General features: G+C 43.6%; 1 protein-coding gene and 1 long non-coding RNA gene across 4 annotated transcripts; both read left to right on the top strand.

Moving 5' to 3' along the window:
- The first annotated feature begins 9,626 nt into the window (after positions 1-9,626).
- Positions 9,627-30,593, top strand: LOC132386486 (uncharacterized). 2 transcript variants are annotated; one of them, XR_009509552.1, is made up of 4 exons: positions 9,627-9,745; positions 21,343-21,434; positions 25,178-25,344; positions 30,483-30,593. It is a non-coding gene; the product is annotated as an uncharacterized LOC132386486 (long non-coding RNA). The 2 variants fall into 2 exon arrangements; XR_009509551.1 differs by having other exon boundaries at positions 9,643-9,692.
- Positions 30,594-35,465: 4,872 nt separating this feature from the next.
- On the top strand, positions 35,466-41,011 carry LOC132386485 (NACHT, LRR and PYD domains-containing protein 3-like). Of its 2 annotated transcripts, XR_009509550.1 has the most exons (7): positions 35,466-37,201; positions 38,596-38,682; positions 38,838-39,008; positions 39,166-39,336; positions 39,492-39,659; positions 39,823-40,189; positions 40,745-41,011. XR_009509550.1 is itself a non-coding variant. In XM_059958779.1 (6 exons), exons 1-6 carry the CDS (start codon positions 35,502-35,504, stop codon positions 39,908-39,910), a joined length of 2,385 nt encoding a protein of 794 aa, XP_059814762.1. In that variant the 5' UTR covers positions 35,466-35,501; the 3' UTR covers positions 39,911-41,011. The 2 variants fall into 2 exon arrangements, 1 of the variants encoding a protein (XP_059814762.1); XM_059958779.1 differs by having other exon boundaries at positions 39,823-41,011.
- The last annotated feature ends 22,106 nt before the right edge of the window (positions 41,012-63,117 follow it).

The following is a 63,117-nucleotide window of genomic DNA, read 5'->3' as shown; positions in this document are numbered from 1 at the left end:
CCCCCCACCGAACACTCAAACGTGCAGCAATGCATCAATAAAAATACAGATTTGCAGGACCATCTAAATACAGCCCTGTATTTAGGGCTGTTTCAGCCCTGTTTCAGTGTTGGACTGAAACAACCTGCTTCAGAAAGTCAGGATGTAGAACCGCTCCTCACTCCCAATCATCCTCAACACGGGCTGTGTGCTGAGCCCATTGCTGTACACTCTGTTCACACATGACCGCACGTCCAAACACCCGGGGAATCACATTGTCAAGTTCGTCAGCGACAGGACAGTTGTGGGGTCCATCACCTATCAATGAGATGACATAGAGAGAGAAGGGCTCAAGGCCGGGAACACCTCAACCCACAAACTCACCCCACCACACCCTCACTACCACGAGTTTAACATTTCCTGGCACTCACCATATGTACAGATACTCCTGTGCTTAACGTCAGTTGATGGACATATCACCAATGTTTGAAGCTATGACATGTTTTTATATAATTGTGATATTTATCTCTGCGATTTTTGTTCCTGCGTGAGATCCACAGCAACAATGATTTATGTTCCCCTTAATTTGTCGATTTGTGGAGTTTGTTGCAACAGATGGTGATTGAGGCTGTCACTGGGTGTATTTACGGCAGTCGTTAATATACTATTGATTGCTAAGTATTGATCATTTTTGTTAGCCAGAGCTACTAGACGATTAATTGAATGCAGCACGTCAGAAGCGCACTTCACAATTTTAGATTCTTCATTTCAAAATGGCTGCAGTGTTAAACTTTATCATAATTAAACTCACAGCATACGATGTTGAGTTTATTATTTCCCTTTTGGGTTATTTTCGGTGAGCCACTTCCTCCGTTTCCAGGGTAACGGCCCACTAAAGCTGCAAGAAGAGTTGCACATTTTTATCGCTCTGTGTTCACTGCCTCTCAGGGCAGGGAGAGTGGCCTCGGGAGTAAATACAGCGGCATGATAATGTGAGGAAAGGATGCTGTGAGCATTGACTGTATTGAATGAACTGAGAACACAGAAGCAGAGAAACATAGAGAACCCATAACATAATACACAGGCCCTTCGTCCAACAGTGCTCTCCCAAACATGAACATACTTTAGAGATTTCCTAGGGTTACCAGCCCTCTATTCTTCTAAGCTTCACATACCTATCCAAAAGTCTCTTAAAAGACCGTAAAGTATCCGCATCCACCACCGCCGCCGGCAGCACATTCCTCACACTCACCACTATCTGCGTAAAATAAACTTAGCCCTGACATCGCCTCGATACCTACTTCCAAGCATTTTAAAACTGTGCCCTGGGAAAAAGACTCTGACAATCCACAGGATCAATGCCTCTCATCATCTAATACACCTCTCTCAGGTCACCTCTCATCCTCAATTTCAAGAAGAAAAGACCAAGTTCACCCAACCTATTCCCTTAAGGGTTGCTCCCAATCCAGAAAAATACTTATATATCTCTTTTGCACCCTTTCTATGTTTTCCACATCCTCTCTGTAGTGAGGTGACCAGAACTCAGCACAGTACTCCATGTGGGGTCTGACCTGGATGCTGTATAGCTGTAACATTACCTCTTGGGTCTTGAACTCAATCCCATGATTGATGAAGTTCTACACACCACATGCCTTCTGAACCACAGTCAACCTGCGTAGCAGTTTTGAGTGTCTTATGGACTCGGATCCCAAGATCCCTCTGATCCTCCACACTGCCATGAGTCGCCATTAATACTATATTCTGTTGTCATATTTGACCTACCAAATGAACCACTTCACACTTATCTCTGTTGAACTCCGTCTGCCACTTCTCAGCCCAGTTTTGAATCCTATCAATGTCCTTCTGTACATGGACAGCTCTCCACTCTATCCACAACACCCCCGACCTTTGTGTCATCATCAAATTTACTAACCCATCCCTTCACTTCCTCATCCAGGTCATTTATAAACATTACGAACAGAAGTGGTGCAAGAACAGATCCTTGAGGCACAGAACTGGTCACCGACCTCCATCCAGAATATGACTCATTTACAACAACACTTTGTCTTTTATTGGCAAGCCAGTTCTGGATCCAGAAAGCAATGACCACTCGGACCTCCTGCCTCCTTACTTTCTTAATAAGCCTTGCATGGTGTACCTTATCAAATGCCTTGCTGAAATGCATATACACTACATCTACCACTCTTGCTTCATCACATCCTCAAAAAATTCAATCAGGCTCGTAAGGCACGACCTGCCTTTGACGAACCCATGCGGACTATTCCTCATCATATTATGCCTCTCCAAATGTCCATAAATCCTGCCTCTAGGATCTTCCCGATCAATTTACCAAACTCTGAAGCAAGGCTCGTTGGTGTATACTTTCCTGGGCTATCTCTACTGCCTTTCGTGAATAAAGGAACAACATCCGCAACCCTCCAATCAGTTAATATCTTTGCATTTAAAATAAGATAAACTGCTGTTGCAGGAGATTTAAAATAAAATGGTTGAATGCTGGAAACATTCAGCAAATCTGCAGCATCTCGGACAGTCCCAGTTCCGAAACTGGGTCTTCCACCATTTCTCCTTCACGGATGTACCCTGATGTACTGACATCCCAGCGTTTTTTATTTTATAATTTTACATTGTGTTTCTGCTACCCTGAGGGAAACATCGCAGCCAACTGTGCTGGGCAAGATCCCACAGTGCAAGAAGACAGTGATCAAAGATAGTTTAGCTGCTGGAGACAAGGTGAAGTGTATCCGTATCCTCTCACAATCTACAGCCCGGTAAACCAGCCTGAACAACAGCGCAGGCAGTAGATCCTTAGAGTCCCGTCCCACCTTAGATTATGAATCGAAAATGGTAGGAACACAACGGCAAATCCCCGGCAACAAAGCCACTGTGACTGGGTTATAATGTAGGGATGGAGTCTCTAAGAACATGCAACTCACAGTATATGGACTTCAATCCAGTCTGGTAATTCTACAGCACGGATTGGAATTTCCTCAATCTGCTGTGAAGCTGAGGTCTCGGGTGGTTAGACAGTGGTTATGGGGAAATCACCGACCGCAATTCCCAGTGGGACATCATACCTCTCAAATATTTTGGGACATCGTACCTCACAAATATTCTGGAGATGTCCGAAAAGGTAACGATGGAGATAGATGACGTAGGGCAGAGATTTTGTCTAAGCGGACTTTGGTGAAGCCTCTAACAAGATCCTGCGTGGCAGCTCATCTGGAAGGTTGGGTCACGTGGGATTCGCGGGGACCTTGCGAGGTGGATTCACACCGGGTTCAATGACAGGAAGCAGAGGGAGATGACTGAAATTGGATTTAGCGAATGGATGCCTGTGACGAGTGGGAAGTGTGTGTCAGTATTGGGGCCTCTGTAATTCATTATTAATGCCATTGATTTGACATGAATGTGCCTGGCACTGTTAGCAAGTGTGTTTTTCATATTGCAACAGGTTACAAATAATTTCAAGGGGCCCTTCAGTCAGCTATAGAGATAGGCTGAGAAACGGCAAATGGTTTCAACTTGGACAAGTGAGAGATGGTAATTTTTGGCAGTCAAACCAGGGTGGGACTGGTATAGTGAATGGGAGGTCATGGAGTGCTGTCCAACAGAGCGACCTGGGAGTACAGGAGTACAGTTCACTGAAAGTGGACGGGCAAGTATAGAGGGTGGAAATGACGGCTTTAATCATGCTGGCCTTCATCATTCAGGCATTGGGATCTCGACTATGGTCATTATATTGTAGTTATATAAATTGTTGGTAAGACTACACAGAAAATTGAATGTGTTTTTCCCATACTATCGTAGGAAAGCCATTATCAAGGCGCAGAAGAGATTGGCTAAGATGATGCCTGTACTAGACGGCCGAGTGATAGGAAGAGGTTGGCTGAGCTGCATCTTTATTCCACAGGAGAATGGGAGTAACGTTGTCGGAGTTTATAAAATCATGAGGGTGCACAGATAATGTGGGTGGTCGTGGTATTCTCCCCAGGGTTCAATACTCAGGATTGTTTAATGTCAATCCAGTGAACTGTTGTAAAGAGGAACATAAATCATTGTTGCTGTGGGTCTCATGCAGGAACAAAAATCACGAAGAGAAAAATATCGGAATTATAGAACACATCATAGCTTAAAACATTGGTAGTATGTCCATAAAGTGACGCTAGGAAAAGCAGTGCCTGTACACATGGTGAGTGCCAGGAAATGTTAAACTCGTGGTAGTGAGGGTGTGGTGGGGTGAGTTTGTGGGTTGAGGTGTACCCGGCCTTGAGCCCTTCTCCCTCTATGTCATCTCATGAAATGTGATGGACCCCACAACTGTCGTGATGCTGGCGAACTTGACAATGTGATTCCCCGGGTGTTTGGACGTGCGGTCATGTGTGAACAGAGTGTACAGCAATGGGCTCAGCACACAGCCCGTGTTGAGGATGACTGGGAGTGAGGAGCGGTTGTACATCCTGACTTTCTGAAGCCGGTTGGTTCAGTCGTCTAACACCCAGTTGCACAGGGGGGTATTTAGATGGTAGAGTTGGAATTTGCCGCAGAGCATTTCGGTCAGTATGAATATTGCTGAGGAACCAGTGTGGCAGGGTTGGAGTTATTGATATGTGCCACTACCAGCCGTTTCACCCTCTTTGTGATGATTGGCGACAGTTCCACCCGGCTGTAGTCGTTTCATTCTGAAGGTGTATAGTTCTTTGTTGCAGGGATGATGCTGGCCGATGTGAAGCCTGGATGAGTGAAGTGTTGACGAGGGCCGTGAAGTCATCAGTGAGCTGGTGCCCACACTGCGGGAGCACTCGGCCTGGGATGTTTCTGCCCTGGCAGCCTCGCAGGGGTTGGATCTCGGCAGAGTCCTTTCATTGTTGTTACAGTGAGTGGCTGCTCACCTGTGAAATTATGACACATTTTTTCCCCTATTTGGAGGGGGGAGAGGAGGGAGAGAGAGGGGGAGAAAGAGAGTGGGACGGAGAGAGGGGGATGGAGAGCGAGAGAAGGAGGGAGGGAGAGAGAGAGTCAGAGGCAGAGGTGAGAGAGAAGAAGAGAGACAGGGTGCGAGAGAGAGAGAGGGAGAGAGAGAAAGGGAGAGAGGCGGAGAAAGGGGAAGAGAGGAGAAGAGAGTGTGGGAGCGAGGGTGAGAGAGAGAGGGTGAGAGATACACACACACTGTGGTATTTCGAATGATCAGGTGAACGAGTTATCTTTGGGGTTCTGCAAGACTCTGTCTTTATTGATGCTTTGCTGCGCGCTTGATTGTTCGATGGGGGTTGCCGATGCTTTTTTTGCTCAGGGGGGGGAAGTGGTTGTTGCTTTGCTGCTGCTTATACATGGGAGGGGGAGCTTGGGGGTGGGATTTGGGGTTCTAACATATAACTGTCATTCAATCTTCAGGGCACTCCTCTGTTTTCATGGATGTTTGCAAAGAAAGATAATTTCAGGATGTATATTGTCTACACTTCTTTGATATTAAGTGTACCTATTGCAATCTATTCAAACGTAGGAGCGGGTAGCTTTCGTGGCCCGTTTGTGTTGGGTGCCTCGAAGCACGGGGGGCGGGGGAGGTGCGATCACTGGTAGTGTCAAAGCTTTTTTTCCTAACATAGTCTGTATTGCCTTTGATGTCCAGTCAAATACACCAAGGATTGTTTCCCAGGGTTGGGGGGTCCGAAGCCGAAGGGCAGAGATACAATGGTGCGGAGAGACCAGAGAGACCTGAGAGGTAATCTCAAGACACAGAACGAGTGAGTGCCTGGAACGAACTGTTCAGTGTTTGCATTCTTGTTTATCTACCCAGGGTTCAGTATTCTCTCCGTGTTTGGAAATTCCCACTCACTGTCGTCTGCCAAGTTTGAAGCCATTGAAACAGAAAATGTTTGAAGCCATTCCGACACAGGGGGTTGGAGCATTAACTTTGTTCCTCTCCACTGATATTCTTTATCTGTAGGGTGTTCCTTGAGCTTGCAGGATTTTCGAACATTAAGTTGGAATGATTTAGTATCCTGGTAAATAGACTTGTGTAGGACATTCAATTTAAATTCGCCATCTCACAGCACCGAAACAGGGCTTTCGGCCCATCTAGACTGTGCGTTCCTCTGCCTGGACCCATCCACATGCATCCGGACCATATCCCAGAACACCTCCCTCATCCATGCACCCATACAAACTTCTCATATTTGCATTTGAAACCTGCATCCGCATTCGTGTCGCCCTCTGAGTGAGATAGTTCCCAATCAGATTCCCCTTTAATATTTCACTTTTTGCCCCAAACCCGTGACCACACTGAACATGAGGGGCAAAACCCGACCTGCACTCACCCTATTTCTACCATCATAGTTGTCTTTACCTCTAGCCGGGGTTCCCAACCTGGGGCCCACAAACCCTCCAGTTAATGGTAGGGGTCCATGACAAATAAAAGAAATTGGGAACCCCTGCTAGTATCTCCCCTCATTCTTCTGTGTTTCAGGGAATCAATTTCTAACCTGTTCAACCGACCCCTGTAACGCTACTCCTTAAATACCAGCAACATCCCTGTCCGGCAGGGCTCCTGCAGTCTCTACCCTGTTCCTGGGGTTTATCCATCCTAATTTACCTCAAGAGAGCAAGCACCTGTTGTGTAATCCATGCACAATCCATGACTCTACTGGCTTCCGTCATTTCTACAGTCTCTTCCTGTCTCCCAAGTAAACACAGGCACAGAGAATTTGTTTAAAATCTGTCCCATCTCTTTCGGCTCCATGCATAGATAGGCACATTGAACACCTGGAGATATCTTGTGAAAGTTAACAGGGCAGTAAGGAAAGCACAGTTCCTCTCAATAAATTATCCTGCCACCAATTCGTGGAAATGTGCTTATTACAGTTGTTGTTAACAAATTTCACAAGAGTGGTTATGGAATGAAAAGTTTTATGTATGAAGGGCATTTTGTGTCTCTGTGTCTGTTCTCAAAGGAGGGGTGGTGACTCTGGGAACAGAAATGTCAATGAAATCCTGAGTACTGGATAGAGTGATAGGACAAGATGTTTTAAACAGGAGGGGAGTCTAGTATCTGAGATCACAATCTCAATGTATTCAGTTATATACAGGGACATTATTTCCATACTTCTGTCCAGTACCAGGATCTGAATATCACTTGTATCAATGCCTAGTGTTGATCGTAGTTATAGGTTAATTGCAGGCACAAGAATATAATGGTATTTTAACTACTTAATTGAACAAATATGGACCTTTAATGGTTATCACCACAATGCATTGTGTGATGTCCTTTGTAAATATCCTATAGTTTACATTTGGAACAGACAGGCCGCATCCAACAATGTGTTTTGAGTTTGGAACAGCTTCTGCTTTGCTGTAAGTTCTGTAGAGATGAAACTACCAACAGATTTAATGGAGGCACCTCGAGACAGGGTTAAAACAACCATTAGAATTTTAGTTTCCCAATTATCAAATGACTGAGAGCTCAGTATTCATCTTTGTCACAATGAAACTCAAAGTATTCGAGGTTGTTCCTTATTTCCTATTTTCAGTTAGTTCTGCTGAGCCACTTCCTCCATCACCAGGGTAACAGCCCACCAGAGCTGCAGAGTGTTGAACATTTTTATCGCTGTCTGGTCACCGCCCCTCAGTGGCCTCAGGAGCCGGTGTGGAGGCCCGGATGTGTTGAGCATCCACTGTATGGAATATATGATGTCTATATTGCAATAGAGAGATGACTAATGAATGTAGGGATGGCATTTATGCAAATCTGTTTAGGATGTCACAAAGAGGGGTCAACAGGGATCACTCCCTCCACAATCCCTTTGTTCATTCATCCCTCCTCACTAATCTTCCTCCAGATACTTATCCCTGCATACGTCCTAAGGGCTACACCTACCCGTACACCCCCTCTCTCACCTCTAATAAGACACAAAACAGTCCTTCCAGGTGAGGCAACACTTCACTGCGAATCTACTGGCGTCATCTACTGTGTCCGGTGCTCCCGATGCCCCCTCCTTTACTTTGGTGAGACTCGCCATAAATTGGGAAACCATTATGTCGAGCATCTCTGTATCATCTGCCACAAGGGGGACTCCGCAATAGCCAAACATTTCAATTCTGATTCCCATTCCGACGTCTCGATCAATGGCCTCCTCTTGTGCCAAGATGAGACCACACAGAGAGTGGAGGAGCAACAACTTATATTCCATCTGGGTACTCTCCAACCTGATTTATGAATATTGAATTTTCCTTCCACTAAACAAATCCCCCCACCTACGTCTCTATTCCCCACTCTGAAATTTCATTACCGCTCACCAGCCTATCACTTCACCCTGGGTCCCCTCTTTCCCTTTATCCTATTGACGACGCTCCGATTCTTTCATCTCCAGCCCTTGACCTGCTCATGACTTGACTTCACCTATCAGCTTCCAGTTCGCCTCTTTCCCTTCCCCGACCTTCATATTCAGATCACTTCTCCACCCCCACCCCTCAGTAATGAAAAAGGCTCGTGGTCCAAAATGTGGACTGTTTACTCTTCTCCATGGATACTGCCTGTTGTGCTGAGTTCCTCCAGCATTTTGTGTGAGTTGCTTTGGATTTCCAGCATTTGCAAGTTTTCTACAGTTTACGTATGATAATTACCGTAACAATTATTTGTGCTTTGTTGAGATTGTAACTGGTATATGGTGTAAAATCCCGCTCCCCATACTAACACGGGTTATATAGACCAAAGAACAAACTGCCGGAGGAACTCAGTGGATCGGACAGCATCTGTGGAGGGAAATGACCGTCAACATTTCGGGCCGAGACCTTCCCTCTGGACTGAGCGTGGACGGGAAATAGTCAGAGAAAAGAGGTGAGGGTGGGGATGGGGCAAGAGCTGGGGAGTGAGAGTTGGATCCAGGTGAGGGGGAGGTGGGAAGGTGGAAATAGTGACGGAGTGGGAGGTGAGTGATTGGGGTAACACGGGGCTGCAGAGGATATTTTATTCCACGGGGGATTATAAGAAGTTCGAGAGAGTTTGCTTTAGAGATTCACCAGACTGATTCCTGGAGGACAATTAAGATCAATGATCGTCTTCACATAAGACAGATGAGTGGAGACGGAAGGGATCGAGGAAATAATTATCGGACAGAAACATTAGGCTGAGACGGGAGAGGAGTCGCCATCTTGTTGATGGTTTGAGGGGCGGGATGGCCTCCTCCTGCTGTTTCTCACATGATGTCTCAGTGATCCTGTCTAGTGAGGCTGGAGTAAAGTGAATAATATTATTAGTTATAAACATAGAAGTGATTTGAATGAAACCTTTTCGGGTCTGACTTGTGTATCGGATCGGGATGGGAATCGAACCCGTAAGTATGAGATCAGAGTGGTGGAGCGATGGGCACGTCAAAGGTACCGAGGGCAAAATAAAAAAAATGTAGTTGTTGTAAATACGAAATAACGTGTAAACTGCGGCAGGTAGGTCGGGCAGCATGTGAGGGGCGAGGAGCAGAGTCACCGGTTCAGACGGGAGACCCTGCACCCGACAAGTTTCCCGCTCCCATTTCAAACGCAGATCTGCAGCATCTGCTGTTTACGCTTCCGAGGCCCCGCCCCCACTCTCACAGCCTCCGGATGGGCGGGGTTTTCTTTCCGTTCTCTGTTGAAGCGGATCGTCGATGGGCAGCCGGAGGACCGATCACTGTCAGCGGGACAAATTCATCAAGTTCTCATCGGTGAGTATTGAGGTCGGTCACAAGAGCTGAACGAGACCGACAATTTCCCATCGGTGAGTACTGAACCCGAGTGGGGAACCTGTTGTTGGGCAGAGAGTCCCGGTAACTTCCTGGAACTGGCGGGCCAGTCCCACTTCGTGGATAAAACCTGCCGTGGTCGGTCCGGGTTAACAGACCGTCACACCGAAACGCCTGAGATGAGCCGCCGCTCATCCCCCGGTGTTCTGGTCCCAGGAGCGGGATGAGGTGGTGATGCCGGGACTGAACCCATCCATTAAGATGTACCTGGTGAACTTTACCTCCATCACCCGGCCCGGTATCGGATCCAAACTTCACCTGGATCGACGCCTGGGGTCGATGATTGTTTTACATATTTCCAGCACAGTGGAAGCGGCCGTTCGGCCCATTGTATTCTTGCAGACTCGAGGGTTAAACAGAGTAATCGAACTCTCGGGACAGTGCTCCATCTTTCCCCGTTCAGGCAGGACAGTGAGATCCAGATCTCTCACGTCCTCTCGGGGGGGCTGGGAAGTTTATTTCCATCCTCTCTCCATTGCTACGACTTGCCGAAATGCTGACAGTGTTTCCCGATATCTGGCCCTATTAATGCGAGAATTATGTCTTGTTCATTTATCCGGGTTTCTAGGAAATCCCTCTGGAATTTCCAAAGGAGAAACCCAGGCTCTCTAACATTCCCACACGATTGAAATGGTGAATCTTTATTTCGTTAATCACGTACAGAGGTTGAGTGAAAATTGTGTCTCCGGTATTCTCCACACAGCTCAATACATTGCAGCAGTACATTGAGGTAAAACAAATCATTCTGGTTACAGAGATAGTGCAGTGCAGGTAGATATGTGGTGCAAGGTCACATCGATTTAGACTGTGAGATCAGGAGTCCACGCATCACGCTGTTCGCTTCTAATAGCAGAATGGACACCGTCCTTGAGCCCGGTGGAATGTTTCTGTTTTATTTTATCTTCGCCCCGATGGGAGGGTGAGAAGTGAGAATGTTCAGGGTTGTGGGGATCTTTCATAATTTTGGCTGCTTTACTGAGGCAGTGGGTAGTGTAGACTGAGTCCATGGAGGGGAGGTTAGATTTCTATGATGTGCACAGCTGTGTCCACAGTTCCCAGCAATTTCATTCAGTTAAAGGAAGAGCAGTAGCCGTATGAAGATGTGAAGTATTGATAAAATGTGTAGAGTAACAAAGAGCATATACAAAAATTCTGCTTGTTATGGTTTGTTCTGACTTTGTTATATTGGAATTTGTTACCTACTAGTGCGTATTATTACTTCAGGATCTGTGTATTGCGTGAGGATCATCAGAGTGCGCCCTTGATACCTTTCCTCCATCTGGTTCCATCTGCTCATCCTCTGCCCATGGTCAAACTCTGTCCAGCCTGCAGCTCACCACCTCAAAGATATATGTATATAAACTATCCTGTTCAATGCCTGTCCAGTCTGTATCCCACCACATCAATGATATATATCTACCATCATTTCCACCTCTGCCATTGCTGCAATGAAATATTTCAGCAATCTCTCTTTCAAACTTTGTCGTCTTTGTGAAGTGTTGTTTTTCATCTTTTCCAGGGTTGTTGTTGTCTTTTTTTTATAGCTAGGACTACCAGAAATTTAATTGAACACGGCATATGGCAGGGTAAATGCAACCGTTTGAATTTTAGATTCAACGTTACAAAACGGCTGCAGTATTAATCTTTGTCGTAATGGAACTCAGCATCTGATGTTGAGTTTGTTGTTTCCTCTTTAGTTCATTTTCAGTAAACCACTTCCTCCGTTTCCAGGGTAACAGCCAGTCAGAGCTGATGACATTGTTGCACATTTCTTTCGCTCTGCGTGCACCGCCTCTCAGCGTAGAGACAGTGGCCTCTAATGTCTTAATAATGACATAATGTAACTCATAGCATCTGAAGTTGAGTTTGTTATTTCATTTTTTTGGTTATTTTCGGTGAGACACTTCCTCCGTTTCCAGGGTAACAGCCCACCAGAGCTGCAGCAACTGTTGCAGATGTTATCGCTCTGTGGTCACCGCCTCTCAGCGTAGAGACAGTGGCCTCGGGAGCAAATGTAACAGAGTGATAGCGGGAGGAAAGGATGCTGTGATCATTGACTGTGTGGGATGTATTACACCAGGGTCAGAATGAACTCAGAACTAACAAATTAGTTGGGGTGGGATGTTTTTCTGCATCTTTGTTCAAAATGGCCTAACCCTTACTCTTAAACAGTGGACTCTAAATCTGGACTCACCCATCAGCGGTAATATGCTTCCTGCCTCCAGCATGTCCAGTTCCTTAATAATCTTATATATATCAATCAGATCCCCTCTCATCCTTCTAAATTCAAGTGTATACAAGCCCAGTCGCTCCAATCTTTCAACATATGACAGTCCCGCCATTCCAGAAATTAACCTTGTGAACCTATGCTGCACTCCTTCTATAGCAAAAATGTCCTTCCTCAAATTTGGAGACAAAAACTACACGCAATACTCCAGGTGTCGTCTCACCAGGGCCCTGTACAGCTGCAGAAGGACCTCTTTACTCCTATACTCAATTCCTCTTGTTATAAAGGTCAGCACGCCATCAGCTTTCTTCACTGTCTGCTGAACCTGCATGTTTGTTTTCGTTGACTGATGTACTAGAACACCTAGATCTCCTTGTATTTCCCCTTTCCTAACTTGACTATCAATTTAGTTAGTAATCTGCCTTCCTGTTCTTGCCACCGAATTGGATAACCTCACATTTATTCACATTAAACTGCATCTGCCATACATTCGCCCACTCAACAAGCCTGTCTATGTCAGACTGCATTCTCATAACATCCTTCTGACATTTCACACTGCCACCAAGCTTTGTGTCATCGGGCTAATTTGCTAATGTTACTTTTAATCCCATCATCTAAATCTTTAATGTATATTGGAAACAGCTGAACCTTGCGGTACCCCACTGGTCAGAGTCTGCCATTCCGAAAGGGATCCGTTAATTGCTACACTTTGTTTCCTGACAGCCAGGCAATTTTAAACCTATGTCAGTACACTGCCCCAAATACCATGTGCCCTAATTTTTCCCACTAATCTCCTATGTGTGACTTTATGAAAGGCTTTCTGAAAGTGCAGGTGCACTACATTCACTGGCTCTCCCTTGTCCATTTTCATAGTGTTACGGATTCAGCAACAATAAATATATGAGTGAGGCAGGGGTTTTTATAACAAATAAAACATTTATTAAACACTGAAAAACAAACCCCCAAAAGTAAAAAAAAACACTCACGTAACCGGAAATCAGCTGCTGTGAGGCAGCTTAAACAGTTCTTAAAGCGATGTTGCGAAAACAGTTCTTCAAAGTAGTATTGCAAAAGTTCAAAATGCTTACAGTCCATTTAAGGGAGAGACTTTTTAAGACGATTTAAATTCTGTTTCACGTCGTGTTGCTGCGATTCCCAGTCGAACCACACTTTTCCCACGAAGAATTTACGAAGATGAAAAATGAAACGGCTTAAAGGCACTGACTTTTCCTTTACAAAACTGTACTCAATCCTTTTTGCTATTCACGGGGATTAACACGAGCACAGTCAACGAATTCCTTCCGATTGAGAAACAAACAAGGTCGAACCTATTTCATCGTCGAAATCGACTTTCCTCGATCTTTTAACTCCCGAACTCCGATCTTCACGCTCCACTGAATTTTAACTAGCAGTGTTATAAAAAAACTGCTGGCAATGGCCTTTTAAACTTTAAGCATTAAATAAAACTCCATCTTTCAACTAAACTGCGACATAACATTAAATCACGCAGTGGCATGAAGTCAACATGGCAAATCCAGGCACGAACTGCCCCTAATCACAGAGAGGGGTCCTCCCTTTATACCCTGTAAAAAAACTGTCACATGAGCTCTACTGGCGGAAAAATGCCGTCACTCCACTATCACATAACCATTACCTCAAGTCCAGTATAGCTTCATCACCTGTCACGTGACAAGTACACCACTGTCACGTGTCACGGATACTTGACACCTCCCTCCAATAAAAACATCTTGATCTGTCAAGAACAAAAATTTTAATAGTTATTTACAAGAAAATCAAATGTATAAATTTTATAACATACACAATATACAATAGAGTATCATCATATAACATCTTACAACTCACAATACAGTAGGAGTGTTACAATTGTAAAAAAAAACACTCCATTAAAATAAATCAGATTGTACATTCAACATCGAGATAGACAATCAGCAACCATATTATCTTTACCTTTAATATGAGTTATCACAATATTTTACACTTGTAACATCAAACTCCAATTTAATAACCTTGTGTTTTTGTTTTTTTTATCTGACTCAGAATAACTAACGGATTATTATCAGTGTAAATAATAAGCGATTTTTGGTTGTACCAACATATACCTCAAAATATTCTAAAGAAAAAACAAGAGATAAAAATTCCTTCTCTATTGCTGAATGGTTTCTTTGATGTTTATTAAATTTCTTGGAAAAGTAAGCTACTGGATGATGCACCTCATCACCCTCATTCATTTGCATTAATGCTGCTCCTGCAGCCACATCACTAGCATCTACAGCTAATGAAAAAGGTTTTTCAAAGTCAGGTGCCTTGAGCACAGGTTGTTGAAATATCATTTTTTTCAATTTTTCGAATGCTTCTTGACAAGGCACTATCCACACAAACTTCTCATTCTTCTGCAAAACGTTAGTTAATGTAAGGGCAACATTAGCAAAATTCTTACAAAATTTTCGATAATATCCGACCAATCCCAAGAATCTGTGGCAATATGTTTTCCCTGTTGGAATGGGAATCTCTAAAATTGCCCGAACTTTTGCCTGAGCAGGAGCTACCTTACCTTGACCCACAGCATAACCAAGGTAAGTTACAGTGGCATGTCCAAATTCACTCTTAGCTAAATTAATAGTTAAGTTGGCTTTTGAAAGCCTTTCAAACAATTTCTCTACCGCAATAATGTGTGCTTCCCAAGTATCATTTCCTGTCACTAAATCAACAATATAAGCAACAGTATCTTTCAATTCCTGAATCACAGAGTTAATCATCATCTGGAAAGTACGTTGGGCATTCATCCCAAATGGAAGAACATTATATTCATATAGCCCAGATGGAGTTATAAATGCAGAAATCCCTTACCTCTGTCCGTTAATGGAACACACCAATACCCTTTCAATAAATCAATCTTTGTAAGGAACTTTGCTTTTCAAACTTTATCTACACAATCATCTGCTCTAGGAATTGGATATGAATCTGTTTTCGTTACAGCCTTCACCTTCCTATGGTCCGTACAAAACATAATACGACCATCTGATCTTTGCACCCTAACACAGGGTGAACTCCAATTCGAGTAAGAAGGTCTAATAATATTATTCTCCAGCATATATTTAATTTCTTCCTCAGCAAGTTCACATTGTTCTATGTTCATCCTGTATGGGTGTCGTTTAATATGTTTGGCATCTCCAACATCTACATCATGTGAAGGTATAGTAGTCCTTCTCGGAACATCTGGAAACAAATCCTTATATTTAAACATTAATTTCGTCATCTGTTGTTTCGGCTCTAGCTGTAAATGTGCTAGTTTCTCATCAATATTTTCCAGAATGGTTGAATTTGGTAACCTAACAAAAACAATATTGAATTTAGAATGAAATTCAGATGAATCATCTGTCATGTTCCTAGTTAAATCAAACTCATTATCATTAACCACAACAGTCACAGTAACGGATTGTTTCTCAAAATATGGTTTTATCATATTTATATGGCAAAGTTGTGTTGCCCTTCTAAGATCTGGAGATTGTATCACGTAATCCACATTATTGATTTTATACACAATTTCATAAGGACCATGAAATCCAGCTAGTAAATGATTCGTTTGCACTGGGAAAAGTAGCAACACCTTATCTCCAGGCTTAAACATCCTCATCCTAACTTCTTTATCATAAAATTTTCATTTTCTCCTGAGCCAATTTTATATTTTCCTTGGCTAAGCTGCAAACTTGATGTAACCTGTCCTTAAATTTCAAAACATAGTCCAACAAATTAGTGTGTACTTCCTTACTTATCCACTGTTCTTTTAATAAAGCTAAAGGTCCTCTCAGGTTCAAATGGTCTGAAACCTAAAGATTCTTGTACCGATTCACTTACTGCAAATAAAAGAAAATTTATACCCTCATCCCAATCACTTTCATTTTCCACACAATATGTCCTAATCATATTCTTGAGGGTCGAATGAAAGCTCTCCAAGGCATCTTGCGACTCTGGATGGTATGCAGACGAAGTGATTTGCTGAGCTCCCAATTTATAAAGTATCGGTTGAAACAATCCAGACATGAAAGTACTGCCTTGGTCAGGTTGTATTTCCTGAGGTAATCCAAAATAAGTAAAGAATTTTATAAGAGCCTTTGTCACAGTTTTAGCTGTTATATTCCTAACTGGTACTGCCTCTGGAAACCTAGACGAAGTACACATGATAGTCAACAAGTACTGCTGATAACCAGTTTTTTTCTTCGGTAATGGACCAACGCAATCTATAATAACTTTAGAAAACAGTTCACCAAATGCTGGAATCGGTTGTAATGGAGCCACTGGTGTAACTTGATTTGGTTTACCCACAATTTGACAAGTATGGCACGTTTTACAAAACATCGCCACATCTTTTCTTAGACCAGGCCAGTAAAAATGTTTTAAAATCTTGTCCACAGTTTACCTTACCCCTTGATGTCCACTTAAAGGCACACTATGAGCTAAAGTCAAAATCTTATTTCGATAAACGTTAGGGACAACTACCTGGTAAACAATATTCCATTCCTCACTTGCAGAAATTGTAGGTGATCTCCACTTCCTTATCAACACTCCTTTTTCCAAGTAATATCCTACTGACACCTTCTCAATTTCACTATCTAGTAGAGCTGTTCTCTTAATTTTATAATCTCTGGGTCTCTATTCTGATCTGCTATCATCTCCTTCCGAGACAGAGATAAATCTTCATAGTCAGACTTACTCCAAGAATCTTGTTCAAACAACGAATGTAAGATAGTCTCTGACACATCCTCAAAACTCGAATCCTGAGTTGAACATTCATAAGTAACAACCTCATTCTGCGCATCAATCTTTTTAGCCATAGCTCGAGTCACAACACAGGAAGAACCTGTGTTAGAAATCATCTCTGGTTCCTCTGACTCCATTGTCCAATGCACTTCAGGAAAAATTTGTCCACCTGCCAAGTTATTACCGAGAAATAAAGAAATATCCTTCACAGGTAAGCTAGGCTGTAATCCTACTTTAACAAATTCTGTAACTAACCCTGACTTTAAATTTACTTTATGTAAATGTACAGGCATAAAATCACTCCCAACACCTCGTATATAATTTACCTCACCAGTATCAGACTCTTCATTAAACCTCAATACACTGACTAACATCAGTGATTGAGAAGCTCCAGTATCCCTAAGGATTTTTATTGGCACCAGAGTTGATACTTCTTTCAAGGATAGAAAAACCCTTCAGTTATAAAATGATCATATCCCTTTTTAACTTGGTCAGACTCTAACAAAATCTCATTTGTGTTTATCGACCCCTGCAATTTTACAGGTGCTTCAGTATGTTGCACATAAGCATCTGGAACTGCTTCCTTCTCTTTATTTTTCAGTAGGAATTTGTTAGCTATTACATGGTCAGGTTTCTTACAATAGTTACAAATAAGACCAAACTGTCTTTCCTTCACAGGTTTTCCTTCCTCTTAAAAATTCTGCCCTGAGGAAATTTATTCTTATGGATTAAAACATACTCATCAGCTAATCCAGCACAGTCCTGCAATGTATCAGTATCCTTCTCATTTAAGTAGGTCCTTACTTCAACAGGGATGCTTCTTTTAAATTCCTCCATTGAAATCAGCTCTTTCAATGTATCATAGTCCTCATTTACATTTTTGGAAGAAACCCATCTCTCAAAACACACAGCTTTATCATAGGAAAATTCCACATAGGTTTTTACCACAGACTTCTTCAAACTTCTGAATCTTTCTCTAAACGTTTCTTGGACCAATTCGTATGCTTTCAAAATATGCTTTTTCACAATACCATAAGCTAGTGCTTGCTCAACAGTTAAAGTGTTATAAACTTGTTGTGCTTTGCCTTAGTTACACACTGTAACAACACTGACCATTTGTCTTTCGGCCACGCTGAAATCTGAGCAATTGTTTCAAAATTTTGGAAATATGTTTCCACTTCGGTTTCCCTAAATTGTGGGACCAATTTAAGTTCTTGACTAGCAACAACCGGTTTTCTAGAACCAGAAGACTGATTCCCAGACCTTAATTCCGTCATCGCATATTCAGGTTCCCTTTTTTATTATCAAATTCGAAACTACAACCCTCCAATTCTGCTTTACTTTGTTCCAACCTCATTTGTTCGATTGGCAACTGTATCTCTATATTACTTATTGGAAACGACTCTAAAATCGATTCATCAAAATCACCCGAAGTGCAGCAAGTGTTACAATTTTTATCGCTCTGTGGTCATCGCTTCTCACCGTAGAGACAGTGGCCTCAGGGGCAAACGTAACAGAATGATAGTGGGAGGAAAGGATGCTGTGAGCATTGACTATATGTGATGTGTTACACCAGGGTCAGAATGAACTCAGAACTAACAAATTAGTTGGGGTGGGATGGTATTGACAGTCTAGGGTGGCAATCAGTTACTATCTGTGCATTAAAATGAAGATGGAGAAGATACTATAGTTGCAGGAAATTTAAAGTAAGGAGGTGAAAATATTGGCAAAGGCTTTTGCTCCTGCGACACTGCAGGAAACATGGCAGCCAGTTGTGCTGGGCAAGATCCCACACAGCAAGAGATTGTGATCAAATGTGCTAGGTTTAGCTGCTGGGATCAGTCTGAACTGTATCCGCATCCTCTATACAGAGCGGGGAAACAGTCTGAGCACCGGCCCCGGCAGGGGGTCATTAGGTTGCAATTCCACCTTAGTTTGTGAATTGGAAATGGCAGGAACACCACGGCTAATCACCGGCACCAAAGCGTATTTGTATGTATAATGATATTGGGCTGGTGAATCTGAGGATATGGAACTGGCAGTATACGGGCTTTATTCCAGGTTGGTAATTCTGCAGTTGGGATCGGAATTTTCTCAGTCTGCAGTGAAGCTGAAATCCCGGGATGTTGGGCATTGGTTATGGGGAAATCACCGTGAACACTGCCCAATAGGACATCATAACTGTGAAGTATTTTGGAGATTCTTTAAGAGTTAACTAGAGAGTTAGGTGAAGTTGGGCAGTGATGTTGTACATCTGAACTTCGGTAAAGTTTGTAACAAGATCACACATGGCAGCTGATCGGGAAGGTTCGGTCACGTGGGAGTTACCGGGAGCTTGCGAGCTGGATTCACACCTGGCTTGGGAACAAGAAGCAGAGGGAGATGTTTGAAGATGGTTTTAACGAATGGAGGCCTGTGGCGAGTGGGATGTGTGGGTCAGTGTTGAGACCTCTGTAATTCACTATTTATGCCATTGATTTGTATATGAATATACATGGTACTATTCTCAAGTTTGAATTGAACTGCATTAAATTGAATTGATTTCTTTCATCCTTCACATACATCAAGAGTAAAAATCTTTTCGTTACGTCTCGGTCTAAATGTGCGATGTGCAAACAAATTAATTTATAATAAATTGAACTGTCTATATAACATAGTGTATACTCAAATCAGCGTGAGTTAATTAGTCTGCTGGCCTGGTGGAAGAAGCTTTCCCCGAGCCTATTGGTCCTTGGGAATTGGGGTATAAATGTTTTTTTTTTTTCAGTTTAAAGACCATTATTAGGTTTACCAGATCTACTGGCAAATTGCATGAAACACTTCTACATAATCACCTTTTAAGGTTTTACACAATTCGACTGGAGTCCTGTCTTCCTGCAGCCTTACTATTGGCAATGTTTTCCACCGCCCATCCGACTTCACTTTCCAGAACGTCTGGCTCTAGATCGACGAGGGGTTGTTACAGGTGTCTTCACTATTCGGATATTTCCTGCACAATTCTTCTGTGTATTTCTGCCATCTCTTTTTAATGCTTACTACTTCTGTCCCCTTCCTCGTCTTTTACTATACTTTTTGGCATGAAAATTTCCTTTGATTTTTGCAATCGTCTTGAATAGATCTCTTGTTTCTCCAATTGAGTTTTTTTTTCAGCTTCTTTGCATCGCTCCTTTAAGTAAGATTCCTTATCTCAACATTTTATCTTCTTGAATGTTGTGTTGATTTGGAGGTTTTTTTCCCAAACTCCATCGGCCTTCCCTTCGTTGCTCAGCTTCCAGAGAAATCCATTTTGCTTCCCTGGTCTTCTTTTTGTTTTCACCTCTTGTATAATGCTCCTTATTGCTATCCATAGCTCTTCTGGCTTTCTCTCTACCAGCTTTAATCCATGAATCTGTTCTTCCCCCCTGATAATAAGAAGCATTGATCATGTGGGGATGATAAGAGGCATTGAACGTATGGATAGTGAGATGCTTTTTCCCAGGTCTGAAATGTTTGCCACAAGTGGATACAGGTTTAAGATGCGAGGGACTAGGTACAGAAGATATGTCAGGGGTAAGTTTTTTTACGCAGAGAGTGGTGAGTGCATGGAATGGGCTGCCGGCAACAGTGGTAGAGCCAAATACAATTGAGTCTTTTAAGAGACTTTTGGATCGGTATGGATCTTAAAAATAGAGGCCCATGGCCTATTAGGCCTAGTAATTTCTAAGGTAGGGATAGGTTCGGCACAGCTTTGTGGGCCGAAGGGCCTGTATTGTGCTGTACGTTTTCTATGTTTCTATGTTTTCCACTGCATATTTTTGAGAGATGCTACCAACATCAAACTTTGCTGGTACGTTGGTTTTCCTGGTGCTCTTCAGTTTCATTCTGAATATTGTCACAAGCAGCTCATGGTCTGAGATTGTCAGAGAACAGAGGAAACGAGGATGCTAAGTGCACAGTTGGCTCAATGGGGCGACACAGGATGGTGCGTAGGTGTGTACCACGGCGTCCTTCAACAGTCTGGTTACCGACTGCAGGAGTTGGGGAGTTATTTTATTTGTTTTTTATTGAGATACAGCGAGCCGCGCTGCGCATTGAGTCCCCCAATTTGATACTAGTCTTCTCACAGGAGAATTTAAAATGACCAACTAGCCAGCCCACCGGTTTGTCTTAAGACTGAGTGGGGCGGGGGGAGGGACAGCCGGATCACCCGGAGGAAACCCATGCGATCATGTTGAGAACCTGCAAACTCTTTCATGCATCGGCGGGAATTGAACCCGGGTCCTTCGAACTGTAAAGACTTATGTTAACCACTGTGCTGCCGTTGTACAAGACGTTGGTGATAGGGTGCTTGTAGTACAAAGTATTGTTCTACCCGCTGTAAGTTTGAAAAGGCTCAGTTAAAGTGGAAAGAGTGCAGAGATTTGCAAGTCTGTTTTCCGGGCCAGAAGACCTCAGCGCTCCGGAGAGGATGCCACTCTATGTCTTTACTCCCTGGAATGTAGGAGACTGGACAGCGACCTTACAGAAGTGTTTTAAATTATGAAGGGCAGAATAACTCAAACACTCCGTTTTATTTGTGTAATTCAGATCAGCACCAGCAGCAGGTGGTCTCTTCCACCCGGAAGACAGACAAGAAGACGACAATTAACCAACGTCAGTCAGAGTCAGAATGGACACAGGTATGTTCATTTGGCTCTTTCTCATTAAAACGCTGTCATTTTCTCATTAAATCCGCTCCCCGGATTTTCGGCTTTTGCTCAATGGAGGTGAGGGGAGTTCCCAGTGTCTGTTTTCTGTGGCCAAATTAAAGAACGATCTATTGTGGGAGAATGGGCTGGGTGCAGGAGGCAGTGAACAAGAGAAATTTTAAACAGGGAATCTGATTGTGCCACCGAGGCAATGAATGTCCTTGGGAAATAAGATTAAAGTAAAACAAGAGTGTAAGTAAAGAGGGCAATGCACAAAATGGTGGAGGAGCTCAGCAGGTCAGGCAGCTCCTATACAGGGAAAAGAACAATCGACGTTCCGGGTTGAAGAATCTTCAACGGAGACTTTGCACACTGATTTCAGAGTTGTCTTCGTCACATAAAATATAGTCAGGACTGGAGGAGCGTTCTTTTGGGTGAAGGTCTGTGACCAGTAGTCTCTGCAAGGATCACTGGCTCGTTATGCATTTTGTGGGATGGAAGTAACTTCATGATAAACTATGTATTACTCAAAATAATTACGTATATAGAATCACAGTTGAACTGATTCGTCGATTTACAAACTCGGTGTAATTGTGTAAACTTGGGACTGTTGTCAAAATATTCAGCATCCAATTAGAAATATGAACAGAGAGTCACCAGGTACAGTTAATTCGGGCAAATGTGAGTAGTTCCAACTTGGGAGGACACGTTCGCAAGCGATGTGCGCAGTGAATGCTGGGGCCACTAGGAAGGCTGATGTTCAGACGGGTCTTGTGGTGGATGTGCATAGCTCCCTGCAAGTGGCAACACAACTGGTAGCGTGCTAACGATGAGTTGAGGTGTGAGTATGTAAAGTTGTGCTGTAACTGGATGAGCTTTGGTTAAGAGACAATCACGGCATTGTGAACAGATCTTGTAGCCACCACGAGAATGATGTGGAGGCTCTGGCGAGAGTGCAGACGAGTTTCACCACGATTAATGTAATGAACAGGATTTGATAAGCGATCTTGCAGTAAAGGAGCCATTAGGAGGTAGTGATCATAATATGATGTTTTTATCTGCAATTTGAGAAGAATAAGGGCAGCTCGGAGGTGTCAGTGTTGCAGTTAAACAGGGAAAACTATGGAGTCATGAGGGAGGAGCTGGCCAAAGTTGACTGAAAGGATAGCCTAGCAGAACAGACAATGGAACAGCAATGGCAGGTATTCTTGGGAATAATGCACAAGGTGAAAAATCAGTTCATCCCCCAGAGAAGGAAGGATTCAAAGGGAGGAAAGGGGCCACAGTGGTTGACAAAGGAAGTCAGAGATTACATAACATTAAAAGAAGGAAGTATGACAGAGCTAAGGTGAGTGTGAGGACAGATGATTTGGAAGTTTTTCAGGAACAACAGAACTTAACTAAAAAGACAATACGGGGAGAACAAAATGAGGTATGAACGCAAGCTAGCCAGGAATATAAATAAAGATAGCAAAAGCTTTTTTTTAGGTATGTGAAGAGAAAGAAGATAGTTAAGAACAATTTTGGGCCCTTGAAGAATGAGCTGGGTGAAATTGTTATGGGAAACAGAAAAATGGCAGAAGAATTTAATGAGTACTTTAAATCTGTTTTCACTAAGGAAGACACAAGCAATCTCCCAGATGTTTGGATGTGCCAAGGACATAGGGTAACAGCGGAAATGAAACAGATTGACATTAGGAAGGAAACAGTGATGAAAAGACTGATAGGACTGAAGGTTGACAAATCCCCAGGTCCAGATGGTCGGCATCCTAGGGTACTAAAGGAGGTGGCCCTGGAAACTGCGGATGCATTGGTAATCATTTTCCAATGTTCCTTAGATTCAGGATCAGTTCCTGAGGATTGGAGAATGACTAATGTTAACCCACTTTTAAGAAAGGAGGGAGGGAGAAAACAGAGCTATCGACATGTCAGCCTGACGTCGGCGGTGGGGAAGATGCAAGAGTCCATTATTAAGGCTGAAATAGTGGCATATATAGATAGCAGTGATAGGATCGGGCCGATAGAGCATGGATTTAACAAGGGTAAATCATGTGTGACTAATCTGTCGGAGTTTTTCGAGGATGTCAGACGGGGGAGATCCAGTGGATGTAGTGTACCTCGATTTTCAGAAGGCATTTGATAAGGTCGCACAAAAGAGATTGATGGGTAAAAACAAAGCTCAAGGTATCGGGGGGAAGACATTGACATGGATAGAAAACTGGTTGGCAGATAGAAAGCAAAGGGTAGCGGTGAATGGGTTTTTCTCGGAATGGCAGGTGGTGACTAGTGGGGTGCCATAGGGCTCGGTATTGGGACCACAGCTGTTTACAATTTACGTCAACGATTTGGATGAAGACATTGAAATAACATAAGCAGATTTGCTGATGATACTAAGCTGTGTGGCAGTGTGACATGTGATGAGGATGTTAGGAGAATCCAGGGTGAGTTGGAAAGGCTGGGTGAGTGGGCAGATACTTGGCAGATGACATTTAATGTGAATAACACTGAGGTTATCCACTTTAGGAGTAAGAACAGGAAGGCAGATTATCTGAACGGTGTAGAGTTAGGTAAGGGAGAAATACAAAGAGATCTAGGAGTCCTTGTTCATCAGTGACTGAAGGTGAATGTGCAAGTACAGCGGGCAGTGAAGAAGGCTACTGAAATATTGACCTTTGTTACAAAGGGAATTGAGTAGAAGTAGAGTAGAAATCCTCTTGCATTTGTACAGAGCCCTGGTGAGACCACACCTGGAGTATAGTGTACAGTTTTGTTCTCCAGGGTTAAGGAAGGACATCCTGGCTGTAGAGGAAGTGCAGCGTAGATTCACGACGTTAATTCCTGGGATGTCTGGACTGTCTTATGCAGAGAGGTTAAAGAGACTGGTCTTGCACACTCTGGAATTGAGGAGATTGAGAGGGGATCTGATTGAAACATATAAGATTATTAAGGGATTGGACAAGATAAGAGGCAGGAAATATGATCCAGATGCTGGGAGATTTCAGTACCAGAGGGCGTGGTTTGAGAATAAGGGGTAGGTCATTTAGGACGGAGTTCAGGAAAAACTTCTTCTCCCAGAGAGTTGTGGGGGTCTGGAATGCACTGCCTCGGAAGGTAGTGGAGGCCAATTCTCTGGATGCTTTCAAGAAGGAGCTAGATAGGTATCTTATGGACAGGGGAATCAAGGGATATGGGGACAAGGCAGGAACCGGGTATTGATAGTAGTTGATCAGCCATGATCTCAAAATGGCGGTGCAGGCTCGAAGGGCCGAATGGTCTACTTCTGCACCTATTGTCTATTGTCTGTTGTCTATTACAGGATATTGGCTTCCGGGACAGATCGGGCAAGCTTGGATTGCGTTCTCTGGAGCGTCGGAGACTGAGGTCTTATCTCAGAGGTTTCTTACATGTATGAGAGGCATAGCGCAGTTCGATAGTCTGTGACTCGATGCAAATGTCAAGCTCTGGAGTGAATAGGTGTAAGGTTAGACGGTCAAGTGTAAAGGGAATTTATGATGCAGGTTTTCTACAGAGAGTGATCGGTGTCTGGAATGAGCTGCCGAGGGAGGGACTGGAAACAGATACTCTGCAGCATCTGAGAGGCGTTTGAACTCATGAGTCGGCCGGGAACGGAGGGATATTCACTATGTTCCTGAAGATGGGATTGGTTTAAATTAGCATCGTGTCCGCAGGCGCAAGGTACACTCTACTATTTTATGTTCTATGATTGACTACAGATCTGAACTCCGGAATCTCCGCCTTCCTGTCAAATTGTGAGGATCACCAATTGTTCCTGTTGTCGAGATTCTACATGGAGCGACTGGAGCAGGCGATTGAGGAGGGTGTGGAGGGAGTCGGCTTCATGTTAATGGGCGAGGATCACTTCTCCGGGCCAGAGTATCACGTAAGTGGGAGGGACATAGACTGAGTGTTGGACTGACTGAATCTAACACAGACCGACAGAACCGGCACAACGGCATCTCTGGGGTATGAAAATCCTTCAATGTTTGTGGTCGACATCAAGAATGGAGTTTTCGTTTCAAGAAATCCTGAACTCTTACTAAACAATATAGGCCTCTGTCCATTTTTCTGAACACATTCACTTTTACACAGGTTAGGATACAGACAATGACGGAGAAGTGAATTTAGTGATGTGACACTTGGCAGACATTGCAAGTGGACAGAGAACCACCTTACACCACTCTTTCTGACATCAACTCATGTTTCCAATGCTTGCCCTTAATGACCATTCATCAGACTCTTTTGATTACCTCCGGCGTTTCCCACAAATCAAATATATAGTGACCTATTTCTCAGCTCATTTCTCCAGCCTACCTTCAACCACATCGTCAATTGCACAGGCAGTACTGAATATCGTCTCACTTTTCAACTACTAACCCTATTTCATTTGATCATATATCCAAACATGCCTCACGGTTCAATTACCTTCTGTTCTTTGTGACTGTTCCATTTGGAGTTTGTAATTATCACAGTCTGTCATGTTAACACTGGGAACTGCAAAATCTTACAATTGAAAATAGTCCAAGCATCTGCAGCTAACTTGGAATTACCAAGAAACGCCTTTCTAATGGTCCTCGTGTTACTGGGACACATTCACCTATTGCTCACCAGATTGAATTTTAGTAAAGAGCCAAACATGATCCCTAGCCCTAACATTCCACACGAGACAGCTGACAATTTTAATCCAAACTTCCTTCTCTGCATTACCACCATTTGACTTTGGTCTCTCTGACACGCAGAAAAGGCCTGCAATTGCTGTCAGCTCCTCACTGCCAGTTCTCTGCTGCGATTCACCGGGGATTACCCCAGGGAAAATCAACGGTGACCCTGTCATAGCTTGACTTAGCCATAGTCATCGAACTCTACAGTACAGCAGCAGGCTCTTCGACCCATCAGCTCCACACTGACCTATTATATGCTTGGTCACATTGACCTGCACAGCGACTAGAGACATCCATATCCCTCTCATTCATGTACTTAACCAAATAATTTTAAATGTTCAAATAGAATGCACATATGCCAGTTCCGGTGACAGCTCGTTCCATACTCTCACAAGCCTCTGAGTGAAGATTTTCTGCCTCAAATTTTCTGTCATCTTTCACCCTTAATCCAAGACCTCCAATTCCAGTCTCACCCAACCTCAGTAATAGATGCCTGTTCGCATCTACCGTCACTATCCCATTTACAAACTTTTATTCCTCTATCATATCTCTCCCGGTCCTCCTGCACTCTAAGACAGTCCTAACCTATTCAAACTTTCCCTATATCTCAGGCGCTCAAGTCCTGACAACCCTTTGTAACTTTTTCTGCACTCATTCAATCTTATTGACATCCTTCCGAGAGGTTGGTGCACACATTGCTTCAAATTAGCCTCTAAAACATCATTTTCGACATAATATCTCAACTTCTGTTTTTAATATTTTGATTTATGAATGCCCATATCCTAAAGGTTTTACCAGAACATCTACGGCTGACAAGACTTCTAAGCAATTTTGGATTAGTTTTTGGTTGTTTTTGTTTTTGGTTTTTCCGCACTGCTCAATGCCTTAGTGCTATCGTGGTTTGTCCTCAAATAGTGCAAAACCGCACACTTGTCTTGATTAAATTCTATCTGCTGATCTCCATTCTACCTTTTTCCAACTGTTTCAAGTCCTGCTGTAAGCTCTGCTAAACTTCCTCGCTGTTACTACATTGATGTCATCCACAGATTTACTGACCCAGTTTACCACATGTCATCCAGACCGTTTAGATATGTGACATAAAACACCAGACCCAGTACCGATCCCTGAAGCACACCACTAGTCATAGACCTCCAGTCAGAGAAGCAAACCTTTATTACCTCTCTTAGCTTCTCTCATGAATCCAATATCTAAACCAACTTCCTACCGTGTCATGAATGCCAAGCGACTTAATCTTATTGACCTGGTTCCCATGAGGAACCTTATCAAAGGGCTTGATGTCCATGTTGACAACATCCACTCACTTCCTCGAGAAACCATTAGATTGGCTAGACAGGATCCACCAGGAGCAAATTAGTGTTGACTATCCCTAGTGAACCCTTCTCCATCCAAATACTCATATCGAGTCCCTTAGAATACCTGCCATTAACTTTACCACCACTGGTGTTCGGCTCACCAGCCTATAATTCATTGGCTTATTCTTGCATCCTTTTCAAACAGCAGAACAACATTGATACCCTCCAATACTTCTGCAACTAACATTTTAAATATCTTTACTGGAGCTCCTGCAATCTCTGCACTAGCCTCAGACAAGGTACGAAGGAAAACCCTGGGGATTTATCTACACTATTCTGCATTAGTCAGCAAACACCTCCTCCTCTGTAATCTGTACAGAGTCCACGAACTCACTGTTGTTTCACCTTAATCTAAAGACACTGTATGTCTCTCAAGAAAATGTAAATGCAAAACATTCCATTTAAAATCTCCCCCACCTTTTCCAGCTTCATGCATAAAGGCCCACTCCGAACTTTAAGAGGACCAATTTAGTCCGTTGCTATATTTTTGTTCAAAATCATATTTGAATTTTGAATTTATGTCTGGGTTTCGGGTTCTCTTTTCCCTTGTCTGCTAGAGCAAACTCATTCCGTATTTTGGCCTTCCTGATTTCCTCCTTTAGTAGCTCTTGCACTTCTTGTACTCATCAAGTACCTCATTTGATTCTTCAAGCCTATACTTGCGATGCGCTCAGGGCCGTGATATCACAAAAAAAAAAACATTGTTCCCTACACGAAGGTAACCTTGCCTTTTATTCTGTCGGGAACGTACAAACTCTCCACTTGTGGTCATTTATGGATTTAAAATCTGTACTCTCAAAATATCAGTTTTGGAGGCCTCACACTTATCAAGCACATCTGTACCACAAAACAACCTGTCCTAATCTGCTTTCGTCAGATCCTTTCTGGCACCATTAAAATTTTCCTTTCTCAAATTTAGGATCTTAACAGGCGGACAAGAGCCAATCTTTTCCATAATAACCCTTAAATAATGGCATTATGCTAACCAGATCCAAAGTGTTCCCCTGCACACACCTCTGTCACTTGCCCTGTCTTGTACCCTGATCGGAATTCCAGAGTGCGTCTCTGCAGTTGTCACATGAATATATTGATTACAGAAACTCCCCTGGACACATTTGACCGACACTATTCCATCCAGTGCTTTCACACGGAGTGCCAGACAATAAATGGAAATTTAATTATCTACAATCAGAATCTTTTGTTTCTTGTTTCTGTGATCTCCCTGCACATTTGTTCCTGTAAATCCCGTTGACTATATGGTGCTCTATAATATAATCTGACTAACGTGGTAGTTCCTTTCTTATTCCATAGTTTAACCCATGTAGTCTCACTGGACCAGCTATCCAGTTTGTCCTGTCGTAGCAATGCAGGGACATTTTCTCTGACTGGTTATGCCACCCCTCCATCTGTAATCCCTCCCGCTCTATCGAACCGTGTCTAACTCGACGGAACCCTGAAATGCTGAGCTGACAGTCCTGCACCTCCTCCAACCAAATCACATCAATGATTACAATGCTGTAACTCAATGTGCTGATCCATGCGCTAGGCTGATCTGTCTTTCCTACAGTACCCCTTGAATTGAAATAATATGCATTTTGGAAAAAAAAAGTTTCACAATACTCATTGTTTAATCTCCTGACTTTGTTTCTCGGCTTAACGACATCTTTCCCACACAATCACTCCACTATCCACTCTGGTTCTTCATCCCCCCTGCAATTCAAGTTTAACACCTCTCCCTGCCCATGCAGCGCTAACAACCCTTCCTGCAAGGGTAGCAATCCTCCTCCAGTTCGGGTGTAAAACGATCACGTGTGTCCAAGCCCCAACTTACTTGTAAGTGAGCCCAAAGATCCAAACATCTGAAGCACTCCATCGTGCACCATCACATCAGCCACGTGTTAAAATGCGTTATCTTCCTATTTCAGGCCTCACTAGCACGAGGTAAGGATAGCAATCCTATGAACACAACCCCCGAGGTCCTGCACTTCAGTTTAGCATCCAGCTCCATGAACTCAATTTGTAGGATCTCATTACACTTCCAACTCTTGTCATTGGCACCAACGTGGACTACGACCACTGGCTGCTCACCATGGCCTTAAGGAAGCTTCAGATTCGTTGCAAGATATCACTGGCCGTGACAACAAACCATCCAGAAATATTGTTCTCGTCAAAAGAATCCCCTGTCTGTTCTTCTAACCACTGAATTCCCCATCAGTGCAGTTCTCTCTTCTCACCCCTTCTGAGTCACAAAACCAAACTCAGTGCCAAAGGGACAATCGCGGTGGCTTTCCTCTGCTGGTTCATACCTCGCAACTGTAAGCCGAATACCTGATACAGAGGGTTTTCCTACGGTGTTTGTTTATTCCCTTCTGACCAATCCCCCTCCTTCTCCTGCTGACGGTGACTCAGTTACCTATGTCCTGCACCTTGGATATAGCTCCCTCCCTGTATAACCGCTCTCGAATTATCCTCGATTCATCCTGCTCCAGCTCCAGCAATTCCTGAGCACAGTCTGTAAGAAGGTGCAGCAGTATAAAATTCCAGAAGGTGCAGTTATCGGGGACAGTGGAGGTCTCCCTGCCTTGTCACACACTGTTGGAACAGCATTCCACTATCCTTCCTGGTATTCTCACTGTTCTAACCGTGAAAAGGAAAGATAAAAACTATCTAAAATCTACCTAAAGCCCCCACCACTCCTCACTGGACCCTCTCTGACACAAAGCCTCAGATCCCCACTCTATTTCTGGCTCACTCATGCGATGTGTGTTCCACTAAAACTTGCCAAGTGCATGATTCCACGCAGTCTATGGCGTTCAGAAGAGAATGACTGACCCCACCCACTTCTTATAAAATCTTACCCCTGCAATAAACACTTCAATGGCTGGTAGTGATCTGTGGCGAGCAGAATTTACCAGGTCAGTCCATGTTCAGGTTAGATTTGTATCCATCCTTCCGCTCCTCAATATATTCCCCATTGTTCATTGCAGAGCGTGACTGTGCTCGCGGAGAAGGGAAACCGATCGGGCGCTTCCAAACTCCTCCTGGATCTGGTGATGGAGAAGGGCTCCGGGGCTCGGAGGGTGATGTGGGAATCCTTCGTTGCAACTACATCACCATTTACCGAAGCTGAGCAGAATATTGAATGAAATGCAGGAACGTGGTAGGGTGAACTCTTTTGTTACAGATGTAAATGCTGATGAATTTATAGTATTGCACAGAACAGACTTCATGCCGTTTAATCTGTTTGAACAGGTGACGGCCAGTTCGCCTACATGGACACTGAACGGGGTTTATCTGTCGTGCCCAAGGATCTGAAAGGTAAGTGATGGAACGGAAATCTCAAAGTCTTTATTTATTTCACTCTGAGAGTCTGAATACCTGAATTAAGAGGACTGTTTTGAGATTGTCAAAGTTTGGAAGATTGTTTTTTTTTCCTGTGCCTGGAGAACAGGAAACCCTTTGGATTTGTCACATCTGGCACTTTCTGGGTCTCGGGCTGTGCACCCAGAGGCCAGTATCCGTTGTAGAAACAAACATTCCCGTCGGTCAGAGAGGAAGTCTCGGCGTTCCCCTCTCCCTGGTGCCGAATATCTGGAGATTTGACAAAACCGAGGCTAAACCTCTGGAATTGGAACATCCAACACCAGCATGCGAAGCCTCCCGCCTTGGCTCCAAAGATGAGATGAGATATGCTGTTAATCCTCAATAAGACCATTAGGCCATTCAGACTCCGCTCCGCCATTCCATCATGGCTGATCCCGGATCCCACTCAACCTCATAAACCTGCCTTCTCGCTATATCCTTTGATGGCCTGACCGGTCAGGAAACTATCAACTTCCATCTTAAATATACCCATGTGCGTGGCCTCCACCGCTGTCTGAGGCAGAGTATTCTGCGGAATCACTACTCGCTAGCTAAAAGATTTCCTCTTTAGCTCCAGTCTAAAGGATTGCCTCTCAGTTTTGAGGCTGCGCCCTCCAGCAGTGGATACTCCCACGTTCACTGCTTGACATTCGGTTGGTTTCAAGGAGATCCCCGCATTCTTTTAAATTCCAGTGAGTACAGACCCAAAGTTGCCAAAATATGTTAACCCCTTCATTTCCGGAACCAACCGCATGAACCTCCTCTGGACTCTCTCAAATGACGATACATACCTCCTAAGATATGGGGCCCAGAACTGTTGACAAGACACCAAGTGCGGCCTGATTAGTGTCTTATAAAGGCTCAGCACTATACCCTTGATTTCATATTCTATTCCCATTCAAATATATACCAACATTGCATTTGCCTTCTTTACCACAGACTCGATTTATAAATTAACATTCCGGAGTCTTGCACGAGGACTCCTAATTCCCTTGCCCCTCTGATGTTTGAAACTTCACACAATTTTTCCTTTTACCAAAATGCAATATCATGCATTTCCCAACACTGTATTCCATCTGCACATTTTTGCCCTTTCTTACAATTTACCCAAGTCCTACTCCAATCACATTGCTTCTTCAAGTAGGTACTACCTGCCCTTCCAGTGGTCATATCATCCGCAAACTTTGCCGCAAAGCCATCAATTTCATTATCTAAATCATTGACAAACAACCTGAAAAACAGTGGTGCCCGAGGAACACATTGTCACCGGGAGCTAATCAGAAATCGCCCCCCTTTTATTCCCATTCACTCCTCTTGCCTTTAGCCATTTTGCTACCCATGCCGTTTTCTTTCTTGTTACACCATAGTATTTAACCTTGTTAAGCAGTCTTCTGTGTGGCACCTTATCAAATCCCTTCTGAAAATCCAAGTACGTGACATCCACAGCGTCTGTTTTGTCTTTGAAGAACTCCAACAGATTTGTTTGACAAGATTTCTCTTTACAGAAACCATGCTGACTTTGACTTATTTTATCATCAGTCCTCATCAATAACAGACTCCAACATTATCCCAACCACTAAAGTTCGATGAACTGGCTTATAATCCCCTTATGTTTGCCCCTCTCCCTTCTTATGGAGTTGAGTGACACTTGCAATCCTCCAGGCCTCCGGGGACATGTCAGAATCAAGTTATTATCGAAAGATGATGACCAAAGCATCCGTTATTTCTTCAGTAACCTCTATTGGGAGCCTGTGATATAGTCCATCTGGCCCAGTTGACATCCACCTTAAGACCTTTCAGTTTGCTCAGCAGATTTTCAGTGCCTGCCACCAGATTAATAGTGATGGCAGTCACTCCTGCTCCCTGTCACTCACGGACCTCTGGCACACTGCGACCGTCTTCCACACTGAAGATATATGCAAAGTATGCTTTAGCAGTCCGCACTTGAAATACTGTGCTTAGTTCTGGTCACTTCACTACAGGAAGGATGTAGAAACTATAGAAAGGGTGCTGAGGAGATTTACAAGGATTGGGGAACACTTCTTATGGGTATAGGTTGAGCGAACTCAGCGTTTTCTCCTTGGAGCGGCGGAAGATGGGAGGTGACCGGATATTGTTGTACACGATGATGAGAGGCATTGATCGTGTGGGTAATCAGAGGATTTTTCCCAGGGCTGAAATGTCTAGCACGGGAGGGCACAGATTGAAGGTGCTTATCGGTAACAGAGAAAATGTCAATGGTAAGTTCTGTTTTACGTAGAGAGTGGTGAGTGCATGGAATTGGCTGCCGATGACGGAGGTGGAGACGGATACGATAGGGTCTTTTAAGAGACTCCAGGAAAGGTACATGGAGCTTAGAACAATAGAGGGCTATGCGTAATTCTAGGTAATTTCTAATGTAAGTATGTATTCGGCATAGCATTGTGGGCCGAAGGGCCTGTATTATGCTATAGGTTTTCAATGTTTCTATGTTTCTTAAGTTCACCTGCTCTTTCTTTGTTCCCCATTACTAGCTCGCCAATATCATTTTCCATGGCCCAATATCAACTCTCAACTCCATTTTTCTCTTTATATAACTGAAAAAAACATGTTATCCTGCTTCATATTATTGTCTAGTCTACCCTCAGATTTCATCTTTTTCCCTTCTTATAGCTCTTTTAGTTGTCTTTTGTTAGATTTTAAATGCTTTCCAATAATCCACCTTGCCACTCACTTTTGCTTCCGTATTGACACTCACTCACTCACTCAGGACGAATCACAGGACACACTAAAGGTGATCAATATAGATCACCAACATTTCATTCGAAGTTGCACTGATGATGTTGCCTAGCTGGGTAATGACGCGTCTACAAGCTAACAAGTCAGCTCTGCGAGCCACGCAACAACAAGATCTGGGTTATTACTCAACACCCAATCTAAGCTAGCCTTTCCCCAAGTAGGCTCATGCACAATCACAATAAATAACCTCTCCTGCGAACCGACACAGTAAGTATGCTTGATTTCACATTCCACTTGCATATTGAAGTACGCTCATACAAATGTGCCATTACCCTTATTACATGCCTTTCCCCCCTCTCTTTCCAATCACAAACCCACGTGTTAGCGAATATTTGGAGGCCTATACATGATTCCCATAACGTTTTTGTTACCTTTGCAATTTGTTATCTCCACCCACAAAGATTCAACCTTCTGGACCCTATGCCCCTCTTCCTGAAGATGTAATTCCATCTCGGAAACACAGCCTCATCACCACCTATGTCTTCCTGCCGGTCATTTCGATACAAAGTATACCTTTTGATGTTAAGCTCCGTACCAAGATCTTCCTTCAGCCACAACAGTGATGCCCACAGCGTCATACCAACTAAAATCGAATTTGGACTCTGTGGTACAATTTAACATCTGGCTGTGTCTGCATTTAATCCTGTTGGCTCATCCTCGGCTCTGTCATACTGGTTTCCATCCGCCTATCATATTAGTTCCAGTAAATCTGCCTGCAAGAATATTGGTCCCCTTCGGATTCAAGTGCAACCCGGTACTTTTGTACAGGTCCCACCTGCCGCAGAAATGGTCCCAGCTATCTGGAAACCTGAATCCCTTTTCCCTGCTCTAATTCTTCGGCCATGCATTTATCTGACAGCTCATTCTATTCCTATACTGACGGGTGGCACAGTCAGTGAACCCGAGATTAGTACCTTTGATTTCCTGCTTCTCAGCTTCTTTCTGAACTCCCTATGTTCTGTTATCCACGCTCCTCCCTGTTCATTTCCTATATCATTGATACCAATTTTTACCAGGACTCGTGCCCTTCCCTTTTCAACATTCGTGGGCCTGTCCAGAAACATTTTGGACCCTGCCACCTGGGAGGCAAAGTACCAATGGTGTCTCCTTTTTGTGTCGGCAAAATTGCCCATCTGTCCCCCTGACTATAGAGTCCCCTATTACTGCTGACATCCACTTCAGGATTCTACTCTTCCGCGCATCATGCGGGAGTTGTCTGAGTTCACGTCCCAGCTCCTCGGAACAGAGGGGACTGTAGCGGTGTGGTAGGGGCGTATTGTCTGAGATCATGCACCAGCTCCTCGGACAATAAGAAACTGTAGACTTGTGCGTGGTGTGTTATATCCTAACTGGCTCGGCCTGGAAAGGAAATGGAAACTATGTTACTTTTCTGTGCCTCAGTACTGACAGCTTAAACTTAAAAGAGTGTCAAGAGTATCAGGTCCAATGTGAGAAATGTAAATGTCTGTAGAACAGGTAAATTGACATTCCCACCCCCCTGCGCAGGGTTGCACAGATCAGCAGAAGCTGAGCAACAACACTCTCCTCTCCAGAATCACGTGTGCACTTGGTGCTCGCTGGAACACCGGGGAAACTACCAACAGAGGGGAAAGTGGAGACTTTACCAACGGATCTGAATCAGATCAGAACTGTTTCTGGACTGTCGTTCTCTTTCAAACACTCTAATCTCTGATCTCCGAATTTCACTTAAACAATGTCTTTATTATTAGGGTAAATACGAGAGTGTTTCGTGTTCATCCTATCTGGCATTGACAAACTATTTCTGTCCATCCTAAGATGTTCAACAGAATCACAAGGAGACTCTGCGGACACAGACTGAAACACTGAGAGTGAACACGATCCTGATGAGAGAGAAGGAGAAGGTTTTCAAGCTGGTTGATCAATACGTTGAGCTCACGGTCATTTCTACTGTTCGAGATCGGACACTGGTGGAACATGAGCTGCTGGCAAGAGGCAAAGACCACGAGGAGTGGAGACAGAAACGTCTCCGCAGAGAGCTGGACAAAATCCGGACTGATCAACTGTTTCAGAATACTATCTCATATAGTCATTGGGACAAAATGAAAAGATTCTTCACACCATCAACTTCGGGATGTTCAGCAGCCGTGGCCGGAGTCCCGGGGATCGGGAAAACAATAATGGTACAAAAGATTGTTTATGACTGGGCCACGGGGAAAATATACCAACAGTTCCAGTTTGTCTTCAGTTTCAAATTCCGGGATTTAAACACCATTAACTGTAGAATAACCCTGAGGGAACTGATTCTGGATCAATGTCCTTACTTTGGGAATATCCTGAGAGAGGTCTGGAAGAACCCAGAGGGATTGCTGTTTATATTCGATGGTTTGGATGAATTCAAACACAAAATCGATTTTGCTGACAGTCGGAGAGATACAGAACCCAAACACCAGTGCCCAGATCCTGAGTGGTGGTGTGAAGTGTCTGACATTGTGTACAGTTTAATCCAGGGCAAGCTGCTCCCAGGGTGTTCAGTGCTGGTGACCACCCGTCCCACTGCGTTACATTTATTGGAAAAGGCGGATATCAGAGTCTGGGCTGAAATCCTGGGATTTGTTGGTGAGGAACGGAAGGAATATTTCAACAGATATTTTGAAGATCAGACGGTGGCAGCAGCAGTTTTCAAACACCTGGAAGAGAACGAGATCCTGTACACCATGAGCTACAACCCGTCTTACTGCAGGATCCTCACTCTGGCACTGGGCCCCTTCTTCACACAAAGTGTCAGGGACCCACAGCGAATTCCCAAGACCATCACCCAACTATATTCCTACTATATTTACAACATCCTGAAAAACCACGGCCGTGAGATTGAGAATCCCCGTGATGTGTTACTCAGGGTTGGTCAGATGGCCTTCAGAGGAGTGTTCGAGAGGAAGATTGTGTTTACAGATGGAGATTTGATCAAGTACAATCTGCAGCCTTCCCAGTTCCTGTCCGGATTCCTGATGGAGCTTTTGGAGAGAGATGATTCTGCCCGGATCGTGGTGTACACATTCCCACACCTCACCATCCAAGAGTTTGTAGCTGCAGTCGCACAATTCCTGAATCCACATCCCGGGGATAACCTGAAATTCCTCACTGAAACCCAAAACATGACCGATGGGCGATTTGATGTATTTCTCCGTTTTGTTGCTGGTCTCTCCTCCCCAATGACAGCTCGGTGCCTGGAGGAGTTTCTGGGTCCATTTCCTAATGAAACAACCTGCCGGGTGATTGACTGGGTGAAGGTCGAGGTTAAATACCAGAGTGGAAACACGGTGAGTGAAGCTGGTAAAAGGAGCCTCCTGAACACATTGCACTACCTGTTTGAGTCTCAGAATCGTGGACTGGCTCAGGCCACACTGGGATCTGTGGAAACACTTTCATTCCGTAGAATGACACTGACCCCATTTGACTGTGCAGTCCTGTCTCATGGCATCGGACTCTGTGATACGATAAAACGCCTCGACCTTTTCGAATGCCACATTCAGTGTGAAGGAATCCAGCGGCTGGGACCCGGGCTGCACAAATGCCAGGAGCTGGGGTAACTTGATTTATCTCTCACTCTGAACTGTGAAACTGTTCAATTGTGTTGCTTCAATGTGAAGGGATTTGGGTAAAACTACAGTAAATCAGATTGTGAGGAATTGTGACAAATGAACAGGGATCTGTCAATAGTTCTTCAAGGATGGGAGGTTTCCTTGTGAAGAAATGTTGGAGGCTTAATCAGATCAGTGAACAACAGCCACTGGTTAAATCAGAGCAATAGCTGTGTTTCTCGCTGCCTGTAACATGTCCATTGTCAATGTTCCTTCTCACTGTTACAGACATTGACTGAAGCAGGTGGGTCAGACTTTCTGTCCATGCCTTTTACCAGGTCATGGACAATTGAGCGTCAGTGAACAGTCTCAGTGAGTGCGAGAGAAATCCCTCATAGAGATTGTCTTCCCCTGCCCTTCCCCGTGTGTGACTATCACCATCAGTCCACCTGTGTGACTGCTCACTACCAGATACCCTGATCCCATGTGGGCATTTCATCTCCAGATCGTGGGTCGCAGTCTAGACCATCCTGCTTCGTGCAATCTACTTCCGTGATAATCTTTTCTCATCTCTATCCTCCCTGCGGAATCTCTCTTCCTTATGTGGGGTTCTGTGTTTCCCACCCGCTATATCCTGTTGGGGGTCTCTGTTCTACATTCCCATTCCTTTGTTTGTGATCTGCTTCCCATTCCCCATCCTTCCTTCAGGTCTGTCTTGCACATCCCTCTTCCTCCAGTGGGGATCTTTCTTCCCCATCTCCCTTCTTGCTGTGTGATCCCTCTTCAGCATGCCCATTCCTTCTGTGGGAACTCTCTTCCTCATCACCCTCATCACCCTCATCACTCTTCTCATTCCAATCCTGTGGGGTTTGCCGACCCCCATCTCCCTTCATTCAGTGGGAACACTCTTCCACATCACTCTTCCTTCAGTGCAACCTCTCTTCCCCAGCCTCCTTCCTCTGTTGAATCACTCTTGTCATCCCCCCTCCTCCTGTGCGGATTTGCTGTTCCCCCATCCCTCTTCTTCCTATCTGCTGTCTCTTCCCCGGTCTCTTTCCTCACTTCCAGCTGTGGGATCCCTCTTCCCATCACTTTCGCTATCTCCCATGGAAAAAGAAAATCCTACCTACAAGTCCTCACTGATCACTATCACGTATGCAACATTTTTTCTACCCGTCGGGGAATAAGACAGAATATGGGGCATATACACCGACAGACTAAATTACTGTCATTACTGAATACCCAGGAGCTGGACAGTGAGGGACATTGACAGTGATGGGAACTCCGATCAGTGATTTACTGAAGAGTTTAATGTTTCCTGAAATATCCAATTGAGAGAAATTCACTCAGACCCACGTTTTCAATCAATTTGTTCATCAATTTGTCTGTTTGTGCTTAGACTTGGGCGCAATAAACTGGGAGATTCAGGAGTGAAACTGGTGTCTGCGGCTCTGAGGAACCTGGAGTGTAAAATACAGACACTGGAGTAAGTGCCAAACTGTGGGAAATTGTGTTTAAAGTCACTGGGTGTCTGACACTGAACATTAATGTGATCAGTAATTGTGTTACTGATAAACACTGGGGATTTGTACCGTCTCCTGTCTCTCTGTGTCTTTCACCCTCACTCTCTCTCATCTCCAGGCTGATCCGTGTCGGTCTCACAGATTCTGGTGCCGAGGATCTCGTCTCGGCTCTCAGTACAAACCCATCACTGACGGAGCTGAACCTGAGTGAGAATAAACTTGGAGATTCAGGAGAGAAACTGGTGTCTGCGGCTCTGAGGAACCCGGAGTGTAAAATACAGAAACTGCAGTAAGTACCAGACTGTGGGAGATTGTGTTTACTGTCACTAGGTGTCTGGCACCGAACATTAATGTGATCAGTAATTGTGTTACCGATAAACACTGAGAATTCGTACCGTCTCGTGTCTCTCGGTGTCCTTCCCCCTCACACGCTGTCTCATCTCCAGGCTGAGGGATGTCGGTCTCACAGATTCTGGTGCCAAGGATCTCGTCTCCGCTCTCAGTACAAACCAATCACTGTTTGAGCTGGGCCTGAGTGATAATGAACTGGGAAATTCAGGAGTGAAACTGGTGTCTGCGTCTCTGAGGAACCCGGAGTGTAAAATACAGAAACTGGAGTAAGTATCAGACTGTGGGAGTTTGTGTTTACAGTCACTGGGTGTCTGACTCTGAACATTAATGTGATCAGTAATTGTGTTACTGATAAACAGTGGGGATTTGTACCGTCTCCTGTCTCTCTGTGTCCTTCACCCTCACTCTCTCTCATCTCCAGGCTGGAGAAGGTCGGTCTCACAGATTCTGGTGCCGAGGATCTTGTCGCCGCTCTCAGTACAAAACTATCACTGACGGAGCTGGACCTGGGATCAAACTCGTTCACACACCGATCTGTCCCCGCTCTCCGCCGTCTCATACTGACGCTCCCAAGTCTGGAGCGGATCAAGTGAGTGTTTGTTTTGATGTTAAATATGATAAAATATCAACAGATGCACGAGCTTTCTGATTATATTGGTCTGTCAAGGTTTTGATACGTTAACCCCAGTCCCGTGTTCCTAACACTGTTGTGTGATCTGTTGATTCCCTCTTTATTCTTCCATCTGTTTCAGGCTGGACGAGAATCAAATCAGTTGGACTGCACAGAAAGAGCTGAGGTCTTTGCAGGAGCCCAGACCTGGACTGAGAGTGATCCTGTGAACATGTGAATGTGTATCTTTCCGCGAGATGGAGACAGGGCGGCCAATTTCCTGCCCACACTTAAACAATAGTCCTTCCGTTTAATAGCCACGCGCCAGGTTTACGTCCCAACGGTTCAAACGGACCCCATCTCCAGCCTCTTGCTCTCTAACGTCAGAGATGGTCTTTGAGACGTGTAATTCCACCTCAGGTTCAGCGGCGTTGGTTTCGCCGGCTGTCCGGTCTGAGCGCTCCCCCAAGTGAGGTCCTGGAGAAATACAGACACAAGAAAAGCAAGAGGTGGGTCTCAGATTGGGAACCAGTGTACTGGGATTGTTTGTCGGGGCAGAGAATACTTTTGCTCACTCTGTTGAGGACAGTGCATTCCGACATCTGCCCGATACAATGACCACACCCGACTAGCCCTCGCCACATCCCTACAATCCAGCTCACTTGTGTAAGAAGGAAGAAGATCCCAATAAAGACAAATGTAGGACCTGTTTAATGAAATCATTGAAACATAGAAAACCTGCAGCATTATACAGGCCACTCGCCCTCAAAGCTGTGCCGAACAGTTCACTATCTTAGAACAACCTAGGCCTACCCATAGACCTCTATTTTTCTAAGCTCCGTGTAGCCGTTCAGAAGTTTCGTAAAAGACCCTATCGTTTCCACCTCCACCACCGTCGACGGCAGGCCATTCCATGCACTCGCCACTCTCTGCATTAAAAAAAAACTCACCTGACTTCTCCATCAGGGGTACGTTGTGGGCCAGGTCAAAGTGGGAGGATTGTGTGACACTGATTTGAAGAAGCACAAGAGAGATGATTTCCCACTGTTCAAACCCGAACACAGGTGCCAAGATAGGCAAGTGTTGCGCCTCGTTAATGAAGGCGTGGGCCATCTCCAAGTGGCAGGATTGCGTGACACTGGATCTTGATGATGAAAGGAAGAAACGCAGGGAGGATACAGAGTTACGCTGAGAAATGGGACTGTCACTCATTCAACCTGTCACTTATTGTCGCCGGTCAGTTAATTGTTTGTGACTGTGAGTGAGTTGGGAGCTGCTTATTTATTCCCGCACTTTAACAGGTCAAACATTGTTGAATTTACATTTGTCATGATGAAATCAATAAACCGCTGTCACTTCCTGTCTTGGTGTTGGACATTTATTTGAGGAGAATCATTGACCCGAGGTTACTGCTGGCCCTCCCACCCTGTGAACTGTGACAGTGGTCCACAGCTCCTCACATTGGCACGGTCGCATCTCACATCTGGCTCATGGAATCTGGTACCCAGGATTTGGTCACCCGACACTCACAGATCCTGCCCTCTCCTCTCTCCCATAACACCACCTCCCCACGTTCTCCAAGCTCCCTTTCGCCTCAGCACACCTTGCTACCATACCCCCGCGATCTCCCCACTTTCCCACACCACCCACCGACATTCTCCATGCTCCTTGTCTCCCACCAAGTTTATCCTGATATGGGCACTGAGCCTTCCCGGGACACGATTTAGATAAATACTCAACAGAATATTTTATCATCCCGTTATTATGTATTCCCCCTTATCCTGCTTATCTCTTCTTACCCCCCCACCTCGTTCCCCTGTCTCTTTCCACTCCTCCCTCTAAACTGCTCTCCCTCCTCTCTGTCAAAACCCCCTCTCACAAGCGCCCTCTCTCCACACCTTTCTCCAAACTTTGTCCTTCCCCAACACATAACTAGTCCTTCAATCCTCTTAATTCCCCCACAATCTCTACTCCTCTCTCTCTCTCTCTCTCTCTCTCTCTTCTTCTTCTTCTTCTCCTCCCTCCTGTACCTCTCTCTCCACTCTCTCAGTCCCCACACATGCTCCCGCAGTCGGGGGTTGTGTGGATGTTGACGACTTTGTAGGACTGATAGGTCCCAAACCCCTGGCGGACACAGTGGACATGATCGGAGTGAAAGAATTACGGCCCATTTTCCTAAAGGTCAGAGATGATCAGAAAGAGGTTTAGGATCTCCAGATCACACACCAGGAGTTGTGCTGCACTGGGTTTCCTGCCTTCATATCCCACACCGGGAGTTTTAAACCAAAAGGTACTAGTCACCTATCCCACACCGGGTGTTTTAAACCAAAAGGTACTAGTCACCTATCCCACACCGGGAGTTTTAAAACAAAAGGCACTAGTCACCTATCCCACACCGGGAGTTTTAAACCAAAAGGTACTAGTCACCTATCCCACAGCAGGAGTTTTAAACCAAAAGGTACTAGTCACCTATCCCACACAGGGAGTTTTAAAACAAAAGGTACTAGTCACCTATCCCACACCGGGAGTTTTAAACCAAAAGGTACTAGTCACCTATCCCACACAGGGAGTTTTAAAACAAAAGGTACTAGTCACCTATCCCACACCAGGAGTTTTGCTGCACTCGGTTTCCTGTCTCCATATCCCACACCGGGTGTTTTAACGCAAAAAGTATTATTCATCTATCCCACAGCGGGTGTTTTACCACGCACAGTTCCCTGTCGCGTATCCCAATCTGGCTGTCCTAATGATTCCTCAGGGGACGGCGCTATCTCTGGATACCTTTTTATTCCCAATACAGCTGTAGAACCTCATTCGACTTTCCTTAATCTGAATTGCCAGGTTCCGCAGATGCTGGAAATCAGAGCAACACACACTAGATGCTGGAGGAACTCTGCAGGCCAGGCAGCATCTATTGAAAAGAGAACAGTTGACGTTTTGGGCTGAATTGCTTCCGCATTACAAAGAGCATAGTAATCATTTTTTATTCATCCACGAATTCATTCGATCCCAACCGCCTAAAACCGAAAGAGTGTATTCCCGATATCGACAACATCCACAGCCTTTCCTTCATCAACGTTCCTGGTAACTTCCACTTCCAGATAATGAATGAAACTCGTCAGATAATGTTGCCCCAACTCGTCATGTTTACCCTTCACGCTAACAGGAACCTGCTGCTGGTAAATATTTTCTATTCCATTCATTTAAGTCTTTTACTTACCATTCAGTCGTTTCCCTTCAAACAGGCTCACACAATCAAGCTATGCGAGATTCTATCTAATTCCCCCATAATTAGTCGCCCTCCGCTTAGAACCCTGACTTGTGGACCAGCACTATCTTAGACCTAGCAGAAGAGAAGTAACCAAAGTTATCAATACTTCCAAGAGGATCTTCATCAGCGAGGTAATTAGGCTGAGGAATGGGAAATGGTTTTCAATCAGCTAAATGATCTTTTGGAATTATAGCAAATAAACTCTCGTCGCTGCCTCTGCATCGCAGTCTGTCTGTCCTCTGCACTTACGTGCCGATACTATGAGAGCCCATCGTGACAGAGATGCTGTATTTTGTGAAATCAAACCCGAGTAGGACTTGCGAACGCGGACGGGCCTCCATCCATGAATCTTTCTGAATTCCCCGCTGCCATGTACAGCGGACAACATAGTTATGTATCGTCTTGTCATAAGATCCTTGAATGATGCTTGTCTGATCGTGATGTATTTTGATCTCCCAGCATTAGTTATCATAGTCCTTGTACCTTCTGTGCTCGCAGAGAATACAGCACAAAAAGGTTTTCCGGATCATGTTGTTGTGCTGATCATACATTTAAATACTAAACTAAGCTGATCAAATCTGCTTACATATGGCACATATGCTGAAGTGCAAATGCCAATCAGAGAGCCTGACCCGTATTTACTGCCACAAACACTCCTGATAGCATATTGCAGACATCTCCCGCTTTCTCCGTATAAATATTCCCCATACATCTTCTTCGAACTTCCCCACTTACACGGCCAATACGTGATATCAGTATCGGGGCTGAGACAAAATCTGTGTAATCTACGGGCTCTCATAACCTTATAAATCTCTGTCTGTCCACCCTTCAATCTCCAACTGTGCATCCCTAAAACGAAACATCAAAGTTGCCATATAACTTCTCAGTTCTTGAACTTGATGCCTGAAATAATAAGGACAGAGATCTCATGCACTTTCATTATCACCCTATCAACCTGTACAGGCACCCTCAGATAGAGAGGGACTTGCACACCATGATGCTTCTGTTCAGCAACACTGCTAAAGGTGTGGTCATGAACTGTGTGATTTCCTTTCATTGCAATTTCTTTGTATCTGTAGTAATATATTCTTAATTTGTTTCCTTTTTCCGTTTGTAGTAGATTTATGTTTTGAGTGAAATGCTTGAATGTTTGGAAAGCAAAGTTTTCACTGTATCGCAGTGTATTTGACAATATTATATTGAGTACCAATGACAGTAGATTTCTCAGAGACCTCGGGTTCGTGGTTCACCGCAATAATGCAATAAACCAATGGGTCAATGGACCCCTGGTCGTGAACCTCTGGGTTAGTGAGATATCGGCCAAATACAAACAAATTCAACCAGCTCATAAAACGTTGTTCGGAATTCATAGGCTGAGACTGTTATCGCCTACTTTTCCATTAAGGGCCCTTCTGATTCACTGTACATGTCACAGGTACCGAGTGTCAATATTGTTTAGAAACCAGTATACGCATGTCAAATATCTGAAGTTGCAGCTTGTAACTTGCCTTCTGATATGTTGGTTTTCAATGTAGATTTCTCTGTGAGATGTAAGTTTTATGATATTTCCACAGATATTGAATTCAAATGTTTTTCGGCAAAGCCCTGTTTCATCTATGAGGTTCCGTAGTCTAGAATATATGTAGGATCCTGGCGGCTCCTGTGATGGACAGCTCACTTTGCCCCTCCTACAAGGATGCTGTCTCCCTTTCACGTGACCTCCAGCGATGTAAAGGACATCTAGGTGCTGACATGATAGCGGGAACATCAGGCTCTGACATTTTGTTTCGCAGCAGATGGACAGGAGAGAAATTGTGGGGCGGGGGGAGGTGGGGAGGCAGCGCGTGCTCGGTGGAAGAGGTGAGATTTCTCTCCGGTCGGTGCGGTAGTGACTGAACCGAAGTGATCGGTCTGTACTTGTTGGGGTTTCGAAGAATAAGTTCTACTGTAAATGGCTTCTTCTGTGCTTTGCAGTTTGACGTGGCGAAATGGAGAATGCGGCAACTGCATCAGAAAAGCTGCCCTTTGCTTTCTGCCATTGCCACGGTGGGTGTAGGTGCAGACCTGTGCATGACCGCTTCTGCACTTCTGCTCAGCGATCAGCATGTGTCACTTAGTGCCGTACAGCACCTTCCCTGCCTCAGGTTTCCCGTTCTCACTTTCAGCTCGCATCCCTCCATGGTTATCAACACTTCACTCTCTCTAACCTCTCACTATCGCGTCTGTCTCTCACAGCTCTGCACTCCTACCACTGTGGAGCCTTCTGCATCATCACCTCCCACTCCCCTCTCAAGTGGTGTTCTGCCTGGATCAGTTTTTAAGGTGTCCCAGTGATTCTGGAGAGAGTATTCACGCTCTGATATCTTTAATTCACCCCGTAACCTGCCGACACATCTGTTATTCTCTCTCTCTCTCTCTTCCTGGTTATTGGGAGTTCTGCAATTAAACCTCTCTCATTTCGGGATGCCACCGCCGCCGGGCAATTCTACCGTGCAGCTCCCTCACCACTTTTACCTCCATATGGACCGTCTAAATCCTCTGTAAAGTGGAACGCTGAGTTGCCAATCCTGCACGTCTCTCACACAAGTCTCTCTAATGGACACATCACTGTGCTAAGTTCTTCTGTCTTAAGCGCAATACTCCCTGCATTGACATAAACATACATGACCGTTAAACTGGCCGCAGTCGGACTTCTCTTCATCATGACATGGCCTCGCCCATAACTTAAACTGAGTGCGACCTGCTGAACCGTATCTCGGGTTCCTTTCCGCACCCTCTGCTACAAGTTAAAACCCTGCTGGTCTAGTACCTGCAAACCTGGTTGTGAGGATATTCGTTCCACTCCAGTATAGCTGTACTATTTACTCCTCACCGCAGTCCGACCTGCCCGGAAATAAAGTCCTATAATCTCTGGATCTGAATTTCTTGCTCCAGCATCATCTGATTAGCTGTATAATTAACCACAGCACTAGTCTACCTCTTAATTCGGTAGCACACAACTCAAGTTTATTCCTGAAAATAGAGAATAACTGCGAGTGGATCACGACCTCTAATTATTTGCAGTTCTCTTGAATGGGTCGTGCACCGGTCAGAGACTCCCTTGGCTCAGAGACCAGGGAGGTAACCCACCATACCGCTGACACATTCGTTGCTAAAAATAAATTTGTCTGAGTCACTGGCAAATGTTCCTGTCAGTGTTACTCATCAGGAATATAGAACAAAGCAGCACTGGAATGAGTCCATCTTTCCAGAATGTCTACACTGAACACAATGCCAAATGGAAATTAATCTTCTCGTGTGATTCATATACTTTCAATCCCTGCATTTAAATATACCTTTCTAAAAGCCACTAAAATATTATCATATCTCCTTTCATCACTCCCACAGCAGCCCATGCATGGCCCCCGTTACTCTGTAGTATAAAAATACGAAAAGAAATGTTACTTGACCCTATCATTTTAAAGTTACAGTGTGCCTTCTTGTATTTAACATCTGCAAACTGAGGGAAATTATTCTGATTTTCTAACTTTTCTCCATTTCTGATAGCTTTATAACCGTCTGTCCAGCCACCCATCTGCCTACTGTGCTCCAAGGGAAATGAAAACAATCTCAGCCCATTCAATCTACCCTTGTATCTCAAACAGTCAGACAAGGGCAACATTCCTGTGGATCTTTTTCGCACCTCTCCCGCTTAATCACATTCTCCCGACAATAAACGAGAGATGACAATAAACGCACAGGATACTCCATGTGTGCTCGAAATAGAGATTCGCACAACTGTAGGGTGTTGTTCAGACTCCTCTCTGTGTCTGTGTAAAAAATGTCTGTGTACGTGAGCTCGGCAAAGTTCAGGAGGGAGCGTCGCCTCCCTTAGCGAGGATCTGGCCCCGGTCGTGTTGGCCTACACCCCGGAGCAACATCCTACCCCGTCGCCGCCTTCTACCTCTCCTTCAAATTGGGGAACTGCTGGTACCTAGCCACTGTTCCGGGATCGAAGACACCCGAAACTCTCGGACATACCGCGGGCTGCTGTTCCAGGCGCTAAGGATGCTGAAGGAGCGGGATTGCCCCAGGAGTATATACAAAATAAACTCTCTCCCCTTCCAGACCCAACAGGAATAGGCGCCATTTGGGGCGTTTTTCTCGGCCTCGGTTTCCCGCGTGGTGGAGGAGGCTTTACCGAAGTGCGTGGGACTTTCCAGCCTCTCACCCGCTTCTCCAGCGAGTGGGAGATAATGATAAGCCATTCTGAGGTGTTCGAAGTTGATTGGGTGCTGAAAGCAGGGTCCGCGGGGTGAGGTGGAAGCGTATAATTTTCCAGGGACTTTATTTTCCTCACCGTCAGACTGATCAAGGATGCGTGGGGCAGAAGGGAGAGTGGGGACCCGGGGTTCTCGGCACTCGTGGAACCTGCGCTGCTCCAGAGCTGAGGATTCCGACAAATAGCGCTCTGAAGAAGAATAGGATGAGAGCCCGAAATTGTGGATCAGCGCACTGACGCGAAGCTCCTGGTCTAAGTTTAACTCGCTAGATCACATTAATCATTCACGGAATGACTAATTATGATTAATTATGGAATGATCGAATTATGAGATTCTCTTTATTCCAGCAGCATCTCTTCAAAACAGGGAACACACGCTAATTCCACAGCCACGTGGCAGTCTCACTCACACTACCGTTAGTCCTCAAACAAAATATACTGCCCTGTTCATTTCCTTCAGGTCCATGTCAGTCCCCAACTAGTCTCCGGCTCCGCTCACACCTTAAAGCCCTGCGCCAGTCCCAAACTGATCCCACCACCCCGCTCCCTCACCACAGCCACAAGTCATTCTCAAAAGTTATTAATTGAGTAGAATAATAAAGCTGTTAGACTGGAACATTGGAGCATTGAATCGGAATGGGATATGCTCTGGGAAATGCACAACGGAAATATGGACGTATTTTTAGTCAGCACTTGCATGGGGTTCTGGGTAGGATTGTTCATTGAGCAGAGAAATGATCGTCGGGAGAAGGAGCCATGGTTCACAAAAGATGTGCAACATCTGGCCAAGAGGAGGAAAGGGTTAGTGGCTTCAGAATGTCTTTGTGAGAAAAAAAAAACAAGGCGTGCGACAATTATGTGAAAAAGAGAATGACTAGAGTGAGGGCAGGGCTGGCAGGGATAGAAGTTGGAATACGTACCTGGAGTCCAGGGAAATAGGGTAGGTTCTTAATGAAGATATTAATTCAATATTTATCAGTCAAGGGGTCTTTCCGTTTATGCAGACAGTGTTAAATGGGCAGATCTGCTGGAAAATGTCGAGATCAAAAGAGAGGATGAACTGGGTCTTTTGAAAAACATTAGCATAGAGAAGTACTCTTGTGTGGTCAGGATAACCCCAGGTTACTGCAGGAAGAAGGTGAAAAGATTTCTGCGCATTTGACAACCATCTTTGTGTTATCACTGTCCGCAGATTTAGTGCCAAGAGATTAGAGCGTGGAAAGTATTATCCCTTTGTTCAAGGAAGTGAGTAAGGATGCTGGGAAGTTTATAGTCCAGTGAGTCTTACTTCAGTGGTGGACAAACTAGAGATGGGATTTACGCGAACTTGGCGAAACCGAACCTGATTGGGGAAGGTCAATTTGGCTTTGTGAGGGTCAAGTCAAGTCTCACGAGTCTCGTCGAGGACATTGATAAAGATAGAGAAGTAGATCTGGTAAAAACCGACTTTCGTAAAGCAGTTGATAAGGTTCAGCATGACAGTCTCCTTCTGGTGGATTTAGGATTGACTTGTCCATGGAAGGCACAGAAAGGCATTTTCTCGCTAGAGGTTCTCGCTTGTTGACCAGTGGTTTTCTGCATAGATCTGTTCCGGGATCCCCTAATTTTAGTGTTTTTTTATATATATGAATGATTTAGATGAGGAAAAGTAGAAAGGAGGAGTTTGTAAGTTTGTAGATAATATGGAGCTTGATGAAGTTGTGGATAGTTTCGAATATTATCATAGAATACAGCGTCAGGATGCAGAACTGATCTGAAAAGTGGCAGATGGACTTCAACCTCGAAAGGCGTGAAGAACCTCACTCTAGATGGACGCATTTTGTGGCAGAATGCAGTGCTAATGGTAAAATTGTCCGCAGTGTAGAGGAACAGAGGCATAACAGGGTCCAAATCCATAGATCCCTCAATGGTTCTTCATAAGGTAGGGTGGTTAAAAAGGGGCAATGACGTCAACACAGTGATCCCAACAGGCTCAATAAACTGATGAGAAAATCTGGCTCTATTATAGGAGTTAAACTGGACACACTGGAGTCTGTGGTCGAACAGAAGACCCTCAGGAAAATCCTGGCTATTCTAAACAAAGTTTCCTGCCCTCTGCAAGCCACCTTGGCTGAACAGAGGAGCACTTCCAGTAATAGACTAAGACAACCGCGCTGCTCCAAAGACTGCTATATGAGGTCACTGAAATTAGTCAACCTGTAACAAGGGAAGTGATGACGCCCTCCTGTCAGACTGTTATTAACATCTGTTAACCAGAGTTCTGTTTACCAGACACTGCTATCGCCGACAACCAGTACAATACTTCCATTACCTCTTATCTGGATGGTGCAAACTTGGAAATCTTGTCAATTTTGAATTGTAAAATTGTACATCTTATTTTTAAAGTATTATTCTTTCGTACTTATCTTCTAATATTTGTATATCTGTGCACTTGTAATGCTACTGTGGCTCTGCAATTTCCTTTAGCATCAATAAACTATCTAACTCTCTTTAAGGATATGCCTGGACCATGCGAGAGAGTAACAAACTGAAAAGGGTAAATTACGAGAACAATCGGCAGGAACTAGGGAGACATAATAAGGGGAATAAAAACTGTTTTGGGGCAAGTCCACATTCAACATTTGGAGGGTGTTTGAAGTCTAAATGCACTGAACACAGGATATCTATCTTACCGTCAGAAAGAATGACAAAGATCGCAAGGTCAGCGAGCTAGGGATGTCGAGGGATGTCAAGATAAAAAAGGAAAAATATATAAAACTTCAGAAGCCAGAATCAAGCAGAGACTAGATAATTAAAAAGAAACAAGAACACTAGAGGGAATTACGAAATCCAGGATGGGCTATTGAAAGTCCTAGGCAAGTAGGATTACAGACAATCCCAAGGCATTCTACACATACATCAGGAACTAGGGAGAAGGTGGGACCACTGAAGGATAAAGGGCAAACAGTTGCTTGGATGCGAAGGATGTTGGTCAGGTCGTTACTGAGAACTTTTCATCAGTATTTACTAAGCAGAAGGAGGTTGATATTGGCAGACAAGTGCCAAGAGTATTACTATGCCAGAGCATTTGAAAGTAAAGAAGAACGTAAGGTCTCGTAAATAGCATTAAGTTGGACAATTCCCTAGTGCCTGATGGGATATAAACCAGCTTATTGAGAGAGACAAGTGAAGAGTTTGTTGGGGTCTTGACCAATGTCTTTGTGTCCACCTTTACTACAGGCAAGGTCCTGGAGGACTACTGAATAGCTAATTTTGATCCGTTATTCAAGAAGGGAACCTGGAAACTATAGACCGGTGAGTCTCAGATCAGTGGTGAGAAAGTTAATGGTGAGAATTCTTACAGATTTATGGTCATTTGTGAGAAACATGGCCTAATTAGGGACAGTCAACATTGCTTTGTGCAGGGCAAGTCTAGACTCACTAACGATGGAGTTTTTGATGAGCTGACGAGGTTAATTAGTGAAGGATGAGGTATAGATGTTGTCGGCATGAATTTTAGTCAGGGGAGTTTGATCCAGACTTAAGTTGCCTGGGGATTGTATTCAGAACAAGTTCACTGGGAAATGGTTGAAGGGGCTGATTCTAACTGGAGGTCTGTGATTAGTGGAGTTCCACGGGGATCTGCACTGCGATCTCTGCAGTTTGTGATGTATATAAATGACCTGGATGAAGATGTACATGGGTGCATCAGTAAATACGCAGTTGATACTGTGATTGGTGGTCTGATAGCATCACTGACTGGCAAAGAATGCAGTGGGATATCCTGTTGAACTGTTACAGATATAGGCAAAGAAGTGGCAGATGCAGTTTAACCCAGCCAAATTAGAAGTGTACACTGTTCAGGACAAAACCCAAAAGAACATGGTCTCACACTTACCAAGTTCTGATGAATAGAGGGATCAATGGGTCCAATTTCATCGCTTTCTGCAAGTAGCTACATAGGCTGATAGGGTTGTTAAGGAGGCATATTGTCGTTGAGATCAGGCTCATTACACAACTCCAGATCCACTGCAGCACTGTCAAGTGTTACGTACCCGTGGGTACCTCGTGCCTGCCACATGACCATGATATAGTTAAGGCTATGCTGGGCATGATGTAATGGTCTTGTGATGGTGGAGTAACCTAATTTCATGTGATAGTTTTTTCAAAAGGGTATAAAAGGATAGCCCCTCCCTGTGACGTGGGACAGTTCGTGGCTGAATTCGCCAGTGACTCCGTTCTACTGCGTGTTCAATGTTATGACGCAGTTTTGTTTTAAAGTGGAGTTTTACTTTCTGCCGTAAGTTTCAAAGGTTATTACCGGCAGGTTTGCTACAATACTGCCAGTTAAAGTCCAATCGGAGAGTGAAGATTTATCGAAGATCGGCAAGCTGGAAAAATTGAGAAAAGTTGAAGTCGACGGTGAAACAGATTCGATCTTTATTTAATCTGTACGAGGAATTAGTGACTTGTGTCCATGATAACTCCCGTTTGCCAAAAGAGCAGAGAGCTGGATGCAGAGTTTCGTCAGGGAAATTTCAGTGCCTTTAAGCTGTTTTATTTCTTTCAATCGTAAATCCCTCGGCAAAGTAAACTTTGGCTGTGATCAGCAGTAACGTTGCGAAAGAGGATTTTAATTAATTCAAGGAAAGTCTCTCCTTTAATGTCTGCGTAAATCATTTTGACTTTTTTTGCAATACTACTTTAATGAACTGAGTTCGCATTTCTCGCTTTCAGAACCGTTCGAGCTGCCGTATCGCAGCTGACTTCCGGTTAAGTTAGTCGTTTTGTTTACTTTTGGGGATTTTTTTAACAGTGTTTAATAAATATTTTATTTTTTATAAAAACCCTGTCTGAATTATACATTCATTGCTGCTGGATCGTAACAATTGGGGGCTCGTCCGGAATGCAACATATCTCAAATTAAATGCTTGTTTAATATTTAATCGGTGTTTTGTAAAAGGGGAATACCTGATTCTTTTGTTTGATTGCCTTGTGAGTGGTATTCGGCAGCAATGAATATTGACGAATTCCTGTAATCGCCAGACGCGGTGTTGTTAGTGAAGGTGAAGAAGAGTGTTGTATCTGAGATTGCTAGTAGGTTGGAACTTAAAAGTATTTCAAGAACCTCATCGAAGCCTGTCATTCAGAGAGAAATTGCGACACACTATGTAGAATGGGGTGATTTTGATGAGTCTATTTTAGATATGTTTCCAATAAGTACTCTAGAGATGCAGCTACAAATCGAACAAATGAAATTACAACAAAGTAAAGCTGACTTGTTGCGTTGTAGGTAAGAAGCTGAAAATAAAAAAGAGGGAATTTGAATTTGCTACTGCGGAATTAAGGTCCGACAATCAGTCTCCTGTTTCTAGAAAACGTTTTTTGTTAGTCAGGAAATTAAATTGTTCCCTCCATTTAGTGAAACAGAGGTAGAGAATTATTTTCAACATTTAAAAACGATTGCTCTGATTTCAGAGTGCCCGACAGAGAAATGGTCAGTGTTGTTGCAGAGTGTAATTAAAGGCAAAGCACAACAGGTTTATACAACTTTAACTGTTCTGCAAGCACTTGATTATAATACTGTGAAACTGCACATATTTAAGGCGTATGAGTTAGTCCAAGAAGCATATAGAGAAAGATTCAGAAATTTGAAGAAATCTGTGGAAAAAATGTATGTGGAATTTGCCTACGATACAACTCTGTGTTTTGAGAGGTGGGTTTCCTCTAAAAATGTAAATGGGGAATATAATAAATTGGAAGAGCTGATTTTAATGGAAGAATTTAAAAGGTGCATCCCAGTTGAAGTAAGGACATACTTAAATGAGAGAGACACTGCTACACTTGCAGGACTCTGCTGAATTAGATGATGAGTAGGCTTTAATCCATAAGAATAAATTTCCTCAGGGCAGAACTTTTAAAAGGAAAAATAACATAGTAAATGAAGGTAAATCAGAAATTAAATCAGAAGTTAGTGAGAAAGGTAAGGATGAAGGAAAACCTGTGAAGGAAAAAACAATTTGGTCCCATTTGTAATTATTGTTAGAAACCTGGTCATGTAATAGCTAATTGTTTCCGATTGAAAAAGAAAGAAAAGGAAGCAGTCCGTGATGTTTGTGTGCAACATACTGAAACACCTGTAAACTCACAGGGTTTGATAAAAACAAATGAGTTTTTTTTTTAGTCTGGCCAAGTTAAAAGGGTATATAATCATTTTATAACTGAAGGGTTTGTATCCTTGGAAGAAGGATCTACTCCGGTGCCAATTAAATTCTCAGGGATACTGGAGCTTCTCAATCACTGATGTTGGACAGTGTGTTAAAGTTTAATGAAGAGTCTGATACTATATTATATACTATGTGTTGGAAGTGCCATTATGCCTGTACATTTGCATAAATTAAATATAAAATCAGTGTTATTTACAGGACTTGTTAAAGTCGGGCTACAACCTAGCTTACCTGTGAAGGATATTTTTTTTTTATTGTTAGGAAATGATTTAGCAGGTGGCCAAGTATTTCCTGAGAGGTATTTGACAATAGTGTCAGAGGAACCACAGATAGATTCGAACACAGATTCTCCCTGTGTTGCAACTCGAGCTATGGCTAAAAAGATTCATGAGCAGAATAAGTTTGTTACCCATGACTGTTCAACTCAGGATTCGAGTTTTGAGGATGTGTCAGAAACTTTTTTACCTTCATTGTTTGAAGTAGATTCTTGGAGTAAGTCTGACCATGAAGATTTGTCTCTGTCTCGGAAGGCAATGATAGCAGAGCAGAGTAGATATCATGAGTTTATCAAATTAGAAGAACAAGCTCTTCTAGATAGTGAAATTGTTAAGGTGCCAGTTGCATATTATTTTGAGAAAGGAGTATTGATGAGCCTACAATTGCTGCAAGTGATGAATGGAATGTTGTTCACCAGGTAGTTGTCCCGAAAGTTTATCAAAATGAGATTTTAACTTTAGCCCATAGTGTCCCCTTATGTGGACATAAAGGAGTAAAGGAAAATGTGGACGAGATTTTAAAACATTTTTGCTGGCCTAGTTCAAGAAAAGCTGTGCCGACGTTTTGCAGAACGTGCCATACATGTCAAATTGTGGGTAAAACAAATCAAGTTACACCTGTGGCTCCATTACAACCTATTCCAGCATTTGGTGTAGCGCTTTCTAAAGTTATTATGGATTGTGTAGGTCAATTACCGAACAGAAAAACTGGTTATCAGTACTTGCTGACTATCATGTGCACTGCGTCTAGGTTTGCAGAGACTGAACCACTTAGGAATATAACAACTGAAAATGTAACAAAGGCTCTTATAAAATTCTTTACTTATTTTGGGTTACCTAAGGAAATACAATCTGATCAAGGAGTAATTCTATGTCTGGATTGTTTGAACAGATAGTTTATAAATTGGGAGCTAAGCAAATCACTTCGTCTGCATACCATCCAGAATCGCATGGTGCCTTGAAGAGGTTTCATTCGACCCTCAAAATTATGATTAGGACATATTGTGTGGAAAATGAAAGTGATTAGGATGAGGGTATACACTTACTTCTATTTGCAGTAAGGGAGACGGTACAAGATTCATTAGGTTTCAGTCCATTTGAACGTGTTTGGGCATAAAGTTAGAGGACCTTTGGCTTTATTAAAAGAACAATGGATCAATAAAGACGTACACACTAATTAGTTGGACTATGTTTTAAATTTTAAGGACAGATTACATAAAGCTTGTAGCTTAGCCAGGGAAAATTCAAAATTGGCTCAGGAGAAAATGAAAACCTTGTACAATAAAAAAGTTTGGATGAGGATGTTTAAACTTGGAGATAAGGTGCTGGTTCTTTTCCCAGTGCAAACGAATCGTTTACAAGCTAAATTTCATAGTCCATATGAAATTGTGTCTAAAATCAATGATGTGGATTATGTGATAAAAACTCCAGATCGTCGAAGGTCAACAGAACGTTGCCATATAAATATGATAAAACCATATTCGTCTGCGACTGTGACTGTTGTGGTCAATAATAATGAGTCTGATCTCACTAGGAACATAATGGATGATTCATCTGAAACTCATTCTGAAGTCAACGTTGTTTCTGTCAGATTTACAAACTCAGCCGTTGTGGAAAATATTAATGAGAAATTAGCTCATTTACTGCTAGAACAGGCAGCAGTTGAAACAATTAATTATTAAATATAAGAATTTGTTTCCAGTCGTACCTAGAAGAGCCACTGCAGCTTCACATTATGTAGATGTTGGAGAAGGCAACCCCTTAAATCAACATCCACATAGAATGAAGTTAGAAAAACGTGAACTTGCTGAGAAAGAAATTAAATATATGCTAGGGAATAATATTATTCGACCTTCTAACTTGGATTGGAGTTCACCTTGTGTTATGCTGCCAAAACCAGACGGTAGTATCAGTTTTGTACGGCCCATAGGAAGGTGAAAGCTGTGACGAAAACAGATGCGTATCCAGTTCCTGGAGTGGACAACTGAGTAGATAAAGTTGGAAAAGCAAAGTTCCTTACAAAGATTGATTTATTGAAAGGGCATTGGTGTGTTCCACTCACAGATAGAGGTAGAGAGATTTCTGCATTTGTAACTCCATCTGGGTTATATGAATATAATGTTCTTCCTTTTGGGATGAAGAATGCTCCGGGTACTTTCCAGCGGCTGATAAACTCTGTGATTAAAAGATACAGATGCTTATATTGACGATTTAGTTACAGGAAATAATACTTGGGAAGCACTCATTACTGCGGTGGAGAAACTATTTGAAAAGCTTTTAAAGGCCAACTTAATTATTAATTTCGCTAAAAAGTGAGCTCCGAAATGCCACTGTGACTTAACTTAGTTATGGTGTAGGTCCGGACTTGATTAAGGAAATACGTTAAACTCCAATTTAGCAACAAAGGTTTAATGTTACAGGAGTACAATATTTTGATAACATATTAATGGCAAAGATAATGTGATAGCTGATTGTTTATCTCGATGTTGAATGTACCATGTATTGTTTATGGAGTAATATTGTAATATTTGTAACACTCCTGTATACTATGTTATAAAATGCTGTATAATACGATGTATACTGTGTAGGTTGTAAATTTTATACATTTGCATGTTTTCTTTTGTAAATAGTTAATTGTTAAAATTTTGTTCATGACAGATCATTTTTTTTATTTGGAGGGAGGTGTTACGTACCCGTGAGTATCTTGTGACTGTCGCATGATGTAGTTGAGGCTCTGCTGGACATGATGTAATGGTCCTGTGATGGTGGAGTGATGTAATTTTCCCGCCTGTGAGATGTCATGTGATTGTTTTCTTCAACAGGGTATAAAAGGAGAACCCCTCCCTGTGACGCAGGTCAGTTCGTGGCTTAAGTCGTCAGTGAATCTGTTATGCTGCGTATTTGATTTTATGGCACAGTTTCATTTGAAAAGTGGAGTTTTAATTTCTACTGTAAGAATTGTTGTGCCGGCAGTTCTGAAAATCACTGCCAATTGAACACAACGTACACTGCAGATGCTGTGGTCAACTCAAAACCTACAATCAAGCTGGATGAACTCAGCAGGTCGGGCAGCATCCGTTGAAAGGAGCAGTCGACATTTCGGACCGAGACCCTTCGTCAGGACTAAAGAAGGAGGGGACAGAGTCCTCTAAAGAAGGTGGGGGGAGGGTGTAATGTGCAGGTGAAAAACAATCAGAGGAAGGATCAATACCTCATACACCATCTGGGTAGTCTCCAGCCCCTTGGTGTTAATATCGAATTATACAACTTCCGGTAATTCTCTCCCTCTCCATTCCCCTATCCCACTTTCACTCTGTCTCTTTTTCTAGCTGCCTATCAACTCTCTCATGATTCGGCCTTCTTCTACTGCACATAGTGCTTTCCACTTAGATTCCTTCTTCACCTCTACTGCCTATCCCCTCCCTCCGTTGATCTTTCCTCTGATTGGTTTTTCACCTGGCACATTCCACCCTCTCCCACCTTCTTTATAGGGCCCCTCCCCCCCTCCTTCTTCAGTCCTGACGAAGGCTCTCGTCTCGAAACGTTGACTTCTCCTTTCAACGGACCTGCCGAGTTCATCCAGCTTGTTTGTACTGCCAGTTGAAGTCCAGTCGGAGAGTGAAGAATTATCGAATTTCGGAAAACCCGAAAGATCGAGAAAAGTTGTTTTTGTCGGCGGTAAACAAGTTTGACCTTATTTGATCCTCGTTCGGAAGGTATTAGTCCCTGCTGTAAGAGCAGAAAGGACTGGGCAGTGAGTTATTCGCCAAAAGGAAAAGGTCATTGCCTTTAAGACGTTTTATTTCCTTCGATCGTATATCCTTCGGGCAAGACCTACTCCGACTGGGATCAGCTGTAAGGTCATGAAAAAGAATTTACTACTTCAAAGAAAGTCTCTCCTAACCGACTGTAAATCATGTTGGACTTTTTGCAATACTACTTTAAAGAACTGAGTTCGCATTCCTCGATTTAAGAATTGTTCAAGCTGCCGTCTTCCAGTTAAGTTAGTCGTTTGGTTATTTTTTTTAGCAGAGTTTAATAAATGTTTTATTAGTTATAAAAACCTGTCTCAATTATATATTCATTGTTGCTGGATCGTAACGCTATGGACGCATAATCGGAGTGGCAGAAGTGTACTACATTTTTGCATTCATTGATTGGGGCAGTGGGTACAAGAGCATGAGGTCATGTAGTCCCGGCAACATCCTTGTAAATTTTCTTCGAACACTTTCAAACTTATTTATACCTTTCCGGTAGGCAGATATCCAAAACTGCACACAATACACTGAGTTCTCACAAATGCCTTATGCATATTGATCTATGAAGGCCAATGTGCCAAAGGTCTTCTTTCCGGCCATATCTACCTGTGCGACACTTTCGATGGATTCTGTAACTGTATTTCCAGATCCCCTCGTTATACCACACTCATGAGCGCGGTAAATCTCAACGTCTAAGACCTGCTCTGGTTGGTTCTCGCAAAGTTCAACACCTCACACTTGTCTGCATTAAATTTCATCGGCCATTTTGCAGACTATTTTCCAGCTGACTCAGATTCCACTGTTCCCAACCCTAGATCTGGGATCCAAGGTTCGGCTAGCGGCTTCATCTCGGGGAGGACAGCCCCAGCCCCGGCCAGACTTAAGAAATATTGTTTGGGTGGATGCTGCGTGATGTTTCATTCTGTTACAAATCAGTAGCAGGAAGTAACAAACAGTACACAATATGCAATCAAACGATTTAGCTTTATAATTCTTAATTTGACCGCATGGTTCGTAAAGAAACTGAAAAGGAAAAGGGCCCATTCTCATGAAACAGTCTAATGTGCAAAGTTGGAGCTCATGGTTCCGTCCATTCGTTCCCTGCCGACACTCGGACCCTCGCTGTAAGTCCACTCCGTACGGCGGTCTACCAATTCCCTCCATTCGCATCTTCTCTCTTAATCTCTCGCCAAAAAACTTGAATCCCTTTTCTCAGCCCCACAGGAAAGAAACAACATGCCTCTCATTGGATAGCAGAAATTCCAAAGCCTCCCCCCCCCATCTCCCGCTATAACCCAAACACTGCTGCGACAGAGAAACATTAGCAGTGAAACCTACAGAGAGTCCGTTCCATTAGCAGTGAGTGTGTGGATGCGGAGAGGATGTTTCCGATAGTGGGGGTGTCTCGGACAAGTGGTCCCAGGTTCAGCATAGAGGACATCCAATTTAAACAAAGATTAGGGGGAGAAAGTCCCCAGTACCTGATGAATCTCTCGAATACCTTGGCCCGGGTGAATGTGCAGTCCAAGACTTTGTTTATATTTCAGCTGGAGGATGACAAGTTCTTGAGTAATCAGGGAGTCAAAGGTAACCGGGCGAAGGCATAAGAATGGGGTTGAGGAATAATAGAGACAGTCATGATGGAATGGCGTAGCAGACCCCGTGGGCCGAATGGCCTAATCCTCCTTGTATGTTTTATGGTCTTACATTCTTCTTTTCCGCAACGATTCTGAAATGGGTGTACTACCACAATGGCGCATTGCTATCTCTTCTCTCAATACATTCAAATCACTTTGCCCGAGTCATTGACTTTCTGCTGCCTTGCTTGTCTGCTGAAGTTACTCCGACTGACTTCTGCATCGCCTTCCTGCTTCTTTTGCCTCCCTTGTGCTGCTGAATCCATCCACTGGTCAACTTAATCGTAGCATAGCAAACCTCGGGTTATTGCCCCTCTACCGTACAATGCAAACTGTCCTTCTTGTGCAGATCACTTCCAGAGTAAAGAGGTGCCAATGTTAAAAAAAACTGCCTTTGCACATTCCACATTTTTCAGCCACAGATTCATCTGACAACCTCAACTCTGAACTTCTCTAGGAAAAGACACTCCTTTTAATCCAGACGAATTGAATGATTCCATTACCACTTAAGCAGCCTGATATTAATTTATCTCCTATCTCATTATTTTCATGCCTAAGTACTTATTCGCTTTCTCTGCCTGTGCCTTTTGTCCAATCGTGTGCAACCAGTCCCCACTAAATGTGGAGAAAGAACACGAGAGCATCATAAACCAACACCAGAGCGAAGGACACAGAGCCAGGAGATAATGAAGGATGTCTCAACTGATCTGATCCAAATACACTGCTGTCTGTTCTCTATATGATAAAACCATCGGAGGTCGAGCCGCATTCCTACTTGACCATTGTCATCACGGCGTGAAACCAGCGAGAGCTCATTTGCTTGTCGCTGAAGGGGTGTCAGGGTGATCGATCACCAAAAACCAGCTCAATCAGCGCAGGCTTTTACAAGCAGTATTTGACACATCTACCTTTGACATCATTCAGTGCCCTTGAGATTCGGGGGCTTAGTGTTGATGAGTACCCATACGATGGTTACTTGTCAGTTCGGGCAGAGGCGCGATCTGGAGTACCAGCCTTAGAATGCAAATAAAGTCACGCTGAGCACTCGAGACCCATTAAGCAATGAAACTTTTTCTTTTGTTTCGGTTAATTTGGCGGCGATTGTGATCCTGACTCGCAGAAGTTGTGGGCTCTCCAAATGTATCAGTCGCTACCTCGTGGCCATGGCGGCAGCAGATCTGATGGTCGTTGTCCTTGGTGTTGTATTGTATAAAATCAATAATCTTTACATGTATGCTGTCTTCATGTTGAAATCTCAGCTGCGAGCTCTGGAACCTATTCTGGGGACTGCAACATTGGATTCTTCCGTTTGGCTGACTGTCGCTTTCACTTTCGATCGCTACGTCGCGATCTGCCTTCAGAAGCTGCGGCCCCGATATTGTACGGAGAGAACAGCGACCGTGGGGTGATCGTGGCAGTGGCCGGAGGCATCTGTGTTCAGACATTTCCATTTTACTTTGCAGGAGAACCAGGGAAGCCCCAAACCGAGTACTATACGTCATTCCTGTGGAGAGGTTACGAGTTATTTGACACCATCATGACCCCATTATTACCAGTTGATTTAATTCTGCTGTTCAACGTTTTAACCACCAGATGTAATATAGCAGCGAATATAGTTCGCCGTGGGCTTCGGAGCAACACAGACAACAAAAGTGATCCAGAGGTTAAGAACCGGAGAGAGTAAATGTTTTTGTTATTCGCTCTATCTGCTAATTTCATATTAATGTGGATAACCAACATTGTACAGTCGATGACCTGTAAACGTGTTTTTCACTGACAAATATTACAACACGCCTACATTGCCAGCGGGGTCCACACACAGTGTATTTGTCAACAGAAAACCTCTCGTCCTTGCAGTCTTTGTCTCCTGGTAAACTCAACACCCTGACAGTGTGGACCATAGATACCCCTTCCTCTCAGGGTCAGGGAATCATTCCGACAGCTGATCGCTGACAGGAATTATATTTATTGGTCATTAAAGTTCAGCCAGATTCGTTTGGACGGATTTGATGTGGAGTTCGGGGTGTCACAGTGAAAGGGCCGGACGGCCGAACTCTCTCCGTTGTCCAAACATCCTTCCAGGTGAGGCGACACTTCACCTGTGAATCTTCTGGGGTCGCCTGTTGTGTCCGCTGCTCCCGATGCGATCGCCTCCACACTGGTGACACCGGCTCCTCCGCAGTTGTGAGGGGTGGGAGTGCTATCTTTATCGGGGTTCGATCTTGTTTTTCCCTCTTTTGCGCGAGGGGTCGGTTTTGGGGGATAATGATCGGGAGGGCGTCCTTTTTAATGCGGGGGCATTAGGAGTTTCATTTTTTTTTTCTCTCTGTGCGACTTTCATGGTCTTTCTTTGTTTCGTGGTTTTCTGTAGAAGGAAAGAACTCAGCGTTATTTATGGATAACTGTTTTAATAATAAACTAACCTTCGAACTCTCCGCTCCGAGCGGAATTTCTCGGTGTCCAAACATTTCAATTCCGATTCCCATTCCTGTTCCGCCGTGTCAGCCCATCCCTTGCCAAGATGAGGCCAACCTCAGGGTCCGGAACAGCAACTTATACTCTGTATGGGTAGACCCTCCCACAACCTGATAGCTCAATATCGATCTCTCCTTCCGGTGAACAAATTTCCCTGACACCGTTCCACCCCCCCCCCCTTCCTCTCTGACTTTTCACGTCCTCTCACCTCCTTATCACTTCTCTCTGGGACCATCGCTCCATTCCTTTCTCCGATTCTCCACTCTCCTCTCCTATTAGACTCTATTTTCTTCTGCTCTTGAGCTTTCCCACCGACCTGGCATCACCTGTCACCTTCCAGCGAGACATTTCCTCGCCCGCACCATTTTATCAAATCCGGTCAAGTCGTCTTTTTTTTCTTTTTACAATATTTTTGTTCAGAAGAAAAAAACAAGAGTGCAGCACATAGCTACATCTCAACATAACTTGTGTACATTCATATATTGTGATAAAATTGATCAAAATGTTATAGCATAACACATAAAGGTAAACCACTCTGCAATCAAAAATTTAAAGATAGGTCATACATCATAAAATACATTTTGTATATTAAAAAGTCAACACCCTACCAACTACCAAAGAAAAATGCTGATGGATTATAATGGATAAATTAGAAAAGAAAACATAATCGCTTAAGAAGAGAAGATAAAAATATACATAAAAGTCTGTGCACTGTTAAACTTTAAAAATTGGAAAAGTAATTTAGGAAAGGTCCCCAGATATCATAAAACGATTGTTTCGAATTTAAGACTGAGTAGCGGATCTTTTCTAATTTTACATAAGACATAATATCACGTAGCCATTGAAGATGTTTAGGAGGAGTAAACTCCTTCCATTTAAGCAAGATTGTCCTCCTTGCTAAAAGAGAGGTAAAAACTAAAACCTGTAGGTTAGAAGTATTTAACGTTATATCTTTATCTGCAATAATACCAAACAAGGCAGTCAGGGGAATTGGGTCAAATTGGACCCTAAAAAGTTGTGAGAAGGGATGGGATACTTCCCGCCAAATCTTTTCAAATTTAGGGCAAAACCAAGACATATGAATTAAAGAGGCATCAGCAGAGTTGCATTTATTACAAAGTGGCGAAACATTCGGATAAAAACTGGACCGCTTCTGTTCAGAAATTTAAGCTCTATGAACCACTTTAAATTGTAGCAGAGTATGACGAGCACAGAAAGATGATTTATTAACCCGTTTAAGAATTTTATTCCATCTATCATTAGAAATCTGACAATTTAGGTCACCCTCCCAAGCTTTTTTTATTTTATCTATAAAGACTTGTCTAGATTCAATCAACAAGCTATAGATACCGGTAATAGAACCATTAACAAAAGGTTTTAAAGTTAAAAGATCGTCCAGTACATTTTATCAGGGCCTATAGGAAAAGTAGTTAATTGGAAACGTAAGATATCTCTAATTTGAAGGTATCTGTAAAAATGTGTCTTTGGGAGTGCAAATTTAGTTGACAATTGGTCAAATGAAGCAAGAGATCCTGAGATAACAGGTCCCCAAAT

Source organism: Hypanus sabinus, unplaced genomic scaffold, assembly GCF_030144855.1.
Source record: "Hypanus sabinus isolate sHypSab1 unplaced genomic scaffold, sHypSab1.hap1 scaffold_118, whole genome shotgun sequence".
NCBI lineage: Eukaryota > Metazoa > Chordata > Chondrichthyes > Myliobatiformes > Dasyatidae > Hypanus > Hypanus sabinus.
The sequence above is the reverse complement of the archived record's forward strand: the minus strand, read 5'-3'. Positions and strand labels throughout refer to the sequence as shown.

Coding starts and splice junctions, on each gene's coding strand:
- LOC132386485 (XM_059958779.1), top strand. CDS start 35,502: ATGAGAGAGAAGGAGAAGGTTTTCAAGCTGGTTGATCAATACGTTGAG. Junction 38,683..38,837: donor TGTAAAATACAGACACTGGA/GTAAGTGCCAAA, acceptor TCTCATCTCCAG/GCTGATCCGTGTCGGTCTCA. Junction 39,660..39,822: donor CCAAGTCTGGAGCGGATCAA/GTGAGTGTTTGT, acceptor CATCTGTTTCAG/GCTGGACGAGAATCAAATCA.